A 72,089-nucleotide genomic window follows, 5' to 3' on the forward strand; every position below is an offset into this window, starting at 1 on the left:
AGTACAGCAAATCGAAATATTGCCATTGGTCGCATTGAGGCCGGGGAAAGCTTTGGGAACAGTTGCCCGTCATCTAAACGTACACAAAACAACAATCTCACGACTTTGGAATCGTTACACACAGTTCCATGCAATTGAAGATCGGCCCCAGGAGCTGTAGACCTAGGATCACCACAATCGCTCAGGATCGCTTTTATTCGACTCAGCCACCTACGTAATCGGCATGCCACACCCACCATCACTGCAAACACAGGTGCCAGGTTTGAGGAGAGTATCGGCCCAAACCATCAGGAACCGTTTACATGAGGCAAATTTACGTGCAAGAAGACCAGTTGTTGGGCCCGTCTTGAACGCCAACATCGACGCCAACGTCTCAGGTGGTGTACTAACGTAAGGAGATGGACCCTAAGAAACTGGAGAAGAGTCTGGTTTAGTGACGAGTCTCGTTTTCTTCTTTAAACGACGTGACGGTAGACAACGCGTCTATAGACGAAAGCAAATGAACGTTTTGCAATCCGAACTGCGTTCGACAGGTCGACAGATTTGGAGGAGGAAGCATCATGGTATGGGGAGCCATGTCTTACAACCAACTGTCAGACTTGGTCATCATTCGTGGCAATTTGACGGCACAACGGTACATTGATGACGTCTTTACAGCCACATCTTCTGCCGATAATCGACCAACAGAGGGAGTTGTTTCAACATGACAATGCCCGCCCTCATACAGCTCGTGCAACAGTGGCATTCCTACAGAATTCAAACGTCAACGTGATGCCGCGGGCCCTCCAGATCGCCAGACATCAACTCCTATCGAACATCTGTGGGACCAGCTGGATCGCCGTGGTTCGCACGCATACCACCACAACCGCGACACGCTGGTTGAACTGGCCGCAGCACTCCAGGAAGAGTGGAGAGCAATCCCCAGGAAAACATCCGCCTGATTCGCTCTCTGTTCCGAGGAGGTGCACTGCTGTGATTAGAGCTTGTGGCTCTACAACGAGATACTGAAGACAACGCCCCGTAGCGTAAATTGAGAGTTCGATACTGACCTGCATTAACTGTTACCTTATACCGTGCTGACCTAAGGTTCACCATGTCAAATTTCATGGCATTATCTTTAAAAATACAAATGTAATAACCAGTTAAAATTGATATAAACATTACCAAAAAAAACAGGGGTTGCGTTTCTTTTTTGAGAGAGTGTATATTTACATTCCCTAAAATACTTGCTCACCTTAACTGAGAAGCTATGCTTACCAGTGGCCACTCTCCATTGTCTATAAGTAAGCTGGGGTAATGAAACAACGATGTTATATAATTGTAGCTTGGGTTTTTGACTTGTTCAAGCCAGGTAACACACAAAGTGATCAGTGCCCAGGTTGGGAGTGAACTGAACGGATTGGCCATGTCGGCAAGTTTAAACTGTCTACTTGAATATGCCATGTCGGCATAAAGTGAATTTCATGTGAAGGATTCGATGTGTTATTATTCTGAGGAATATATGTGATGGAGCAGGAACAATTGTATATCCATGTGATAACCAAAGTAACACTTTTAACATAAGTAGTAGATACAATGATAGTCCGGGACCAAGTCCAACAAAAGCCTCTGCAAAGCCTTATTTCACAAATCAAGCTTTTGTTAGGCCCTTAGATCTCACCAACCATTGTCTACTACTTTTGAACCCCCAGTTAACTTCCCGGCCCCATGTGGCACTACTGTGCCGCTATGACTGCGAACTAGCACGTTACAAGAGCCTTAAAATCTGTAGGACACCATGAGTTTAGGCAAACCCCAATGCAATGGAACCAAAAAGCCCAACATTTCGAGATTTTCCATTTAGACATTTGGTGCCGAAGTAGGTATACAGCAACCTATCTATATTTCCAGAAATATGGCAACCGAAGCAACTTTCGAAAATATGGGCTTGCGAGCCGAAAAAGCGGTGGCATACCACCTCCTACTGGAAAATACCGTGGGAAGCAATCTTCTACCGGACATTGCCCTCGTAGAGATCTATCTCGATGGCCATCTCGCAAAACAAACCTTCAACCACTGGAAGGCATACCTACATTTGTGGACGATATCTACGTATTTGGCTATCTTCGGTTTTAAAAGACTGTGTCTATAGAAAAAGGAGCCGTGTATTGTACCATCGGAGAAAAAGGAACAGCATCTATTGTAGTTTCCAATATAGCTTAATGCAGTACGTGGAATCTTTCGAAGAGCAAGAGGAAGGCTACGTGAAAACCAAAATCGTACATACGCTATAATATGCCATAGATGCGTCTCTGCAATAATGGAGCACTGTACAAAATCGAGAAAGAAACCAACTGTGCAGCAAAGACACAATGGGAATCTCTACACGGACGACCCAATATTCGGAATATTCGTAGCAAAAGTGGATGTCCGGAAATACCCATATAGAGCTAATACAAGCCAATATTTCCAGATTCGAACGATTTCTGTTGGTACATGGCTATGGACTGTATTCTATCGATTATACGAGGGATTTCTCCAGCACCCTAGATAGAAAGTGTCTCTTGGAATACCTCCAAAGAATACACGACTTTTCGAACCAAAGAGATTTTGCAACTGCCATGGACTGATCTCTCTCTCCATTCAGAGGCACAATATAAACAAGAATATAATCAATTAAAAAGTAAATATAGTAATGACAAATCCTTATTTACAGATGGGTCCAAGGATGGTGGCGCAGTAGCTTGTGCCACTGTCATTGGATCCAGAACAATATCTTCTCGACTACCGTATAATAGCTCTATTTTCACAGCAGAAGCAAGCGCAATACTAACAGCTCTTAAATATATCAATAGACACCCAAAATATAAACAGTACATAATCTTTTCTGACTCTCCTTCGTGCCTTCAGGCTATTAAAAATCTTTCTTGCAAACATCCACTTTTATTAGAAATTATTGAATTGTATAATGAGCTTGCAACTGTCCAATGCGACATCATCTTTTGTTGGTTACCCAGCCATGTTGGTATTTCTGGGAACACAATGGTTGATCTTGCTGCCAAGGCAGCACTCAACAAATCTGTGACACCACTTCTTTATCCCATAATTCGACATACAAAGCTAGCATTAGAACTTACATCTGTGATCTGATGCAGAAGAAGTGGAACACCCAAGTAGGTATAAATAAATTACATGAAATAAAACCCTATATCGGTTACACCTACTTGGGTTGTCAGTCCAGATTTGAAGAGGTCTTCATACGACGATGTCGTATTGGCCACACAAGATATACTCATGCATACCTATTGAAAGGTGAGGATCCTCCGTTTTGTATCCCTTGTGATGAGAGAACCACGGTCAATCGTGTCTTGCTTGACTGTGTTGAATATTCCATCACAAGGGATAACTATTTTAAATCATGAACTATGAAGGATCTTTTTAATAATATCAGTTCTCATTTAGTTATTGCATTTTTAAAAGAATTAGATTTGTTAAATGATTTGTAAATAGGTAAGTATTTTATTATTGGAAATTTGAATTAATAACTCAGATTGTTAGTGGCTGTATCCTTGTGGGGGGTTAAAGTACTGTAAAATTATTGTCCTCCTGAGAGGGTTCGTAAGTCCCAAAACATTCCCAGTAAATGAAAATTCCACTTGTTTAATCGTAGAATGTGTGTAATTTTAATATATGGTGTTACGACAGTGTGTTTTTTGTAATTTGTAATAAAATTGGTTAGGTGATAATAATTAGTTTTATTATCACTAATAATAAGTTTTAAGTGTTGGTTGTGGGTCACATTTCGAGTCGTATATGTTCAGTGGCAACGGTATTTTAGCGGCACGCCTTTATGATAGCGCTCCAGAGTTACCTCCCTTGACCGGATGTTTACGTGTTGACATCGTCATGTCGTATGTTCAACATGTTTCGAGAAAGATCTAAGTGGTTAATGATACAGCCATGCTTTGCTGGAAAGTTCGATAATCTGTGCCAGTATATATAAAGGCTGGCTGCTGTGTGGTGTGACAGGCAAGGACTGACACACGGACTAACACACGGAATTACACAGGACTTTCATACCACTGGAGTTGTTGTTTTATTTTTGTTTATAACATATTTTATTCATTCAAGAAAAGGATTGGGCACAAGTTATCCAACTTAGAAAAGCCCTCTCCAGATAATTACACAATTCATCTTACAACAAAGTACACAAGTGACAGACATAGGCTAGGATATGTACAACAGATGTTAACTGAGAAAGCGTTTTGTTTGAGAGATAAAGATATGTACATATTTGAAAACATTCTGGTTGTCAGTGATTGAGAGACCTGCATTGCCTTGTAAGATAAGATTAATATCAATCAGTGTTCTATTTTTGACAATATGTTCTAAAGATTTTAACAGTTTATGTCTTTGGAATAGTATACAAAGGACATTCAAGGAAGTAATGAAAACATTCTCACATCTATGGCCACATTGACATGATGCGTCATTTTTACATTTATTCTATATAAATCATAATTAAGTACTCGTCATATATCTTAATCTAGTGTGCATAACATTGAACTTCCTTATTCCATATGAATAATATATAGGTGCACATTTTTCCTGCACGTGGATATAAGATTTAAAACGTGGCAACAGAGTCGCAATTTCTAATAGCTAAGGGAATATTATTCCACACTTTAACTGTTGATGGAATAAAAGATGACGTTGAGTACCTCAGTCTTGTATATGGTTGACTAAAGTTATTTGAGTTTCTTAACTCATAACTTGTCTGGTTGCTAACTACAGGTGGGAGTAAATCTTGAAGAAAAACTGGTGTCAGGCATTTTTAATTTTATAAAATAATGCTAATTTGCGTCTTCCCTTCTCTCAGAAAGTAAATCCCATCCCGTTTCGTAATACAATGAACTGGAAGATGCATATCTTGAAGACCAGTAACTATGCGCGCTGCTTCAAGTTGAAGTTTTTCTTAATCTATTAGCTTGTTCAATTAAACATCCATCCCATACCTCGCATGCGTACTCAAAGTGTGGCCTTATGAATACAGTATATATTTTCGCTAGTGTTGTTCTATTTAATAAGAACTTTAATTTCCGAAATGATCCAATCATTTTAGATGTCTTTTTGATAATGTTTTCAATATGATGATGCCAGCTCCCGTTAGACGTGAAGATTAAACCCAGATGTTTATGAAAATCGACTGTTTTTATATTGCAGTTATCAAACTTCAAATTAATGTCTTTTTTGCCATCTTTCAAAGTAAATAATATAGCTTCAGTTTTTTCCTGGATTGTAGGAAATTAACCAGACCTTTGCCCAATCGTTTAATATTTTTAGATTTTCATTCATGGCTCTTTTCCATCACTTGTTTGTCCTTTGAAAAGTTCCCAGTGAAGTATCGTCAGCGAAAAGCCGAGTTATGCAATGTAGCTTATCAGCTATCTCATTTACATACACAATAAAGAGGAAATGGGCCTAAAACTGATCCCTGGGGAACTCCTGCTTTCAACACCATAGGCTTGGATAGCGACCCATTAACAAAGACTGATTGATTGGTTGATCAGTTACATAACTATTAAACCAATCAAGGAGTTTTCCACTGACTCCATACATCTCTAATTTAAGCATAAGCCCTCTGTGCCAAACTCTATCAAAGGCCTTTTGATACATCGCAAAAGACCATACAATAGTATTCTTTGTTATCGAGTGATGTACAAATTTGATTATAAATTTCTACAAGTTGATGTACAGTAGAATGACCTCCGGAAGCCACACTGATATTTGTATAACAAATCGTTTGACACAAAGAAATTATAAACATGCTTAAACACAACTCTTTCAAACAACTTCCCAACGCAACTAATAAGTGAAATTGGGCGATAGTTTGATACAACCGAATGGTCACCTTTCTTGAATAAAGGCATAACATTTGCATACTTCCATTGGCTAGATACACACACAAATTTAGTGACATATTAAATAATATGCACAGGACTGGACTGATGGAATTAACAGTTTTTCTGAGTAATTGGTGACTAATCAGGTCTGGCCCAGCAGCTTTTAAGAGTAAGACATTTAATGATATCTGCAACCTCATTAACTTCTGATTGTAATGTTTTCCAATACCGCATCGGTACGCTTGTCACAAAATGTGGTAAACAAGTGGTATCTGCAAATCATTTAAATTAGATATAGACTCAAAATATTCATTTAACATATTTGCTTTATCAAAATCTGAAAAAGCTGATGGACAACCTTCATCTACATTTCTTTTCAAAGCTGGAATGAAGGAAGCAGAACCTGACGTCTTGATCAAACTGCGTAACATTTTCCAATATGATGATTTATTTTCACCATAAAGTTTGAATACAAATTCGTCAAGATTTGAATAAAAATGTTCTTTTAGCATAGCATTTCATATTATTAACTTTATTACGCTGTTTTTGTATTTCATAACATCAGTTTCCTTCCGTGTTCTCCTTAGCTTTTTTCTCAGTCGATCCTGCTTCCTACTTTCACGTCGAATATTTGAGTCATACCATGGTTTGTCAGTAGATCGTCTCATCACAATTCTAGAAGGAATACATTGTTTGGTATAATCGTTAAAACGTTCATAAAATACACAGCAAGCATCTTCAACATTAGAACAGTCAGTAAATAGTGACATCCAATCCGTACTGCTAACAAGTGCATTCAGTTTTTCATAATCACCATTATTGTAACACCAAACATTTCTAGGATATGCAACTTTAGTTGATACATGTACATCAAGGCTGACAAACGTGCCTTTGTGATCACTTATACTTTATCAAAATCAACAACACCACTTTCAACAACATCAACTTCTGTCACTAACAACTATTGGATCTAAAAGAGTGCTAGTTGTCTTAGTCACCCCTTGTGGGTTCCGTTATAACATTACGTAAGTTTTTCTAAGTAAGATGTCTGTTAGGTTTAGATTGATGTGGAAAGTAAGTTTTCATTCAAGTCACCGACAAGGGTAACTTTACTTGAAATATCTAAAGCACCTTCAATGCTATTGTCAAATCTGCTCCAAAGTTGGCAGTACTACTTTCAGGCCTGTAAACTGTGCAAATGATTAATGGTTTTTGTGGAAGAAATATTTTAACCCATACAGATTCATCATACATATTTTCAAGATTTGAAAGTCTGTCAAAAGTTAAATGTCGAGATATATACATCATAACACCACCCCCAAAAGCATTTCTATCTCTACGTATCGGGTCATGAAACTTTTCCCAGGCCACTGTTTCATTATCTATACTTGAGTCTAAAATGAGTCTCCGTGAAACAAACAACATCGTATTCAGATAAAAATTCCGACAAATGAGACTGCTTTATTACGAATACTTCTAGCATTCAAGTGAAAAATAGACAGTAAGTTGTCTGTCTGAACAATAGGTCCTGGGTTAGACTCTACGTCACCAGCAAGCTGAAGTAACAATAGAAGAAACAGGATGATATTGACATTTGTAGCCTGTGATTGAAGTAGACATAAATACAAAAACACGCACCAAGCTTTCAATTCCAACAATAATAAATTACACACAGTTTCTGCTTCAATGCATAGGAACCTGGCTAGTACATTTTTGTCAGCAAGTAAGCTACTGGTTTTCGAACATTTCTTATTGCTACTAGAACACGTGAAACAGTTGAATGATCTCGATCGCCGCACGGTGTTGCATTATGTCATTACCCATACGGCTTGTTGATTTCATGTTGGTAGATACACGCGGATACCAGATCGGGTTATCTGCAGACATGATAATGAATTTGATAGTATATCATGGATTGGCAATATAGAATCTCTCAGTTGTTCTAAAGAGGAAGACAGAAAATGGATGTATACAGTGATTCAGTTTTGATACATGTGTACTCGGAAATGTAACTTGAGAGTTGTAAAGTTTAAAGGTGAGATTAAGAATAGTATATACACAATTTAATACAAACATAAACAAGAAGAAAGACAGACTGTGTTGTGTGTTTATATGGTACATACAATTAATAAATAAATAAATATTTACATACTTACATATTTGAATACCTTTAACATATAAGCCAAGCATGAATGTGAAACACATTTAAGTCACTACTGACGCCTATATTTGTCGAGGTCAGACTCACTTTGAATGACACGAATGAGTCCTTCCAACTGTTCACAGATATAAACCCTGCCATCGTATGTCCAGGTGGAATAGATCCTCTGCTCCTTCTCCAGATCTCTGGCGAGCTTGAACAGATGATTTCTGTACTTTGTCAGATCCTCGTTGATGTAGATATTGTCTCTTTTACCCTTGAGCTTGAACTTGTTCCTGATCACTTTGTTTCTGTCCCAATAACTGGAGTTGTTTGCCTTCGTCCTTCTCACATCGCCATCGTCTGACCCTGACACTTCGTGCCTGACTGCTTTCATTTGTAAACAAGCTCCATTTATTATAATATCTGATCTCACTGTGGTTACCAAGGCTCTGGTGAGTTAATATTTTATATGTGACCCATTACTTTAAATTTGTGACTTAATTGCATTGTACTAGAAATCTGTATTATGATTCATTGTAGCTTGCTCATTGTTTGCTCAATATATTATTGAATATTATAGACTTGTCTGTGTTATATTTTGCTGGTTCAAAGGGGATTCTTAAACTTTTGTCACGGCAATTTATTTAACCGTAACAATGGCTAGATGTGTCTCAATTGCTAACATCTGAAGGGATGATGTAAATCCAGCTAGGGCCCATGCAGGTAGCAAAAGTAATGTGAGTCCCCATGGGCCCTTGTATGGTGATCTACCTGCAGTTGTTGGCGATCAATAGCCCATTTTTATTGTATTGTCCAAATATAACTTTCTACTTTTAAAGATATACGGTATGCTAGCTGTGATAACCTAGTAATTTTACTGTCCTTCATTGACAGGGTTTTATATATTATATGTATGTATTATGAATTATTATCAATCTTTACTCACTCACTCCCGCACTCACTCACTCACTCATTCTGATTACAAAGCTAGCATTAGAACCTACATCCGTGATCTGATGCAGAAGAAGTGGGACACCCAAGTTAGTATCAATAAATTACATGCTATAAAACCCTATATCGGTTACACCTACTTGCGTTGTCAGTCCAGATTTCTAGAGGTCATCAGGCGACGATGTCGTATTGGCCACACAAGATATACTCCTGAGTATCTATTGAAAGGTGAGGATCCTCCGTTTTGTATCCCTTGTGATGAAAGAATCACGGTCAAGCATATCCTGCTTGACTGTGTTGAATATTTCATCACAAGGGATATCTATTTCAAATCACGAACTATGAAGGATCTTCTTAATAATATAAGTTCTCATTTAATTATTGCATTTTTAAAAGAATTAGATTTGTTAACTGATTTGTAAATAGATACATATTTTTTTATTGGTAGTTTAGATTAGTAACTGAGACTGTTAGTGGCTGTATCCTCAAAGGGGGTTGAAGTAGCGTGAAATTATTGTCCTCCTGAGAGTGTACGTAAGTCCCGAAACATTCAAAGGAAATTTTAAATTACCAGCTGTTTTAAATGTAGTATTTTTGTTTTTTTAAATTTCGGATAAATCTTCCTACCATCACCAGCGGCTGAAGGGATGATTTAAATCCAGCTAGGGTCCATGCAGGTAGCAAAAGTAATGTAAGACCCCAGGGTCCCTAGTTTGGTGATCTACCTTTAGTTGTTGGCGATCTATAGACAGTTTTTATATTGTATTGTCCAAATAGTGCTATTAGTTTTAACTTTCCACACAAGTTTTAGTTGTAATTGTGATATTCTAGTTGTTTTACTGTCCTTTGAAGACATGTTTTTCTAATATACACATATTACATTTCAATGACAAATATGTTCTCGTCACGATATGGCTGAGATATTGCCGATGTGACGTTAAATTTTATCTCACTCACTCACTCACTCACTCACTCAAGAGATCCATATTTGCTGTATAGCTGAATTCTATTGTCCGACCCTTTTGGGGCTCTGCCACTTTGGGTTTTTTTAAGCATCAAGCTTCGGTTTATTTTTGCTTTTAACAATTTGCTGAGTATCAGATGACGATTGAGATTGTGAACGTGACTGAGAGGATGACTTATGATCAGAAGATGACTCTGACTGCCTTTCAGACGTACTAAGAAGTGCCTGTAGTTTGAGATGATATTGCAGGATGCAAAAGCTGTGGATTGTCGCATTTGACCCAAGTCAAGTTTGTTTGACAGCTTGTGGATGATGTAGATACTTTAGGGCTTGACTCAGTTGGTGTTTTGGTTATTGAAGCATAACTTTCTGTAAGTTCAGATCTCTTTACAAGTTTTTGGCATCAGAAAAACTGATGTTTTGGGTAAATTTGATCTTGTTGATCTGCATTTGTTCTTTCCAAATCGGACACTCTTTTGAGAAAAGATGAATGTTCTCCTGAACAGTCTTCTCACCACAGTGAGCATATACAACGGACCATGTGCAAGTATTTACACCATGGCCATACTTCTGGCATTTAAAGCATCTGAGCGGATTAGGAATGTAGGTGTCAACATTGATATTGCAGTAACCTGCCTTCAGTGATTTGGGAGCAGTTGGTGACGAAAAGGAAAACAGATAAGTATTGGTTTTAACAGTTTCATTGTTTTTACGGGTTGAAAAGCGTTTTACGTAGAGTACACCTTGATCTTTCATTTCAGTCACGATGTCAAGTTCTGACATGTCAGAAAACAATCGATCACAATCTCTGATGATGCCTTTGCTTGTGTTTAATGTCTTCTGAGCAGAGACAGCGACCGGAATGCCGACGAACGATTCAGTGCTCAACAGATTGGCTGATTGCTGCCGTTTCCCGCATTCAACCAGTAATGCACCTGAACGTAACCGTTTAATGTTCTTAACTTCGCCTGCGATACCTTGAATACCCTTGGCAACTGCGAAAGGGTTCAACTTTAATGGTGTTTTGTCAACAGCTTCAATCACAAGAAAGCGTGGCCAAAAGTCTATTGATTTAGACGGTCTAAGGTCATCATCATCAGGATCATTTTCAAGAGGACGTTTTGTTTTCTTGATGGGGGTTTCATAAGCCATGTTTAGTGTAGATATTTCATCATCCGAGCTCCCCACCCACCACGGAGTATCACAAGCACAATGCTAAGAACAAGCGGGTCTCCGACTTTCAGCACCAAGGATACCCGGATGATATACTCCAGCAGAAAAATTAAGAGATTAATGATTCCACCAGATTGGCCCATGAGCCACCGCCTTCTGGGCATACGACTCTAGGCAAAAACATACATGAAATAGTGTATTTGAAATTCTGAGATAAAAAATTCGCCAAGACTTAAAAATATCATTTTATAATTCCCAAAACTTTGTGTAACAGTACATAATTGTAGCACACACAGGGCTTGGCGTGACCAGCCGATTGATTCAACCACCTGTCTAGGTGAAGTAAGGGGCGAAGTGGTGTGTTGGGCAAAGGAACACTGTTCCTGGACCCAGTGCCCTCAACCACCAGACTCCCGTCCTCCACCGACACAGGGGAGCAACCCACGGCAAACAGGTTACCCAATTCGGTCTTACGACCAGCAATGGGGTGTTGTGGACCAAATATGCCCCAGGGTTGAAGAGCTCTTAGCGTTACCCTTCGTCGACAGGTTTTTATAATATACTGTACTTCTATTCCATTTCATTGTCACATATGTTCTCGTCACGATATGGCTGAAATATTGCCGATGTGACGTTAAATAATAACTCACACACTAACTCTTAGCGTTACTACACCAGCACGAGGAGGTGGCCACCATCGAGGATAAGGTGGCTCTTCATGTAATGTAAGATAAATAGGCGGGTGCCAAGATAAAGACCAGAAGATACCCAGAAATGATCATTCCACACAGCACAGCTCTTAAATGCTGGTTGGCATTCAAGTATATGTAAAGGTCACCCGGCTTCCCGGTCCTCAAAAAACATCCTTCAGTGGACGATCATAGACAAGAGGTCTCATGATAAACATTGCATCATAAAATCCTGTGATACGCTACCTGCGCACGCCATCTTCACGTCACCATGAAGAATAGAAACAGTGTGTTGTTCAAGGCACGGCTGATTGACATATATTTCTTCTCTTTCTCACAGTAGATCGGGGACGTGAGTTTTCTCAGTGAAGGTTTTCAGCATTAGAAGTATTCGGACTGGATATAGTTATACATGTTCTGTTTTCCTCGGCAACATAACCTCGGAGATGGCAAAGCAAGACGAGACCTGTTCTGAATGAGTGAGTGAGTGAGTTAAAATTTAAAGTCACTTTGGCAATATTTCAGCCATATCGTGACTAAAACAAGTTAGATTAACAATAAGTAAAGATAGATTATAAAATCCTGTCAACGAAGGACAGTAAAACAACTAGAACATCACAGATATAAATGTAAAACTAGTAATTAAATCTAAAACATTTTTACTATAGAGGACAGCACAATATTAAAATAGGCTATAGATCGCCATCAACTGAGGGTAGATCACCATACCAGGGACAGACCTGTTCTGACGACTGAGCTTTATGAGCAAAATGATCTTAGGGGTTGGGATTTCATAAATGATAGTGTTATAGTGCAAAATCACATGATTTGCATGTGAGGCAGTCGCCCTTCCAAGCATGGCACATTATTCCCTGGAAGGAGAACATTTGCGTATTGTCTTCTGAATGTGAGCGTGTGTGGCTTTGTGTCTTCTGAATGTGAACTGAATACTTGTATACTTTCTTTTGAGATCGCATTTGCAAAATATTCAACCATGCAGACATTTTGAATGTGCCTGGTTCAATCAAAGAGTAAAACAGTGACCATTTGCACAACACTAACATAAATTGAACCAATATCGTTCCTTATTAGTAGATAGATGATGGCTTTTCCTCTTTTAATTCCCCACTCACTGACTGGATATTCATTGTACCTCGTGGCTTCCTCTACATCTTTAGTATTAGTGTATGCCACTGTTTGATTAATAATTCTTTGTAGCTGTTTTCCCACCATTACTTCATTTTGTCTAACGTCCTCAAGAGCGGGGGTGAATACATACGTTGATACGAAAATTAAAGTTCAATAAGCAGACCAATCGCATTACACCTAATTGATAATCCGAAACCAACTGTCGATTTAATGATGTATTAACGCTTGGACAATAGCCACGCAAATACCGTTATAATAAAGTAACCGATAAATTCTCAAATACAACCAATCCCATCGCATACTAGTAAATTACCGTCGGAAACCAATAACACAACAAGTAATTAGGATTAACGTAAGCAAGTTGCATGTCTTACAGGTGAGTATAAACAAGTTAAGATTTTGAGATGAACAAACGTCCAAAATACAGATTGATCAATTAAATCTACACACGTATAACTTTCCACGATGTCAGTCTAAAGTCTCGATAGGCATGCATCGGAAAATGTTTGAAACGATTTGGCTGTAGGAGTAGCTGAAAGACGATTCGAGTCTTTAATATGTTGTCGGGTAAAACCGATAATTTTTGGATCATCTCATGGAGTGGATTGTCCTTATGGCATTAGGTGCTTAAGAAATCGCCTTCTGGTTTACTTTTTTAATCTTGCTCTCTTTGAGACTAATTTGTGTGAGGAAGTACACAGATGTGAGTTTCAGTAGTGATAAAACTTTCGGTTATTGTATTGATATGATTTTATGAAATCTCTTAGTAACTGAGAGAATTTCTTTTGTTGCTCTGTTCATATACTTCCAATCTAGCTTTCTTCAGATATGGACAGTGTGGTGATAGTGGTTACATCCAAAATAATTAGACAATAATGAAAACAACGAGGATGATAACTGCGGATGCATCTTTATTCCTTACTCAGTCACGTACTTGACACTCTTCTCCTGGTCTCCTTGGAAAGGAAGGACAAGAATTATGCATGTCCAACTTCTTTTTTACGATAGGGGGTCAACGTTACCAGGCAAGTGGTGTTCATAGTATATTGAGATGCATATATGCAAATATGACCAAGTGTTTAAACAGCTGATTTGATTTTGGTTTCAACAGATTAAAAAGCCCGTTAAGTACACAGTGGGTAAGATGGACTAAAACCTGAACTGGTGATGCCTGTGTTATAAAGTTTTGATGATTCATCGGAATCTTTGATGTTCAATACAACGGTTCATTATATATAACATCCGTTACCATTAGTGTGTAATACGTTTATTGGTAACAGTATTGTACACACATTATAAAAAGCTTTGACAAACCACACAGTGACTGTGAATAACACCACGAATGAGCAAGCGATGGATGCACACATTCACAAATAAAACTAGTTCATAAACAATAACAGCTTTAGCATGACACACAATATGTAGTCCATGAGAGAGATAGTAAAACATGACGTCAGTAAGTGGATTCCCGATTAGACTTAATGTATTGTTCTTGTGGAATATGTGACTGCAGCGAATGTGTGAGGCGGTGCTAACAACACCAGCAGTTGCTATCCTGCTCGAGAAACAACATTGAAAACCGTAATTACAGAGCGTATCAACTAAGGTCTACATTTACGTATCATACAAACTGAATCAATAACAGAAGATGTAATTGAGAGAACTCGACATTGTCCATGACAATTGTGATATGGATCACAGCAAATATTTAGTTATTCTTCTATCCTGTTCATTTTTTCAAATTTTCAGTTGTTATTCGTCATTAGTATCATGATAGCAAAAGTAATTCCAATCACAACTCCCATAAACAGCAGAAGCAGCGTGTTGTTCAGGGCACGACTGGCTGACATAAATTTCTTCTCTTTCCCACAGCAGATCATCGAAAACGGTTTTCTGAATGAACGTTTCTGAATCGCAACATCAGCAGTATTCTGGTTGGATGAAACATGACATGCAGCGTTGATTTCCTTGGCAACAGAGCCTCGGTAATGGCACAGCAATACAAGAACTGTACTGGCGACTGACATAGCATTCAGCAGAACCATCGACGTCAGGTAGATGACCAGCAGTGGTGGTTTCTCCGACGATGCAGGAATCTGTTCAGTGATGAAGCTCATGAAGACTGCCAGTGACAACAACGCCGACAGTGAGAAGGACAACTTCTCCCCAGACTCTACAGGGACGAGGAACACCATCATACTGAGGATGGAGATGGTGACGATGGGGATGACGATGTTTAAGATGGCAAACAATGGTTTTCTCACAACCTTAAACATGACACTAATTCTGCTGTAACGATGTGGAGCAATGTTGATTTGATCACTTGTCAGCATAGCCCAGTCCACAGTCCACTCAGCATCCTTGTAGTTTCCAATTGTCGTCACTTGTTTTGAAACCGGACGGAATGTGAGTTCTTCAGCAAAATAATCTAATGCGTTTAGACGGATGTTACAAGTCTGACTATCAAACGGAAAATTAGTCATGTCAAAGTTACAAAGGTTGAGAAATACCCAGGAACACGAACCACAACTGATCCGTTTTTGTACAACACACGCCTCGTTGTTGTCTCCATAACATCTTGGTTTCCAACACCGTCTTCATTGAGAATACTTGGAGTCCAAATCTCTCCTTGCTTCGGATGATAGTGTCTCAAATCTCCAAAGTCAGCAGATTTCCACATGAGAAAGTAGTCCTTCCAAGTAAGGTACAGCATTCCTCGGATGGAGAACTCCTTTTGTGTGTTGTCAATGTGATGGATCCTCATGAATTGGAAATTGACATCCACGACAAGAGGATGGGACTGGTTTAGTAACGGCCTTACGTCTGGGGTGTAGTTGGTGAATAGGTGATGCCGTAGACGATGTAAGTCGTCCAGGCTAGCAGAGAATGTCGATTGTCTGGTTGCAACTATGAGCCAGGAAATCAGATGAACTAGAGACATTGTTCCAGAGCACCCTACTTACATAGCAGGCCGTTCTCTCCGATGCACTGTTAGTCTGTACTTGATGTAACGATAGAAACACCCTTCAATGCAGAAGACCTATCACTGATTAGAAGAGTATTATTTAATTGGTTGGATACTGCCTTATATGGTAAATGTCTGGTATATCTGAAGGTATTTCGATGTAATTGGCTTGCGACTGCTTGTGTACACTAGCTCCTAGTTCGACCAGATTGTCTTCTGTATTCGCTTTGTGTTCTTCAATAAACATGATATTACTTAATACTGACTGCCTCTATATCGATTGACAAATCAACGCTACATGTGTTTTAAACAGAGACAAAAGCTGAAGTGAGTTGCAATCAAAACATCAGAAAAATGTCATAATGCCATTTCGCAATGTAACCTGACAACCTGGCTAAACGTATGTTGATGAGATTAGAGTGGTAAACTGATGGTCGAAGGTACAACCGTGAAAATTACCTAGTGCACTGACCAAAGCATTCAGTAGAGAAGCGGACGGGTTGGTATCTTTTGAGTGCGATCTGGATACTTGAGGTTTGGCACTATAATCGGGACTCTTAATAATCCAGCATATCATTAAGTTGTTTTGAAAAAGAACTGTTAACTATGTTGACAATAATGTACTTTCCACCAGGTCGATACAATTGATCCATCTGTGCAGAGGGCGTGTATGCAAACAATCTGCAACGTCTCACAATAGTGTGTAGAATTGTTACACAATGACTAGATTGTTTTATAGGCAAACACATTTCATGCACAGAAGTATATGGATCAATGCCCTTTTCACCCGCAGAGCACCACTGTTTTCCTGGTTTTGAAAAGTGCTGTTTTAAGCACATGTCGAGAAGGAGTCATGAAATAAAAACATGTTAAGAAAAACGCATAAGCCTTTCAGGATTGCATATATCTATAACAAATTTGAGTAAAAACCAAAGTTTCTGTTTATTGATTAATGCTCTAACAATCAGCTTTCTATTCTGTCTTCATCTGACTACAGGCAGAGCAAATCATCATAACTCTTTTGTTTCCAGAGATGTTTAACTTCACCCCTGCTTGTGGTTAAAATCACTACCCCAGCTACGTGTCAGTTTGGTAGCACATCTCATCCTTCATCTCCAAGTCACGCAAATCTTTACTCCTCATGAATTCTAATTGTCAGGAGGTAATGATTTGAAGGTTGCACTCTTTGAGCTGAATGTTTGCTTTTTTTAAGGCCACACTGTTTGCATGAGTTTGGTCACATTCTTTCAGATTCTTCAACCAGAACCAGTTTGGATGATTATTTCTTGAAATGAAATGTTTCCCATACAGATATAACCTGAACTGACACACTGCTTCAACAATGATCTTTAGTTGTTAACGCGTGGCAAAAGTCCTTCCCTAATTTGAATACAGATCTGTTACAGAAGGCTTTCCATTTGCCCCCATATTGCAGTTGGGACAGGCCTTGACTCGGTCCCATTGATGCTATGGCCGAGGTTGTCATGGATACGATATGACATGATAAGGCTGATATTGAGTCACATTTTGTTACTGAGCTCTGAAGTTATCGAACTCACCCACATCAACCAGTACACTTTCTATATGTCCAGCCACAACCAACAGATCCAACAAGCCCTGCAGACTACATGCTTCGGTAATCCTGTCAGTATCAGCAAAGAAATTCAACGCCTTAAACGATTTCATTCCCTTAATGACCATGCCTAACATCTAGTGGATAAACCATTCGGGAAACCCAGCAAAATGATCCCATTTCCAAAACCAAACCAAAACGTCACCAGTCCTGGTCACCATTCCATGCCGAGGTCTTATCGGTCTCCAGATCAGCAGACATTCCAACGTAAATGTGACCAGACACTTTAGAAACATCTCACATGCAAATGGTTAAGGTTCCACCAAGTCCAGTCCGCAGCCTAGGGGATGTGCGTATGAGACAATTACCGCCAGTATGGCCACAACTATCGGAGATGACAACAACGCAGCTTCTTGGTAAACGGTTCTGTTTGACACCGGATGCAGGGCAAACAGAGAGGCGAGCAATGCTATATGATGTTCAACTAATTACAGTGATACTGGCGTGAGCTCTTCTTTATTTTCCATTAACTTTTACCTTTATGAGCTGGTTGCCTGTGAATTTTCTTATGCTGCACCATGGATCATCAATCGAAACAACTAGGTAGCGTTCCTGCCGCTTTGTCACAAGATCTCTGTCTGACACCGGTGACTGTGCATTGATCCCTTTGTGTCACCATTTCTCTTGAGGACATCCCTTTGGATCTTATGCGGGTGTTGAGCCGAGCGACAGCTAAAGAGGGGTTCCTAGGGGTTCCTGGCGCAAGAGCTCTTGTTCAAGCTCCTGTATGGCCCTCTCTGCCACAGGGTTCTTGTTAACGTTCTTGGATCATCCAACCTCAACAGCTAATCTGTGACGCCGTAAGAGATCATCTTTGCCTAGAGCAGTGAAACCAGGGGCTGGATCAACACGTACCACAGAGGGTGGGCCATCCAGAGTTCTACGTTCGAGGCACAATTTGAGCAGAGCGTCTCGCAAATTAAGATTTCTTTCGTCCTCCACATGGTATGCAGTAACACACTCGCGTACCACAAGTATGAGTATTTCAAGTAATATCACTGCATGGGACACCAGAAATGAGCATCACACATCATACCCATATGGGGAATCGAACCCAGGTTTTCGGTGTGACAGGCGAATGCTTTAAGCACTAGGCTACCCCACCGCCCCGTATTGTTTGAGTCTTGTTAGGAGAATAACTCCTCAGAATAACTTATCAGTGCACAGATGTTGTGTTAACGGTTTTGAAGTTTAACATAGGAATAGGAATGCCCGTTGGTTTTTGCAGAAGACACTAATTTTGTCTGTGTCCTCACATCAAAATAACCTAGTTTCATTCCTACTCACATTTCATTTTTGTGCGCAAAGGACTGATTTACATTCACTGCAACCAGTCGAAGATGCTATATGGTCACTTTGACAGCTGGAGCATTTCAAAGGCTGAGCATATGTATTACTGTCATGGTCAGTTTCACCACATCTGAAACAAGTAACCTTACCATTCAGTTGATGTCATTTGAAACAGCGAGTAGGTCGTGGGAAGTAGAGGTCTACTGGCATGTGGTAACAACCAACCTTAACACAACCTTGTAGAGCAGTTATCTCGAAAGTCATGTGATATGTGTTGGATGGAAACGTCCCTTCTTTGGGATGTGTAAATAGTTTGGCTTAACTGTCACGGATTAGGCCCTTATTGAAATTTACTGGGTCTTGTGTGCCAAGCAGCTAACAGGGATATCAGCTATGTTAGTTTAAGAAGTCAAATTGATTTATACTGAACCGCAAAATAAACGCAAGTTTCGAAAAAATGAAATCTGATGAAGGTAAGCTTTCATGTTAATGGAACATTCATGATAAAGTGACGTAATGATCCCAGATGAGATGATGTCATGCAATTTGACGTCCAAACGAAACATTCGCACAAACACACCAACAGTGCAGCGAAACCATAATTTTATCACGTGCATCGACGGTTATGGCTGAAAAGCATGCATTTCACTCTGAGGTATCCTTTATAAAGGTGTGTGTCAAAAAACAGTTCAGTATTGACGCTAGGAGGTGTACACGCCACACAAACGATGCCTAGACTAACGACTGAGCAGAGGGGAATGACCATTGCAAAGGTACACGGAGGTAGCACTGCAACTGCTGTAGCTAGACAATTGGGCTGTCATCTTACCACCATTACACGACTTCCTCAACGTCATCAGTAAAGCGGGTTGCTGCTGATCGTCCCCGTACCGGACTGCAACGAGTGACAACTCATGCACAAGATCGGTTCATCCGGGTCACTCATCTAAGGAACCGAACTGAACCAGTAACAGTAACAGCAGCCTTAGTTCTTGGGTCAAGGGGAGCAGTGCCAAGCGAAACGATTAGGCGCCGTCTTCGGGCTGCTGGAATCGACTGCCGAAGGCCATATGTGGGGCCAATTTTGGCACGTCAACAACGCCAGCGACGTTTCCCCTCACACAGCAAGGGTGTCGATGGATTATCTGGCTCAGAACAACATTAACGTCTCTTTCCCCGGATATGGCTCCCATTGAACATTCTGGGACGAAATTGGACGGAGGATTGCTGCAGGTAGACAGCCACTCACACTTTCACAATTGGAATAGAGATTGGTGTTTGAGCGGAACCAGTTACATCAGGCATTCTTTCAGACTCTAGTGAACTCAATGAGGCCACGTTGCACGGCCTGTGTGCAAGCTCAAGGTGGCTATACGCGCTACTAAAGAGACTGTCACTTTTCGCGTTCAGGGGTATCTCCATTTGACGGACTGTGATCAATTTGAACTTATTGCAATTCAATGTCAACAGCATCTTTTAGCTGTTACATTGACAGTGTTTTCTATAGGATAAATGATTAGACATAATTTGGGTTGTCTTCTATTAAAAAACTTGACAAAAAGCCAGACTTGCGTTTCTTTTCCTGTTCAGTATATTTTGCTTTCCTATAACCTTCTCTCAGAGAGCTCCCAATCGTTAGTTTTTAACATCCTCCGTTTGACCAGCTTTACTTTTAAAAACATTTTCTAGAAAAAAAACCTTTCACATTAGCTTCCAAGACAGGGAACCGCTGCCAGGTGTCCGTTTCAGAACCAAATACTCTTGTCACAATCATCACGGGATTCCAGTTCAGAATTTGAGTGTTGTCGTTTGGTTTGTTTTGATTTGATTTCCCATGATAAAACAGAATGTGGTTCAGCAAACCTGTTCCCTACCCACCATGGAGCGCCAACAGGGGCAATGTTATACATGAGCGTCATTCCAACAAGCTATACTGGGATGATTTACTGAGATAGAAAGGACTACCTAGACTAACCCATGAGCCTCCGCTTTCTGGATAATTAACTCAACTACCTTTTGGAACAGAAGACCTTATCCATATCTTAAGCCATATCTTAAAACTTTATACACAGGGATTGACATGACCAGCCGATTTTGCCATCTGTCAAGGGTCGAGGCGGTGAATTTGGCAAAGGAACGCGATTCCTGGAACTAGTGCCCTCAACCACCAGAATCACGTCCTCCACCAACACAGTGGCATAACCACGACAAAGAGCTCTCCCAATTCGGTCGCCTCTCACCACCAGCAATTGGGAGCTGATGACCTATTCTATCCCCGTTCCGCACAGGAGTACAGTCCTTGAGATAGAATATGTCCTCAGTAACATAGTCATGGCATGGTATATGACGAAATGAAAGATTGTTTGTCAAAGAAGGCGTGAGGCGATTACACAAACAACAGATGTTTCTGACCCAGAATCCTTTATTCACACTATATCTGGAGGATATATCTGCAATATTTCCGAATATATCTGTACACAACAAATCAATTATGAGGAGCATCATCTGAGATCCATGTTAAAATATGGAAATATCCGAAATCTATTTACGAAGTCAGTTGTTATTCGTCATTCGTGTCATGATACCAATAGTAAGTCCTATTACAAGTGTCATAAAAAGAAGAAGCAGTGTGTTGTTCAAGGCGCGGCTGCCTGACTTATACTTCATCTCTTTCCCACAGCAAATCAGTGAAATCAGATTTCTGAAAAAAGCATTCTCCATCACAACATCAGAAGTGTTCTGGTTAGATAAACCGTTATGTGCTCTGGTTTCCTTGGCAACATAGCCTCGGTGATGACACAGCAAGACGAAAACTGTACTGACGACTGACAGAGCATTTAGCAGAACCGTCGACGTCAGGTAGATGACCAGTAGTGGCGGTTTCTCCGACGATGCAGGAATCTGTTCAGTGATGAAGCTCATGAAGACTGCCAGTCACAAGAACGCCGGTAATGAGAAGGACAGCTTCTCTCCAGACTCCACGGGAATCAGGAACACCGTCATGCTGAGGACGGAGATGGTGACGATGGGGATGACGATGTTCAAGATGGCAAACAAAGGCTTTCTGGCAACCTGGAACATGACACTAATTCTGCTGTAGCTATGTGAAGGAACGATGATTTGACCATTTGTAATTGTAGCCCAGACCACAGTCCATTCAGCATCTTTGTTGTTTCCGATGATCGTCACTTGTTTTGAGACAGGACGGAATGTGACTTCTTCAGCAAAATAATCTAAGGAATTCATTTGAATTATACAAGTCTTACTGTCAAATGGGAAATACGTCATCTCAAAATTACAAAAAAGTTGAGAAATACCCAGGAACACGAACCACAACTGATCCATTTTTGTACAGCATACACCTATTTATCGTCTCCATAGCGTCTTGATCTTCAATACCGTCTTCATTCAGAATGCCTGGAGTCCAAACCTCTCCCTTCTTTGGATGATAGTGTCTCAAACCACCAAAATCAGCTGATTTCCACGCGAGGAATTCGTCCTTCCAAGCCAGGAACAATATTCCACGGATGGAGAACTCCTTTTGTGTGTTGTCAATGCGATGGATCCTTAAGAACTGGAAACTGACATCCACAAGTAAAGAATGTGACTGGTTTAGTAATGTCCTTACGTCTGAGTTGTAGTTGGTGAATAGGTGATGGCGCAGACGATGTAAGTCATTAATGGTGGCAGAGAATGTCGATTGTCTGGTTGAAACAATCAGCAATGAAATCATTTGGACTAGAGACATGGTTCCAGAGTACCCTACACACTTAGTAGGCCGTTCACTCTGTTAGTCTGAATAATAGAAACACCCCCGTTTAGGCAATGCAGAAGCGTCCGATCTCCCGTGGGTTGGAGAAGTAGTATTTAATTGGTTCTGTGCTGCCTTATATAATATGTTAAATGGGTGGTATATTTTAAGGTATTTCGATGTAACTGGATTTCTGTATCTTGTTTAAACGTCCATCTAATTCGACGATACTGTCTTCTCTACACACTTTGTGTTCTAGAACAATAAACATGGCATTATGTGACTTAGTGGCCTCTATATTGATTTACAAATCTAAAGGTACACTAGACAAAGCCGAAGTGGATTGAAATCAAAACAGCAGCACATAATTGTGATAATGTCAGGTCTGTAAGCTGACTTCCTGGCAAACAGTACGCGAAGGTAAACAGATGGACAAAGTTGCGTCCGGGGGAAAGAGTGCATGGGTCCAAATCATGGGAATGGTGTAGAGCGAATTGCTTGAGATCTTCTGAATGTAAACTGACATTGTATTTGTCACAGCACGCGGGACTTAGTGATATCCTAAAATATCAACAAATCATTTTTCGAAAGAAAAGTATTAACTGTGTTGACAATAATTCATTTCCAACCTGGTCAATATGTATTGATCAGACCGTGCTGGAGACGTGTACATAAACAATACTGAGTCACAAGGAGATACAACATGTGCTACATCTCACAAAGCAATGAGCAATGATAAGATTGTTTCCTAGCACGGAGCAAAACATATCAGTGTAAAGAGCAAACGTATTTTGTGCAGCGAAGACTATGAAGCCATGTGTACCCAAGGGCCCTAGAGTTTTGTAGGTTATGAGAATTGCCAACTTAAACACACTTCAAAAGTGTTACTTGTTGATTCCGAAGCTGAAACTAAATGTGATCCGGTAATCAGTCCGTAAATGAACTGGATGTGAAACCACAAGATATGGGTGTAATAGGTATGATTACAAATTAATGCAAATCACTACAAAGGTTAAGATAAAGACTCAAGAAGATTCCCCTACCCATTGGGTCAGAATATACTTGAAAGGCACACAGGGTTGTAGTACCTTGTAGTACTTACCAAACCTCTGTCTGAAAACAACACAGCAGGTACAGAGAAATACATTTGGAACATTGTCGCACAAATTATAACACTGCCACATGACGCAATAAGCCCATTATCCTTGCATTAAGGTCCCCGGCAAGATTGGTATACTTCCGTCGGTGTTCCTCAACAATAAGGCTTGGTAAATCATCACTGTCTATCTTCTTGTTAGCTGGTGAATTTTCAGGTAATATATAGGTAAATATCAAAACACAGCCAGAGTCTCATGATAAAGACGATGTTTTAAATAAACATCATCATAAAATCCCCTCTCTCACCAGTGGGAGGGCATGAAAAGGGCCATCAATTATGCCAAGCTTTTGCATCTTCGGGCGAACACAATTCTGTGCACGAAAAGAAATATGAAAATTCATCTGAACGTCTGACAAATACCCAGGAAAAAGCCATTAGGTAAAACTGTTTACAAAGTCTTTTGACCTGAGATGTCGAGTTATCATATTTTCGTACTCTTTCTATATTCCACTAGAGAAAGCCAAAGGTTGGGAAGTGGCCGTCACATCATTTTCCAGCGTTATCAACATTGAGAGTTGCCTCCCCTAAAGAAGTGAAGTGTTAGTATATGTTGCTTCCCTGTCCAAAAAACATCCTTCAGTGGACGATCGAGACAAGAGGGCATTGCATCACCCTGTGATACGCTACCTGCGCACGCCTTCACATCACCATGAAGAACAGAAGCAGTGTGTTGTTCAAGGCACGGCTGACTGACATATATTTCTTCTCTTTCTCACAGTAGATCGGGGACATGAGTTTTCTCGGTGAAGGTTTCAAAATCACAGCATTAGAAGTATTCGGACTGGATATAGTTATACATGTTCTGTTTTCCTCGGCAACATAACCTCGGTGATGGCAAAGCAAGACGAAACCTGTTCTGACGACTGAAAGAGCATTATGAGCAAAATGATCTTAGGAGTTTGTTTGGATTTCATAAATGATAGCGCTTCAGTGCAAAATCAGGTGATTTGCACGTGAGGAAGTCGCCCTTCCAAGCAAGGGACATTATTCCCTGGAAGGAGAATGTTTGCGTATTTTCAATATGAACTGTAAATCGGAGGTGGAGTTGGCGAATAGGTGATGACGTAAGCGATGTAGGTCACCCATGCCGGCAGAAGATGTTGATTGTCTTGGTTTAAAATAAGGTTCAGAAGAACCAGACTCGAGACATGTTTCCAGGTTATCACATCATACTGTCGCCACACCTTGCATTATGCAGTTCTCTGACGCAATGTTTGCCTATATATGTGGGGTTAATGGAGGCACCTTCACTATACAGAAGAGTCTCGAGTACCATTGATTAGAGTGATATCATAAGGCAAATGTAAATGGTAAATCCGTATAATTAGCTACCTGTTACCTATGTAAACTTCCACCCAGTTTCATCTGACTCTATTCGCGTTCTGGAACAATGAACATGGTATTGCTTACCATTGACTTGATAGACTCTATATTGATTTACACCAAAATGTGTACCCAGCGCAAAGGCTAAAGGCAACGTGGGCTGAAATACAAAGAGCAGCAAATAGATGTCACAATGCCAGATTTCAGCATCACCTGACAACCTGGCAAACAGTACATTGTTGAGGCTAGAGTATAAAACTGATGGTTGCATCCTATGGAAACAGAGCATTGACTGTGGTTAGAGAACCATGCATCACATTGTCCAGTGTGGTAGTGAACGGTGTACCGCGTGTGGCTTTGTGTCTTCTGAATGTGAACTGAATACTTGTATACTTTCTTTTGAGATCGCATTTGCAAAATATTCAACCATGCAGATATTTTGAATGTGCCTGGTTCAATCAAAGAATAAAACAGTGACCATATGCACAACACTAACATAAATTGAACCAATATTGTTCCGTATTAGTAGATAGATGATGGCCTTTCCACTTTTAATTCCCCACTCACTGACTGGATATTCATTGTACCTCGTGGCTTCCTCTACATCTTTAGTATTAGTGTATGTCACTGTTCGATTAATACTTCCTCTCTTTGTAGCTGTTTTCCCACCATTACTTCATTTTGTCTAACGTCCTTAAGAGCGGGGGTGAATACATACGTTGATACGAGAATTAAAGTTCAATAAGCAGACCAATCGCTTTAAACCTAATTGATAATCCAAAACCCACTATCGGTTTAATGATGTATTAACGCTTGGACAATAGCCACTCTAATACCGTTATAATAAATTAACCGATAAATTCTCAAATACGACCAATCACATCGCATAATTAACAGTTGGAAACCAATAAAACAAAAGCAATTAGGATTAACGTAAGCAAGTGGCATGTCTCACAGGTGAGTATAAACAAGTTAAGAACTTGAGGTAAACAGACGTTCAAAATACAGATTGATCAATTAAATCTACACACGTATAACTTTCGACGATGTCAGTCTAAAGGCTTGATAGACATGCATCGGAGCGTACAAATTGATGAGATAATAATGCATCTTTAGTCCTTACTCAGTCACTGACTTGACAGTTTCCTCCTGGTCTCCTTGGCAAGGAAGGACAAGAATTATCCATGTCCAACTTCTTTTTTACGACAGGGGGTTACCGTTACCAGGCAAGTGGTGTTCATAGTATATTGAGATACAAATATGCAAATATGACCAAGTGTTTTAACAGCTGATTGGATTTTCGTTTCAACAGATAAAGAAGCCCGTTAACTACACAGTGGGTAAGATGGAGTAAAACGCGAACTGATGATGCCTGTACTATAAACAAATCATTGATAACTCATGCGAATCTTTGTTATTTAATACAACGGTTCAGTATATATAACATCCGTAACCATTAGTGTGTAATACGTTTATTGGTAACAGTATTGTACACACATCAAAAAGCTTTGACAAACCACACAGTGACTGTGAATAACACCACGAATGAGCAAGCGAGGGATACACACATTCACAGATGAAACTAGTTCATAAACAACAACAGCTTTAGCATGACACACAATTGTGTAGTCCATGAGAGAGATAGTAAAACATGTCAGTATGCTATCCTGCTCCAGACTCGAGCAACAACATTGCAAACCGTAATTACAGAGCGCATCAACTAAGGATGTAACAGAAGATGTAATTGAGAGAACTCGACATTGTCAATGACAATCGTGATATGGATCACAGCAAATACTTCTATCTATCCTGTTCATTTTTTCAAATTGTCAGTTGTTATTCGTCATTAGTGTCATTATAGCAAAAGTAATTCCAATCACAACTCCCATAAACAGCAGAAGCAGCGTGTTGTTCAGGGCACGACTGGCTGACATAAATTTCTTCTCTTTCCCACAGCAGATCATCGAAAACGGTTTTCTGAATGAACGTTTCTGAATCGCAACATCAGCAGTATTCTGGTTGGATATAACATGACATGCAGATTTGTTTTCCTTGGCAACAGAGCCTCGGTAATGGCACAGCAATACAAGAACTGCAGTGACGACTGACATAGCATTCAGCAGAACCATCGATGTTAGGTAGATGACCAGGAGTGGTGGTTTCTCTGATGATGCAGGAATCTGTTCAGTGATGAAGCTCATGAAGACTGCCAGTGACAACAACGCTGACAGTGAGAAGGACAACTTCTCCCCAGACTCTACGGGGACGAGGAACACCATCATGCTGAGGATGGAGATGGTGACGATGGGGATCACGATGTTCAAGATGGCAAACAATGGTTTTCTCACAACTTTAAACATGACACTAATTCTGCTGTAGCGATGTGGAGCAATGTTGATTTGATCACTTGTCAGTATAGCCCAGTCCACAGTCCACTCAGCATCCTTGTAGTTTCCAATGGTCGTCACTTGTTTTGAAACCGGACGGAATGTGAGTTCTTCAGCAAAATAATCTAATGCGTTAAGACGGATGTTACAAGTCTGACTATCAAACGGAAAATTAGTCATGTCAAAGTTACAAAAGGTTGAGAAATACCCAGGAACATGAACCGCAACTGATCCGTTTTTGTACAACACACGCCTTGTTATTGTCTCCATAACATCTTGGTTTCCAACACCGTCTTCATTGAGAATACTTGGAGTCCAAATCTCTCCTTGCTTCGGATGATAGTGTCTCAAATCTCCAAAGTCAGCAGATTTCCACATGAGAAAGTAGTCCTTCCAAGTAAGGGACAGTATTCCCCGGATGGAGAACTCCTTTTGTGTGTTGTCAATGTGATGGATCCTCATGAATTGGAAATTGACATCCACGACAAGAGGATGGGACTGGTTTAGTAACGGCCTTACGTCTGGGGTGTAGTTGGTGAAAAGGTGATGCCGTAGACGATGTAAGTCGTCCAGGCTAGCAGAGAATGTCGATTGTCTGGTTGCAACTATGAGCCAGGAAATCAGATGAACTAGAGACATTGTTCCAGAGCATCCTACCCGCAGGCCGTTCTCTCCGACGCACTGTTAGTCTGTACTTGATGGAACGATAGAAACACCTTTCAATGCAGAAGACCTATCACTGATTAGAAGAGTATTATTTAATTGGTTGGATACTGCCTTATATGGTAAATGTCTGGTATATCTGAAGGTATTTCGATGTAATTGGCTTGCGACTGCTTGTGTAAACTAGCTCCTAGTTCGACCAGATTGTCTTCTGTATTCGCTTTGTGTTCTTCAATAAACATGATATTACTTAATACTGACTGCCTCTATATCGATTGACAAATCAACGCTACATGTGTTCTAAACAGAGACAAAAGCTGAAGTGAGTTGCAATCAAAACATCAGAAAAATGTCATAATGCCATATCGCAATGTAACCTGACAACCTGGCTAAACGTATGTTGATGAGATTAGAGTGGTAAACTGATGGTCGAAGGTACAACCGTGAAAAATACCCAGTGCATTAACCATGAATAGCAAACCATACAGTAGAGTAGCGGACGGTTTGGTATTTTTTAATGCGATCTGAATACTTGAAGTTTGGCACTATAATCGGGACTCTTAATAATCCAGCATATCATTAAGTTGTTTTGAAAAAAGAACTGTTAACTATGTTGACAATAATGTACTTTCCACCAGGTCGATACAAATTGATCCATCTGTGCAGAGGGCGTGTATGTAAACAATCTGCAACGTCTCACAATAGTGAGTAAAAATGTTACACAATGACTAGATTGTTTTATAGGCAAACACATTTCATGCACAGAAGTATATGGATCAATGCCCTTTTCACCCGCAGAGCACCACTGTTTTTCCTGGTTCTGAAAAGTGCTGTTTTAAGCACATTTCGAGAAGGAGTCATGAAATAAAAGACATGTTAAGAAAACGCATAAGCCTTTCAGGATGGCATATATCTATAACAAGTTTGAGCAAAAACCAAAGTTTCTGGGGTTTTTCTATTCTGTCCTCATCTGACTACAGGCAAACCAAATCGTCATAACTCTTTTGTTTCCAAAGATATGTAACTTCACCTCATTAATTCTAATTGTCAGGAGTAAGTGAGTAAATGAGTGAGTTAAAATTTAAAGTCACATCAGCAATAATACACACATATATTAATATATACAACCCTGTCAACGAAGGACAGTAAAATTACTAGATTTTCACAAAAAGAGTTCAGACTGGCTAGCATATATCTTTAAAAGTAGAGGAACTAAGTCAACTTAGTAAACATTCGCACATACCGTTTGAACCTTTACCTCAAAAACTTGATCGAACACTAAGTCCCGTCTCGCGTTTGATTGGACGGTCATAGAGAGAGAGAGAGAGAGAGAGAGAGAGAGAGAGAGAGAGAGAGAGAGGATAAGGACACAGAGAGGGAGTGAGGGAGATAGTGAGGGAGAGGGAGGGAGGAGAGAGAATGATGCTTTATGCACATGACAAACGTTCATGGTAAAGATGAAAAGAAATATTTGGTTATTTGCATATTTTAACATATATTACCTATTTGCCAAGTTAGATCTTAGTCGTCATTCGTGTCATGATACCGATAGTGAGTGCTATCACAACTCCCATAAACAGCAGAAGCAGCGTGTTGTTCAAGGCACGGCTGGCTGACAAATATTTGTTCTCTTTCCCACAGCAGATCATGGAAATGAGTTTTCTGAAATAAGGTTTCTCCACCACGGTAGTATTCTGGTTGGATGAAACATGACACGCAGCGTTGATTTCCTTGGCAACAGAGCCTCGGTAATGGAATAGCAACACAAGTACTGTACTGGCGACTGACATAGCATTCAGCAGAACCATCGACGTCAGGTAGATGACCAGCAGTGGTGGTTTCTCCGACGATGCAGGAATCTGTTCAGTAATGAAGCTCATGAAGACTGCCAGTGACAACAACGCCGACAGTGAGAAGGACAACTTCTCCCCAGACTCCACGGGGACGAGGAACACCATCATGCTGAGGACGGAGATGGTGACGATTGGGATCACGATGTTCAAGATGGCAAACAAAGACTTTCTGGCTACCTTGAACATGACACGAACTCTGTTATAGTAATGTGGAGCAATGTTGATTTGATCACTTGTCATCGTAGCCCAGACCACTGTCCACTCAGCATCTTTGTAGTTTCCAGTTTTTGTCACCTGTTTAGAAACAGGACGGAATTCCAGCTCTTCAGCAAAATAATTTAAGGAGTTCAGTTTGATGTTACAAGACTGACTATCAAACGGGAAATAGGTCATGTCAAAATTACAGAAGGTTGAGAAATACCCAGGAACATGAACCACAACTGATCCGTTTTTGTACAGCACGCGCCTTGTTATCGTCTCCATAGCCTTTTGGTCTTCAACGCCATCTTCACTGAGAATGCATGGAGTCCAAATTTCCCCCTTCTTTGGGTGATAATGTCCCAGACCTCCAAAATCAGCTGATTTCCAAGAGAGGAAGTCGTCCTTCCAGGCAAGGGACAGTATTCCCCGAATGGAGAACTCTTTTTTTGTATTGTCAATACGATGGATCCTCATGAATCGGAAATTGACATCCACAAGTAGAGACTGTGACTGGTTTGACGATGGCCTTACATCTGAGGTGTAGTTGTTAAATAGGTGATGACGTAGGCGATGTACGTCGTCAAGGCTGGCAGAGAATGTTGATTGTCTGGTTGAAACAATAAGCAAAGAAATCAGATGGATTAGAGACATGGTTCCAGAGTACTCCAAAACACTCGTCACACCGGTACCGTGTATTGTGCTGTTCGCTGTCACTGACGCACTGCTAGTCTCTAGTTTAGGTGATAATGAAGACAACTCAATATGGAAAAGAGTCAAAGGTACCATTGATTGAGAGGTACTATTTGATTGGTTGGATGCTGCCATGAGGTAAATATGAGGTACATTTCAAGGTAAGTCTGCGTAACTGGCTAATTGCTACTTGTGTAAACCTTCGTCTGGTGCTGTAGTAAAACAATGAGATGGCGTTTGCCAATAGTGACTGTATAGCCTCTGTACCGATTTACACTGATTGCCCTTTTCCTAAAATGTTAATTAACACCTGATTTACCATAATCAAGAAAAAGCAAATGTTAATTTGGTGAAATCAAAACAACAGCAGGTGATTCAATGACGTTGTGTAAGGTCTCGCTGTTACCTGACGATCTGGCAAACAGCACATCGGTGAGATTAGAGCGGGTAAACTGATGGTTGAAGTTTCATATTTGGGAAACAGTGCGCTGCCGACCAAAAGCAAACATTTCAGCACACTGTGCAGAAAGGTTGGGAAAGGGGTAGGGTTTTTTAAATGTGAACTGATTACGAGCACTTGGGACTACTATCTGGAATGTTAATGATCTAGGATAATGAACATTAAACGCTTTGGAAAGGGGAAGTGGAGCTCTATTGACAAAGACGCCTGTTCTACAGGGATAATATCTACTGACTTAACTGTGCGAGAGCCACGAGTATAAACGACACAAGGACATACAACATGTCTGTCTGACTGACTGACTGACTGACTGAGTTTGGTTTTACGCCGCTTTTAGCAATATTCCAGCAACATCACGGCGGGGGACACCAGAAATGGGCTTCACACATTGTGCCCATGTGGGGATTCGAACCCGGGTCTTCGGCGTGACGAGCCAACGCTTTAACCATTAGGCTACCCCACCGCCCCCATACAACATGTACTGCATCGTACAAACTGGAGCAAATGTTTCACACTGATGATGCTGTTTCACATCACAGCGTCAACGTTCAGAACAATTTTACCAACATTTTATCTTTTGAAGCCCTTTAGATCTCCGTGGCAACATACTTATTCACGGGTTACCCGATTAGTCAGCTGCCCATCAGTCAGACAGAGAAGTAGGTATTAATAAGTTCAAACCAATATCTAACTGGAACCATCTATCACTGGAACCCACTCAATGCAGTCTCATCTCGTACTTGTAAAGTAAATGTAGACTGTTCTTTTGAGCCGCGAACCACGACAGTTAAGGCCGTTTTAGACAGCTCTAGAAGTAAGTTCTGCTTTTAGCTGTGTGAGATACTGATTCGGAGCCAACAATTGGGTCAGCTAGTTACACTATGTTCTTTTAGAGAGTGGTATATATACTTATTCCATCACCACATTAGGCATCCACTATTTTAACCAGCGTGTTATGATTCTACCACTTCGATAACCATGTTATACAGCCACTGATCAACGTGTTAGACATTCACTACTACAATCACCGTGTTAGACATTCACTACTACGATCACCGTGTTAGACATTCACTACTACGATCACTGTGTTAGACATTCGCTACTACGATCACTGTGTTAGACATTCGCTACTACGATCACTGTGTTAGACATTCGCTACTACAATCACCGTGTTAGACATTCGCTACTACAATCACCGTGTTAGACATTCGCTACTACAATCACCGTGTTAGACATTCGCTACTACAATCACCGTGTTAGACATTCGCTACTACAATCACCGTGTTAGACATTCGCTACTACAATCACCGTGTTAGACATTCACTACTACAATCACCGTGTTAGACATTCGCTACTACAATCACCGTGTTAGACATTCACTACTACAATCACCGTGTTAGACATTCGCTACTACAATCACCGTGTTAGACATTCGCTACTACAATCACTGTGTTAGACATTCGCTACTACAATCACCGTGTTAGACATTCGCTACTACAATCACCGTGTTAGACATTCGCTACTACAATCACCGTGTTAGACATTCGCTACTACAATCACTGTGTTAGACATTCGCTACTACAATCACCGTGTTAGACATTCGCTACTACAATCACCGTGTTAGACATTCGCTACTACAATCACTGTGTTAGACATTCGCTACTACAATCACTGTGTTAGACATTCGCTACTACAATCACCGTGTTAGACATTCACTACTACAATCACCGTGTTAGACATTCGCTACTACAATCACTGTGTTAGACATTCGCTACTACAATCACCGTGTTAGACATTCGCTACTACAATCACTGTGTGTTAGACATTCAATCACCGCTACTACAATCACCGTGTTAGACATTCGCTACTACAATCACTGTGTTAGACATTCGCTACTACAATCACCGTGTTAGACATTCGCTACTACAATCACCGTGTTAGACATTCGCTACTACAATCACCGTGTTAGACATTCGCTACTACAATCACCGTGTTAGACATTCGCTACTACAATCACCGTGTTAGACATTCGCTACTACAATCACCGTGTTAGACATTCACTACTACAATCACCGTTAGACATTCACTACTACAATCACCGTGTTAGACATTCGCTACTACAATCACCGTGTTAGACATTCGCTACTACAATCACTGTGTTAGACATTCGCTACTACAATCACTGTGTTAGACATTCGCTACTACAATCACCGTGTTAGACATTCGCTACTACAATCACTGTGTTAGACATTCGCTACTACAATCACCGTGTTAGACATTCGCTACTACAATCACCGTGTTAGACATTCGCTACTACAATCACCGTGTTAGACATTCACTACTACAATCACACCGTGTTAGACATTCGCTACTACAGATCACAATCACCGTGTTAGACATTCGCTACTACAATCACCGTGTTAGACATTCGCTACTACAATCACCGTGTTAGACATTCGCTACTACAATCACCGTGTTAGACATTCGCTACTACAATCACCGTGTTAGACATTCGCTACTACAATCACTGTGTTAGACATTCACTACTACAATCATTCATACTACAATCACCGTGTTAGACATTCGCTACTACAATCACCGTGTTAGACATTCGCTACTACAATCACCGTGTTAGACATTCACTACTACAATCACCGTGTTAGACATTCGCTACTACAATCACCGTGTTAGACATTCGCTACTACAATCACCGTGTTAGACATTCGCTACTACAATCACCGTGTTAGACATTCGCTACTACAATCACCGTGTTAGACATTCGCTACTACAATCACCGTGTTAGACATTCGCTACTACAATCACCGTGTTAGACATTCGCTACTACAATCACTGTGTTAGACATTCGCTACTACAATCACCGTGTTAGACATTCGCTACTACAATCACCGTGTTAGACATTCACTACTACAATCACCGTGTTAGACATTCGCTACTACAATCACCGTGTTAGACATTCACTACTACAATCACACCGTGTTAGACATTCGCTACTACAATCACCGTGTTAGACATTCGCTACTACAATCACCGTGTTGCTACTACAATCACTGTGTTAGACATTCGCTACTACAATCACCGTGTTACAATCACCGTGTTAGACATTCGCTACTACAATCACCGTGTTAGACATTCGCTACTACAATCACCGTGTTAGACATTCGCTACTACAATCACCGTGTTAGACATTCGCTACAATCACTGTGTTAGACATTCACTACAATCACCGTGTTAGACATTCGCTACTACAATCACCGTGTTAGACATTCGCTACTACAATCACTGTGTTAGACATTCGCTACTACAATCACCGTGTTAGACATTCACTACAATCACCGTGTTAGACATTCGCTACTACAATCACCGTGTTAGACATTCGCTACTACAATCACCGTGTTAGACATTCACTACTACAATCACCGTGTTAGACATTCTACTACTACAATCACCGTGTTAGACATTCGCTACTACAATCACTGTGTTAGACATTCGCTACTACAATCACCGTGTTAGACATTCACTACTACAATCACCGTGTTAGACATTCGCTACTACAATCACTGTGTTAGACATTCGCTACTACTACTACCGTGTTAGACACTACAATCACCGTGTTAGACATTCGCTACTACAATCATCGTGTTAGACATTCGCTACTACAATCACCGTGTTAGACATTCGCTACTACAATCACCGTGTTAGACATTCGCTACTACAATCACCGTGTTAGACATTCGCTACTACAATCACCGTGTTAGACATTCGCTACTACAATCACCGTGTTAGACATTCGCTACTACAATCACCGTGTTAGACATTCACTACAATCACCGTGTTAGACATTCACTACTACACCATGTGTAGACATTCACTACTACGATCACCGTGTTAGACATTCACTACTACAATCAACGTGTTAGACAGTCGCTACTACGATCACTTAGTAATTAAATTGTCAATAGTACATAGTTAGGAAGATGAGGGAATATACAATATTCCAATTAAATAAAGCTATTGTGTTGAATGTATTAATTGTATGAGTGATAAAACTGAATTTTGTTTTTGGGAGGAATGTCTGTATTAAATATAATAAAATAATCTACCATTTATAGTTCTAACTGTGACACTATGATATAAGATCCTACAATCATCTTACATGGAAAGTTTGTATTGGCCAAGTGCTCCCTATATCTCAGTGCAGCCACTGGTGGAGTGATTCCTGGTAGACCTCCATTCTGCCCATCATGCCTTCCAAACCCATCATGCCTATCTGTGGGTGGTAAAGGAATGTTCCTGTCCTTGCATATGTTGTGAAGGACAGCACATGCTATGATCACCTGAAATATGGAATAATTTAGATACAAAAGTCAGTATAGACATGGCCATGCAGTATACATTTTGAGATGATGAACTACTGTATTGTCTTTTACATATTTTCAATGGCATCAGTAAATAGAAGTTCATGACAACTAGTGTTGGGAATGGTTAAAATCTCATAATTGATGATTGGTTCATTACTACCGATCAATCATCGAAAATAATTGGTTAGCGTCATTTATGAAATTTGTTAATGCACATAAAAATAAGGAAAAAACCATGTAGTTCTTTTGGATTTTTTTTGGCAAAATTTCATATCTTTAAACGATGACTAGTATGTTAAGAACATAATTTTCTTGGAATCTTTAAGATAAATTCAATCATGACTTGAAACGAGCTTGTAGTGCTTACGAAATATAACAGACAAAAACAACCATGTGAAAAATATTGTTAGTGAAAACAAGTGTTCCAGAATTGTTTGTGTTCGATTATGAGAAATTATGATCGATTGCTTGGTCGTTTAGTCACTACGACCAATCACTACGACCAATCTTCGATTATTTCAATTAATCGGACCACCACTAATGACAACCCATATCAAATTCGTGGTATATAGTTATATATAATATAGTTACATATTTTCAGTGATTCATACATCTTGCAAAATTGTAATTTGTTAATCATATTGTTGCCATTTAGCTTTGTTACCTTGTCAATGTATTTGTATTATTTATGTGGCAAGTAAACAGTGCTAAAGAAATAACTGTTGTTGATTATATTTTTCTTACCTTGCAAGCCTTATCAGGTTGTAACCTGATTTCCCCATGAAGAACAGGAAATCTGCACTTGAATTGGCCAATGGCCCTTTCAAAACTGCTCCTTGTTCTTTTATGCGATCTGGGTTATGAATTAAAATATCATAGAGTAACCTGTACATAAATCTCCAGCACAGTAAACAATAAACAACAGTCTGTGTTGTCATTGTAAACTCCACTTATTCAGTAAATAACTGAAAAATAAATAATAATACAGTAACAGTTACATAGATTATTTAGGTGGTTTATGATGTTTTAAGAAAATAATTTCTAGTAATATCCAGCATAGTCAAAAAGTCTACAACCTGATTACAGAATTCGTATTTTATGAAAACTGTATTTTGCTTCTGTTATCCAGACTAAATGTAATAACGTTTGTGATATATAATGTGTAATGAGTACGATTGCGCAATGTTTATTCGAGGTAAATACAAGGGACACCACTCTATGTTGCTGATCACAATCGGCAACTTTACACGGAAGTTTACATACCTGTTGTAGTTTGTTTGTGGTCCTGCCAATGGTCTTAGGAAAGGGGTTAGAAGCCACTTCTTACAGGGGTAACCACTGTCACCGAAAAGGTGACATCCGATGGGGACAACATTCCGGAAGAACAACTGGTAGAGACCGCTGTTGGTCAATATGCGTGAATCGTGTGCAGATGCCAACCCTTACGCTGTGGGTGTAATTATTACGATTTTGACCATTTAATTACGCCATTACACTTAATCTGCGAAAAATACGCTTTTCTACTCGTTTTAAGAAAATCAATAAAGTGGAAACAATTTCACAAGGATGTGTTTCGTAACGCACCGGTACAGGGGTTCAGAAATGGTCTTACTCTTAGCATCGCGCTCATTCCAATTAACTTGTAAGGAATTAAAGTATTTTGTGTCTCATGACCAACAATTTTCGATGTATGGAGCTTCATAATGATTGGTCACGTGTATTTCTGTCTAGAATATTTCCTGTTCATGTGAATTAACCTTTTTACAAGTAATTTTTAAAGTTATCACCTTTCACTAAGTATTTTTTCAAGTATTACACTTTTGTGGTCCAAATTACACTTTTTGACCTCCAGTATTAATACTTAGGCCCAAAATAGGGTTGGCATCTCTGTGTGTGTCGATCCAGGCCACCGAGCGACAACGTCAATTATCCTGTCTTCGCTATCGAAAGCGATCTGTGTATTGATGCTGTGGTATGATGCCGGTTTACAAACTCATTTTCGTTTACTGTTGGGGCTTGAATCTGAACGTTCGTTCCGTCGATCACCCCCACAACTCCGGGAAAGTTTGCAATCTGATAAAAGTTGGTCTGGTGACGCCTGATGTCAAGAAGTTGTAGGGGGAAGCGAACGAACTGTTTGACAATCCTGTCAGATGACAAACTCCGTATGCAGTCATTCACAGCTCTGGAAATGGTTGGCTGGCTGACACCTTGATCGTCCGCATTGCACAACTGAAATTGTCCGGTGGCAAAGTAACTCAATGTGATGAGCGTCTTTTGTGAGGCATCCAGTGCGTGGTTACGGGTGTTTGTGGGCTCTACGTCTGGCGCTATTAGACTGGCGACGAATCTAATGCCATTCCCATCTAGACGGTATCGCTGAATTAATTCTTTATCGCTGTATTCAACGAGACTTTGCCTTCTTTGGTGAAATGAACGACGCCTCAGCGCTACGGCAGCCATATTGTTTACTGGCAAACACCTTCCAGTTAAGCCTACCCCTGCCCAGTCTTAAGATTTATGTCAGAAATAGCCAAAACTTAAGCCTAAGTTCCTTTATGAATATGACTTGAGTAAAATCTCAAAACTTAAGTCAGAAATAGTGAAAAGGTTATTTCAGACTTAAGTTCTTTTATGAATACCGCCTCTGGTTGCAAATGCAGTCAGCCATGATAGACGGGTGCACAATGGGTGGATTACTATAGTCTGTTTTATTCATTGTCATGAAATGTTGTGGCACTATGAAATTAAAGTTTATAGTAGATAAGGTAACTGTAGATATACAAAATCAAATGCCATGAAATGTAGTGGCAATATGAAATCAAAGTGTACATAAAATTAGGTAACAGTAGATATATGAAATTAAACTATTATGGCCTGTTTCTTATGTGTGTGTGTTTTAAATCTTCAATTGAATTTATAATATTAAATAATCAGTGAGTCACTATACGAAGTGAGTGAACTCAACATCTGATTGGACTGTAGATGTTAATGTTAATGTGAATAAGCTTGTGTAATAAAATGTTTGTGTGAAACTGCTTTGTTAATATCTTTGTTAATTTATCTTGTCCAATAAATATTACCAAAATATATTAGATGAAACACCCTAAAACAAGAAATTCACTGAGCTGTAAGCCCCTAATCCATTAAAAGAACATTCAAGGCGGTGGCAAACCGAGACTAAACCGTTAAAGCATACCAGTTCTGCATCCACATCTTGCCTTTCTTGTCATCTTGCCAACGGCTTTCAAGATCGTTGGCGGTCATAACACAGTCATAACACAGTCATAACACAGTCCTCTTTCCTCGCAATGTTTTCCATTGTCTCATTAGTATCATACAACTAGATCTGGTAACTAATATCTCTGACAATATTAGTTTATTCTAAAATTATTACTTGTTTTAGTCACGATATGGCTGTGACTTTAAATCCTAACTCACTCACACTTACAATATTGAACATTTTAAGTCATTTCCCCTACATGTTGACATCACTTAATCAATGAGGATCAGACGTATTCAGACAATGGTGCAAGAAAACAAATGAAACATAGATCAACCTGAATCATAACAACTTCCATCACTTTCCATCCGCGTGTTACAATCAATATTACGAGTGTGAGTTACAATCAATATTACGAGTGCGTGAGTTCATTCAGATTAAAAGTATTTCAGCCATACTGTACCTGGAGAAGTATAAGATGTGTTTGATTTCTCTGAACGGCAGAAGGTAGGCCCATTGTACAGTATTTCGAAGGTTACAGTGACTTTCTTTTGGACACGGCGTGGTGAAAAACAAAACAAGGTTACATAATAGGTTCCTGTTGGGCATTGACATAAAACAGGTATCAAGAGAAGTAATAAATGTACTTTATGAAGAAAGAAATCCACACAATGAATGTAAAAAGCCCCAGCAACATATGATTACAGACCTGTGGGGTAGACTAGCAGTTACGTGTTGTGGTCGTCACGCGGAAGGCCTGGTATATGGCCTGAACATACTGAACAACAATACACACTTGGCACTAGGTTATTTGGCAGGAAGACAAGCCTCAATAATAACTCTTTCTTCAACAAGGTTCTCGTGACACGATAACAAAGACGAAGTACTGTAGAGGTAGTCAGAACTGCTACTCAGGGGATCTCCAGTGGTTTTACAGAATTCATTGTAAGAATGTTCATATCGTCCTTTAATATATTCTTTGTTACCTTCATGTATTAATAAGTACCAATACACAAACGGATTATTCAGCATTGACGAAAGAAACTCGGCTGCTATCAGCCATCATCGCAGTAAACAGTCGTTCGTTAAAATGTATCTTTGCATATAGAATCAATGAACTTCCACACTGAAGATCATTACAGGTTTCAGAGATAAGGATACGATTCAGACAATTTTGTGTTGATTGTATTTTTTTGTCAGTTACTGTAATCTCCCAATGGCGCAGGCTTCTTTGATCTACATGGGGGCATGGTGAACTAGCTTGAGGTGCCGGTATCGAGCCCACCTGTGACCACGGGTGTAAAAAACCTTGGTGTCAGCTTTGTGTGCAGACGCTTTCAGTGTTGTCACAACCCCTAGTGTACAGTACACAACCCTGTGCACTTATAAGAACCCACGAATCCGTTGGTATAGCTACTGATGGTGCACATTAATGCGTGCAGACACCTAGTTGCGGGTACAGCAACGTGCAGTGAACTTGGACAAAGTACTAAGACTATGTGTCCCAGTCCACCCAGCTGTGAATGGGTAACTCGTAAGGATGGAAAGGGCGGAACAATTTGGTGAGCCTAGTGGCTGCAAGAGTTGTATGATCCCCCGGGATGTGCCGTTGAGATTGACATCCAATGATAGAGGGGGAAAATCCCAGCGCCTTGAGCATGTAATAGTTGCATGGATAATTGCGCTATATAAATATCCCCTATAACAAATAATAATAATAATAATAATAATGAGGTTGACTTTGCTGATGGCGATGTACTGCTGGACGGTACAACGATAGGAGTAAACCAGGTGAAGTCCTTCACTAAGTCTGCCCAGAGTCGGTCTTTTGTGGAGAAGCTTTCTGAGAAGCCATTGCATCGTGTGTACATGCAGTGTGTGGAACAGAATAGCAATCCCACCTACTCCTTCGCCTGGATGAAGTCGGCTGGTCTCAAATGTAAAACTGAGGGCTTTCTTTTTGCTGCTCAGGATCAGTCACTTCCCACTCGTAATCGCCAATGTGTGATTCTTAAACAAAATATCAATATGAAATGTCGATTGTGCAATGAATTCACAGAGACTGTCCAACACCTTGTCAGTGGATGCCCTCCCTTGGCACAAACAGCATATCTTAAAAGACATGATAGCATGGCTCGCTGCTTTTATTATCGTCTCCGCCATGCCTGTGGCTTTGACTCCGAGGTCCTTCCATGGTACGACCCTGAACATGTCCAGGGCGTCATGGAAAATGATGCTTTCAAACTTCTGTGGAACAGGTCAAATACAGCCTGAGAAGAATTCCTGCCAACAAACCTGATCTTGTCCTTTTTGATAAAGCCAATGAATTTATTCATATCATTGAATTTTCTGTCCCTTTTGACAGCAAAGTGATTGGCAAGATTCAGGAAAAGTATGATAAATATGCGGACTCGCCTTTAAAATGTCTCGCTTGCATGTAAAGTACACTGTCGTCAGGCTCCCCATTGTTCTCAGTGCCCTTGGTTTGGTACCTCCTGATCTCTTGGCGCAGATCAGGAGAGTGCCAGGGTTCTCCACCGGGAGTACAATGCATGCAGAAGGCTGCAGTGTTGGGGAGCCTTCATATTCTCCGGAAAGTTCTTAGTGAGTTCGACTGGGCAGTGTTTCCCGGGAGAAGTCTCATTCGCTGTCTGGGCTGTGTGTAGAGGGGGGCAAGGGCCCTGAGCTGATGATAAGCCTTACCAGCCTGACTGTGCCAGGATCACCCGAACCCTCTCTGCTGCATTTTCATCTTTAATCAGTAAAAATAATAATAATAATAGATGATATTTTTTTTAATTTGTCAGTGACGGGTTACTTCAGGAACAAATTCATGTCATACCGTATGACTTAGTAAATCGAGATTATCAATCAATTTTAGTTCGGTTTTATAGGCCATTGGCCTATGTAAACAGCTTTCAATATAAAGAGTAGCAAATTATACAGAAACACTTTAGCTTATTACAGAAGATGTAACAGAATTTCGGACACCAAGTGCTTCTTTGATATAGTTCGCCCTGTAAACAGTGTATGGGTACAATTACTACTAATGAAATGAAGATATTAAGACAGTATGCTATCCTGTTCACAATATGGAAAATACTTATCTCTAAAATAAATGATATGCTGTACATTCAAACATGAAGTGATTTTCATCTTCATTCGAGCCGCAGCACCTCATTTTACGTATCTTATTAAAATTAATATCTCTTATATCACAGCTCAATGGAAGTGCCTGTAATCTAAGTAAACATATAATTCTTCTAATTGCTATGTGATTAATGGAAGTAACGTAATATTAACTCTTTAAAATACCTTAGATGGTGAGATTCACATATTTTACCAAGAATACCTTGTTTATCCCAATCAAGAAGTATTTTCTTAAAAAGTGAAGTAAAATGGGAAATATCGCCAGCATCCTAACTGTACCATACAAATCCGAACTTAAAAGATATAGGATGTCCATAGGAACTTAAAAGATATTTAACCGATGTCGCCCAAGTCACTCTGCCAGCTGAATCTCATTTTTCATAAGTAAATAAGACCGTCTTCGATAACGATCCTCGGACATCCTTCAAAACTTACACCAATAGCTTACGTAATAATCCACATAAACATTTGATCTGCCACAATCTGCTAAAATATCATTACTAGAGACATGTCTTCCAACACTAGGAACATGTTTACAAAATATAGTGTGATTTCCTTTCCTCAAATCCCCAAGTTTCAGAGCCATAGAGTAACACTGGTTTAACTTTACTATCAGATAATTTGAACATTAAGCTTACAGGCATATGAGGGCGTTTGTTATACAATACCTTCAGAGAAAAAGTGCCTCACTGGCTTTACCAACTAGAGTACGTGTACACTTTGTCCAGAACAACCGAGTAGAAAATATAATTATAGTATGTTGATGTTTCAACTGGAATGCCATTGTAAAACTATTTTTCATAAGTAGGAAGAAAACCTCCATTGGGAAATACCAACACCTCTGTCTTATCCACATTAACCTCCAGACCCCAAGAGCTACAATACTTACGTAAAATATCTATCTTTCTCTGCAGGCCTATCACAGTACCATCAAATAAATTAAGATCATCCGCGTACAACAGAAGAAGTTAATCAACGTAATCTGACCCAACAAAGATACCCACTTAGATCTGAAATCTGCAGCATGCCCTGAAACTCTGTTATAAACATCGCAAAAATAAACGCTGTTAAAATGCAACCCTGACGTACTCCACTTAATTATTCACCAATTGACGAGTGAGAATGTCGAACTGAAACTAATAAAAGTCCTTTCGAAAATCTACAAACAAACAATATTAGTAAAAATGACCACCACATTTCCTTCTGAACAAAACATTGCAATGTAAATACATTATCTGTGGTCGAATAACGTTTACGAAACCCTATTTGTGCCTCCGGAATCTCATCATAAACCTCTGCGAATCGCTGAAGACGATTAATAATTATGATAAAAACACTTTACCAAAAAACATCCATTAACGAGATACTCCTATAATTATCAACATTATTTACACTACTTTACTTATGCAAAGGAACAATAATACCCTTTGACCACTCCTGTGGATAAACTCCAGATGAGAGAACACCATTAAAGATCAATTCCAAATAAGGACATAGCAAAGGAACACAAGCCTTGATACCGTCTCGACCTGCAGCTTCCCACACTTCAACCATTTTACAGCAGCTTCAAACTCTTCATGGCCAATATCAAAATATTCAAAATGTATTCAAAATACAGTCAACATCATTGTCATAATCAACATTAATATCATAAACATCATGAAGACATCCATCAACATTATCAAACAACGCTTCATCTCATTGTCCAATGAAATTAGCGATATTGCACACATCCTTAAAGGTCACATGCAACGTAAAACACAACTTTGCAGATTCTGATACCTTTCGGTATGGACTTACCGAAACAAATCGTCAAAAATGCAAATTCAACTTATAAAGTTGAAAAATAACGCGATGAAAAAAAACGCGCGAAATCGGAGTTCAAACGTTTCCCTAATTTTCCCCAGACTTTTCTGGGGAATACGGGTTTCAACAGCTGGGCTGCGCTCATAGCACGTGCGCAGTGAAATAGGTTCGCGCAACTTGGAAGCGGGCTGTCTGGTGAATACTCGGTGAAGGCTTTGGTGTGAGCTATTTTCATAATGTTTTGTTGATATCTCACAGGCGCGAGCTTTTTATATGTTATGACAGTAAATAAACTGTTTATATAATTTCATTTGTCTATTTCACCACACGTTCTTCTTACCGAGTCACTTTCTCAGTTCGATACTTAAAAGCAATGTCATTATTTAGCGTTGATACAATTTCTAACTGTGATATAGATATGTCGCTGTCACAGACAAAACTCAATGTCTTGTTTTATTGACACCTGTGTGTCTGCCTGCCTGTCTGCTGATGACAATATTCAATACACAACTGCGATCACTGACCACATGCAATTTGAACTTAACACCAATCAGGCTATACACCATAAACAAAACGCATTGATTTATGGCCCGAGTTCGGTCTCTGTCACATTATGTAATTACACAGACAGGCAGGTGTGATACTTGAACACATAACATGTTATGATGTCTGTTGATTGCAAAATGTTATACACAAAAAAATGAGCATGTATTTACAAAACCCAACATCTCTATATATACACACACAATGAGCCGTGAAGGCGGCATCTGCTAATGAACCAGCCGTTACACTTGAGTGCACACCCACCCGCTCTGACTGGGTTCGGTATCCCGGCTGCTTCGTTTCGAGGGAGGTAAACCCAAGTACAAAATATTGCACTTTTGATTTGCGATTATGCGCTTATAATTTTGTTTATTTGTTTTTTTCATAATCAGCAATGCATATTATATGTCATGAAGAAGTGATAATTGTGTTTTAATTATGTTTGATTTTTTGGTTGCATGTGACCTTTAAAGTATTCTGTCCACTGTGCACAAGTTATTGTGGAGGAGGGGCTACGACAATACGTCAACAATTTGACTCTGTTCCAAAAGTGTTTGCTGTCTTTATTCGCAGATAATGTCACAGGTTCGTCGATCTGATTTTCATCATATTCGGCATTTCTGGCTTTTCAGTTCTCACTTTGTCTTTATTCCTAGAAAGCCTGAATTCATTCTTGAAAATGTAACATTTTTTTTCAAATTTTCACAATCTGCCTCGTACCATGAATTAGATTTAGGTTGTTGGGAGTTGTACTGCAGTAGCGTGTAAACCACAGCTAGTTGCACAAGCTGGAACAGTGTTCCTTAGTCAATCCACTGCAGAGTGTATATCCGCTTTCAGCAACTCGCCACACTGGTTTACACCGAAGTCAGTTAGTAGATGATGTAAACAATCAACGAACCTCTCCTTACAGTCCTCCCGCCATGGAAACCTGGGTATATTACAACCAACAGTATCATCATCAGTCACTTTCACTGGTGTGACTGGACCTGAAAACGTCACACTGAGAGGGAAAGGATCCGACCCATCTCTTGTATGGATATTTAAGTCAACAATATTGGTGAAAAAGTGAGTGGAACACATGAGATAATCTACTGTATGAGCACCATTATCCGTACCACAGGTATATGACCCACAACGATCACCGGAAAACCTACCATTGAGTATATGTATATATGTATACCAAACACAACTTTTTGAGTCTTCTCCATTCGTCTTCATAACATCATCTTTTGTACTTTCTGGGTTTGTGGAAAGAGCCAGTTACATTGTCCATATCTTCGATACTTGGAATAAATTTATCATTGTCATCAATGATGTAGTCTTGCAAGCTGCCCGTCCTCGCGTTCAGACCCGTGAAGGTCTGGGTTAGAGTATTGGCCTTCAGTATCCCATGCTTGTCGTAAGAGGCGATTACCGGGATCGGGGTAAGAGGTCAGGCTCGCTGATTTGGTTCACACATGTCATTGGTTCCCAATTGCGCAGATCGATGCTCATGCTGTTGATCACTGGATTGTCTGGTCCACACTCGATTATTTACAGACCGCCGCCATATAGCTGGAATATTGCTGAGTGCGGCGTATCACAATATACTGAACCGCAAAAGAAACGCAAGTCAAAATCCAGATTTTGAAAAACTTTTACTTTTTAAATATACTGACAGATAATACATGAAAACAGGTACATAATAACAATCAACACTTGTTGCATGATGATTGGGACATGTCAGTCAATGCATGGAAACATTGTTGGTTTACTTTGCATTGAAGACAAAATCGAAATTGACCCAACAAGTCAGTAGCGCGTATGTCCACCTCGTGCATTCACTACAGTTGTGCACCGCCTGAACATTGAATGAATCAGACGGTTGACAAAGGCCCTAGGGATTGCCGCACATGTCCGTATGATGGCTGCCTGGAGTTCTGCTGCAGTTGTCGGACGTGGTCGGACTTCATTCAGTCGTCTCTGCAGCTCGCCCCAAAAATGTTCGATCGGGTTTAAATCGGGACTGACAGCATGCCATGGCAGTAGTCGGATGTTATGCTGCTGGAAAAATGCCTGAGTGACTCTAGCAGTGTGGGGCCTGGCATTATCTTGCTGGAAAATGTGTTGCTGGTGTCGGACGAAAAATGGCACAATCTGGGCTCGGAGGATCTGGTCGATATAACGTTGGGCAGTGACTCCATTTCCCCCACCTGGCCCCATTTTCTGGAAGAATACTGGCCCTAATCTCTGATTCAGGCCAATCGCTGCCCATACCATAACACTCGGACCTCCCCATGCATCATCTTCCATTACACATTCGTCAGCAAAGCGTTCACCTCGTCTTCACCATATTCGAACTCGGCCGTCAGCATGAGAAATGCAAAACCGACTTTCATCAGAGGACAATATCAGTCTCCACTGTTGATGACGCCAGTTTCGATGCAACGTAGCCCACTACAGACGATTCTGACGATGTCTCGGTGTGAGGATAGGACGTCGAGCTGGACGACGACAACGGAGGTGGACAGCTCTGAGTCTGCGCCGAACTGTATCTCCGCTTATTGCTCGGTTGTGACGTCCAATAGTCTGTCGGGCAGTCTCGTTGGCAGATAAGAATCGATCCCCGATGTGCGAACGTTGAATGTGTCGATCTTGCCGTGGTGTTGTGACTCTTGGACGTCCAGGACGTTGGCGGTCAGCAGTGGTCTGTGTAGCAGCAAAACGTTCCTGAAGACGGTAGATGGTCGTTATGTGCACATGGAATGCATTGGCAACATCTGCAACACTCTGTCCAGCTTCAAGACGGCCGATGGCTTGTTCCCTCTGTTGCGTCGTTAACCTTGGCATTCTTGGTGGGCGTTTGTCGGGAGTGATTTCAAACTGATTTGAGGGCATTTTTATACCCCTATGTGTCCGTGACATAATGCGCATCATGATTTTCATGAAAAACTTCTGCAACCACATCCCACGGCCAATTCAATTGCTGCGTTTTGGCGATGTACAATATCCAAGAGAAATCACCAAACAGAACCTGAACATTAACAAACTGTTTTTTTCACAACAAAGGTAACCAATGTGTAGTTACACTATAATATTTAACAATGTTCTGTCGAATATTTATTCATTTTGAAAAACTTGCGTTTTTTATGCGGTTCAGTATATAAGGGCTGGGACGGGTCCAAATTTCCTACCCGGGTACCCGACCCCCTATGACCCGACCCGACCCAGGTACCCGTTATAACACTAATTGCGAGTTATTCCCCTTCAATAAAATCAGTTATGGATGGGATTAAGAGTGGCGTCTGGAAATATTTTGAATACTCGCATCAGGCACAAAGACAAAATGCGCTTTGTGCACAGTGCAGCTGAGTCAGAAAGGAGGGAGTACGTAATCGATGTGGAAACATCTGAACAACAAACATCCCTCCGTAACAAACCAGGAGCTACAGACAAATGCCGTTCCAATCTACAGGCAAAATACAATTGAAGGTATAAATAAAAAGTGTATACCATTAAACTAACAAGTAAACAATGTAATGTAAACTTAAAGTTTTCAAAGTAAATACCTCTCCCTCTCCCGTGGACTCATAAACCAATCACTATAGTCAGACAGACAGATTGCTTATTTACGTCTCACCATATGTACCTTAAAATAAATAATAATGCATATAAAAATATACAGTAAATATTTTAAATGGAGTTGTGAAAGACGGTTGATTATTAAATATCACAGAGCAATATATTGGAAGCATATGAGTAGATAAAATGACAACTGAACTTAAAATTATATATGTACAAAAATATTAACATGAAATGTTAAACTTGTTCATATATAAAATTTGGTGGTGTCTTAAAAGGGTTTAAAAGCAGTTTTTGGCACGTACGTTTATAAGATCTTGAGAGCTTAAAAGGAGTGATGACTTCTCAGGTTCCGATAAGAGGGTAAAACGTGGCATGAAAAACTTTGCTGATGTTAAAAGTCTTCTCTTAAATCGTCGTAAAGTGGACATTTCAATAAAATGCTGTTCCGATTCAACTCGATTTGAAAACATCTTCTATCTGTAAGTTCGATTCCTTCATAACGACCGGTTTCTATACGCGGAGGCGCTGTACCCGTCCTGAGCGACTTTGAGGTGTTAAAACATAGGCCTCTGTTATATCGAATATTGATTTATGGATTCTGTAGCACAGGCCCTCGTGTCTATGCGAGGATTAAAGATTTTTATAAATATATAAAAATTTGAGATGACCCCCGACTCGAAATGCTTCACAATACAATACATCATGTATTGTACTGTGAAGCATTTCGAGTCGGGGGTCATCTCAAAAACAATATTTTAAAATCTTTAATCCTTGCAAAAACACGAGGGCCTGTGTTCTGTAGTGCCAGAGTTTGTTTTTCCCGATCCCCGTTTTGCGTTCTCCAGGTGTGATGAATTTTCCTTGTTTATATAAAAGCTTGTAACGGTAGTTCTTCACAATCTCTTACAGTGATGATGTTGTTTAAAAGAGCTTCTTTGGTGATTCCCAATGTGTTCATTCGCCGGTAAAAAGCTAAGTGCCAAGGCTTGTGTCTGTTCCGTATGTGATTATTTTCCCAAATAAAAACATAGGGCTCTATACGTTCTTGGTCCATATTCATCATTCTCCTCCAGTAACGAATCAAGCATATATCTTGTCGTACACTCAGTTGCAGGGTTCCATCCCATGTCACCAATAACTTCTTCATTAGCCTCGAATTCAATAGGCTAGACCTAGGTAAAATCTCTTAGCACGGTTTTCAATGGCGTTGATTGATGAATAGTCCTGGCCAAAGTAATGCATCGTACAGTTTGGTAAATGTTTTGAAACCGAGTTACCTTATCGGTAACAAATGGTCTACCTTCGCGTTTTGTTCAGACTCTATTTGAGGCGGACGTCTGCGTTCTTGAGTCTTTTACATGTAAACAATTAACTACTTGGCGTACTTGCAACCTATGTTACACGTGACATGCTTAGTTGTCGACAGTTGATACCTTGTGCTAGTTTAGTCAACAATCTCAAACATAAGACAACAATCTCGTTGTAAATATATATAATAATTATAAACACATTCAATTAAGTCTTCATTTATTAGCCACGTGATCAAAGCGGGTACAGGTAACGTGACGGGTACCCGGGTCCGCAACATTTCCCAACTAGTATAGTCCCAGGAGCGCCACAATTGATTTCACTGCAGTTTGTGGCATTGTGGGGGTTATATGGTTGAGTGATTACCGTTTTCTGAGAAAAGAGCTCACTGTAGCCCAGCGGATAAGTGCAGTTTTTTTCACTGATTTGTGCACTTTGTGTTACAAGCATGAAATTTGGCATGATTGTAGCTTATACCCTTCTTATTAAATGAAGATCGAGAGGCCTCTCAGATGTTTTAGATTTGTCATAATTTTTGGGGACAAAAAAATATTTTTAAGGGTTAGGTCTACGGAAGTCAATGTATACCATAACTACCCGAAAATGGGAAAATTGGCGGCGGCGAAATTTCCTACAATTTGGTATTTAATAAGAAGGGTATAACCTGCAAGCCAAATTTCATGCTTGTAACACAAAGTGCACAATTTGATCACTTATCCGCTGGGCTACTGCGTGTATATAAAGACAAATCAGTTGACACTGAGTTAATGTTGCTAAATAAATAGAGAATCTCACCCAAGTGTCTCCTGATATCAATTATATCAACAAGAGTTGATAAAGTTACAAATATCCGAGGCTTGCCGAGGATATTTTTACTTTATATCAACGAGTGTTGATATATTTGATATCGGAAGACACGAGGGTGAGATTCTATTTATCATCCCAAAATCACTCTTCATTAATTTTCAATGAAAAATGTACATCTCTGAACATGGTACTGCCATTAGACTTGCAGTGCAGCGATGTCATAGCATTGTGACGTCATCAAGTACATGACGTCATTGCATTGTCAGGGCATTGTACCAAATCTACTGTCAAAACGATATCTCCTAGGAGATATCGTTTGATCTCACACAAGCGATATCTCCTGTGGAACACAGTTTTGGATTATAAACGACCATATCAAAACTTTTGTATTTCAAACACTTATCACCATTATGGCTTATGGCTAATGTACAAGTGCAAATAACAGTAGTCGAGAACGTAAGAGGTGGCCACAATGTTTGCTTTGATGGCCACAGATACCGTTGTCGCAGCAGTCGATCGTGTCTCGGAGCGTCTTCATCTTGAATGAACAATGATCTCATGATATGAAAATAAGGCAAACCAAAAGGTATCGTTATTATTACACATTTCCACCAGAGAGTTAAATGTTTATTTTCTACAAACAATGCTTTAACAAAGTATCAACTTGTCGACTTGGTCATCACCTTGTGTTTTAAGTGCAATATATTGATGCTTTATTTGACTATAAATAGCGTTGTGTGTCCAGCTTATTTTATACTATACTGGACAAAATAAGTTAGGGATATTGGTATTTTTATGATTTGTACTTTATCAGTGTGTTAATGAATAAATAAATCATTATTCATAATTTCAAAATTAACATATATTCCTAACTATTTTTGTCCAGTATATGTATTATGTATATTATGGTCGTCATATGTTCTATTAATGTTCTATCATTCAAGTGTTAAGTTTATGTCAATCTAGAAATGTTATATTATAACTCTTTGTTACTTTTATGTCTTGCATTTGAATAACACTGACATGCATAGTCTGAGTTCTGTTTTCACCAAGTACACACTTGACTTGAATGTGTACGGTAATCTAATTAATCACCTGTGAACGGTACGGGGACCGCCACAGCTGTATATCAGAGAACCATTCACTGTGCCCAGGAGCGCCACACCACATTTCGCTCCAGAAATTACAAATGTGGCGGTCCCGGGTATAAACCGTACCCGGGTTACCCGTCCCAGCCCTAGTGTATATAATTTAATTTTTAATCATTATAAATCTATACCTTGTTTAGTCACGATATGGCTGAAATATTGCCGATGTGACTTAAAACTCACTCACTCACTCAAAACGTGTTGATGTTGTTAATTTCATAGTCAGAGGGTTAGGCCACACCCCTAGACGGTCGCGGCGTCATCACTGTTATCACGTGTACGCGCATCCCGTCCTCTGATTGGCTGATCCTTCAAAACAACAACACCGTCTCTTTCCAGATCCCACGTGTACAGGGAGTTGTCAATTATCAGTTTGTCGAAACGTAGATAAGCTTTCCTCCTCGCCTCCTTCATCATGGGTTTCAACTTTTTCGTATCTCCCGAACAGTACGAGTGAAGTACTCGCCAATCCATATCCGGGAACCCTTGAGTTCTTTGGAAGATGAGAAGACACTCCGCCTATGTTTTATCATGGGGTACGAGAGCTACGATGGCTTTACCGCTCATTAATACCGCTCCGATGAGCTCGACTGACTGATATTTGGGAGTCATCAATCTCGAGTTTGTCCCTGATCACAGTCGTCCCATGTCTCGTTCCGTTTAGTCTTGGGTATTCCATAAACTATCATATTTGAGCCTCTGCTCTATGATTTTCCAGGTAATCAATTTTACCCTCAACCTTGGTGATACAGTCTTTTAAAAGTCTATTTTCATTTTCTAGTTTCACACATACAGATTCATCTTCCGTCATTTTAGTGTTTATCTTTCATAATGAGGTATCAACAGCTTCCAACTTACTATGTATGTCTTTATTTGACGCGACGATGACTTCAAATATTGTATTGCCTCGAAAACATGATCCACCTTCGACTGAGTCGTATCAAACCTAGCCTGACGCTGTTGTTTTGCTGTTCATGTGCTTCTAGTGACTCTCAGGTCCTCGTCCCTGCTGCCGGTGGGTCCCGGAATAGACTCCACCCCGCTCGGAGCAGCAACATGAGTATGAGATTGAGCACGGTGATGCGGGTAGCCATGGTCGTCATGGCGTGCATTCGGGGTATGCGCGAGACCACCGCTTTCCGGCTTTTCTTACTCGATATGTGTATCAAACTGGCATGAACCACCCGATACTGCTTCTGTGTTGTTCTGTGGTACTTACCATTGTAAACATTTACCATTTACTCATTTTTTAGGGTAGAAGAGAGATGAACATGCCATGTCACACTTGAAGGGACGCTAGTCATCAAGGAATTATCCGGTTACGTGATTGCGTCTCATTAGAGTCGTGAGACGATGCTCTCAATATCAACCATTGTTTCTCAGACCCAGATTCCATTCTTCACAGGCCACCAGGATATCATATTCCTACAATAATTACAGAGCGCAGCAACTAAGATCCGTGATAAAGTATCATAAAAGCTGAAACACTCACTAAAATATTTCTTTCTTGAAATATTGCCCATGGTAACAAAACAACGTATGTTATGGATTTACAACTTCTTTAATATTTACAACACGACGATTCTGGGCTACTTTTTGCCCCTTCATCAGACAACTTCTTTAATATTTCCAACACGACGTTTTGGGGCTACTTCTTGCCCCTTTATCAGGTGAATGATGAAGGGGCAAAAGTAGCCCAGAAACGTCGTGTTGTAAATATTAAAGAAGTTGTAAATCCATAACATACGTTGTTGTGTTACCTCCCAACTTCTAAATGCCCATCAATCATCTGATTGCCCATGGTATTCGGACAATGTTATGGATATTCAGTCATTGTCATATATTAATATTTATATTACCTATTTATGAAGACAGTCGTTATCTGCCATTCGTGCCTTGGTAGCAATACTAATTCCATCATAACTCCCATAAACAGCAGAAGCAGCATGTTGTTCAATATGATATGTGTTTTTCTCTTTCCCACGGTAGATAATCGAAATGAGTTTTCTGAAGTAAGGTCGTTGTTAGGTTGGATAAACTGTTACATGCTCAAGTTTCCTTGGCAACAGAGCTTCGATGATGGCACAGCAAGACGAGAACTGTACAAATGACTGACATAGTATTTAGCAGAACCATCGACGTCAGTGCGTGAGCGAATGAGTTAAAATTTATAGTCACATTGGCAATATTTTAGCCATATTGTGACTTAAAAGTTATAAATTCATAATAGACACAATCAAATTGTAAAAACCTGCCAACGAAGGGAAGTAAAATAACTAGATTATCACTCTATAACCTTTATGGACAATACAATATAAAAAACGGGCTGGGGATCACCAGCAACTGAAGGTACGTCACCATACTTGGGACCATGGGGCTTACGGTACCTTTGCTACCTACATAGACCCTAGCTGGATTTGCACCATCCCTTCAGCCATTGGCTATTCGAGAGAAACATAACCATAGTGAGTGAGTTGAAATGTATCGTCACATCGGCAATATTGCAGCTATATCGTGACGAGAACAATCAATTTTATATATAGTTATTAATGGTAAATTGTAACAACCTGTCAACGAAGGGCAGTAAAATAACTAGATTATCACAGATTCGAATTTAAAACTAGTAATTTGATCTAAAACAATTTAACTATAGATGACAATACAATATAAAAACAGGCTATATTTTGCCAACAACTGAAGGTAGATCACCATACTAGGGACCATTGGGACTTACAGTACATTTGCTTCCTGCATGGGACCTAGCTGGATTTACATTATCCCTTCAGCTGTTAGCAACTGAGACAAATCTAGCCATATAGTAAAATTACACATATTCTACGATTAAAAAAGTTGAGTTTTAATTTACTTTGAATGTTTTGGGACTTACGAACCCTCTCAGGAGGACAATAATTTTACAGTACTTTAACCCCCCTTGAGGATACAGCCACTTACAATCTGAGTTATTAATTCAAACTTGCAATCATAAAATACCTACCTATTTACAAATCATTTAACAAATCTAATTCTTTTTAAAAAGGCAATAACTAAATGAGAACTGATAATATTAAAAATATCCTTCATAGTTCGGGATTTAAAATAGTTATTCCTTGTGATGGAATATTCAACACTGTCAAGCAAGACATGCTTGACCGTGATTCTCTCATCACAAGGGATGCAGAACCGAAGCTCCTCACCTTTCAATAGGTACTCATGAGTATATCTTGTGTGGCCAATCCGACATCGTCGCATGATGACCTCTTCAAATCTGGACTGACAACCCAAGTAGGTGTAACCAATATAGGGTTTTATTTCATGTAATTTATTAATACCCACTTGGGTGTCCCACTTCTTTTGCATCAGATCACGGATATAAGATCTAATAGCAGCTTTGTAATCAGAGAATGGGATCAGAAGTGGTGTCACAGATTTGTTGAGTGCTGCCTTGGCAGCAAAATCGGCCATTGTATTCCCAGAAATGCCAATGTGGCTGGGTAACCAATTGCAAAAAAAGACGATGTCGCATTGGCCAGTAGCAAGATCATTATACAATTCATTATTTCTAATAAAAGTGGATGTTTACAAGAAAGATTTTTAATGGCCTGAAGACACGAAAGAGAATCGGAAAAGATTATGTATTGTTTATATTTACGGTGTTTATTAATATATTTAAGAGCTGTTAATATGGCGTTAGCTTCTGCTGTAAAATAGAGCTGTTATTTGGTAGTTGAGAAGATATTGTTTGGGATCCAGTGACAGTGGCACAAGACACCGCGCCACCATCCTTGGACCCATCAGTAAATAACGATTGGTATGTATTATATTTATTTTTTAATTGATTATATTCTTGTTTATATTGTTATTCATTGGTTTCAGATTTCTTAAACTTTGTCAGAGTTAGGTCAACTTCAGGTCTCACCAGTTGCCAAGGAGGAGAAGAAAGAAGACGGGAAGGAGATAAATTTTCCAGCTCAATGCCGGCAGCAGTAATGAATGGCTTAATTCTGAAACCAAGAGGCGGAACAAGAGAAGGCTTTTTGTTGTACACATCCTCATGAAGAGGGTTAAAGAGACAGTTAAATGCAGGGTTAGACTCGTTAGAATAGAGTTTTGTTATATACTATAAAGACAATTTTATACGGCGTTGTGTTAGAGATGGCTCATCGGCCTCGACATAGAGACTGTCAACAGGAGAGGTTCTAAAGGAACCAAGACAAAGTCTTAGACCTTGGTGGTGGACAGAATCAAGTAGTTTTAGGTTGCTTTTGCAGGCTCCACCATATACGATAGAGCCGTAATCAAGTTTCGAGCGGACCAGTGATCGATATAGGTGGAGGAGGGTAGTTTGATCCCCTCCCCACTTTGAGTTGGAAACAACTTTCAACAAATCGAGTGCCTTCAGGCATTTGGCTTTAAGTGATTTAATAAGTGGCAAAAGATGCATGCTTCCTGCATGGACCGTAGTTGGATTTACACCATCCCTTCAGCTGCTGGCGATTGTAAAAAATGTTAGCCAAAATAAAAATAACAAGAATACTACGTTTAAAAATCCTGGTAAACCTTGTAAACTGTTAAGGACAATACAATATAAAAATGGGCTATAGATCGCCGACAACTGAAGGTAGATCACCATACTAGGGACCATTGAGACTTACAGTACCTTTGCATGGGACCTAGCTGGATTTACATTATCCCTTCAGCTGTTAGCAACTGAGACAAATCTAGCCATATTCAAAATCACAAATATTCTACGATTAAAAAGGTTGAGTTTAAATTTACTTTGAATGTTTTGGGACTTGCGTACCCTCTCAGGAGGACAATAATTTTACAGTACTTTAACTTCTTTGAGGATACAGCCACTTACAATCTGAGTTATTAATTCAAACTTGCAATCATAAAATACCACTATCTATTTACAAATCATTTTTAACAAATCTAATTCTATTTCCTTTACAAAAACTAAATGAGAACTGATAATATTAAAATTATCCTTCATAGTTCCTTATTTAAAATAGTTATTCCTTGTGATGGAATATTCAACACTGTCAAGCAAGACATGCTTGACCGTGATTCTCTCATCACAAGGGATGCAGAACCGAAGCTCCTCACCTTTCAATAGGTACTCATGAGTATATCTTGTGTGGCCAATCCGACATCGTCGCATGATGACCTCTTCAAATCTGGACTGACAACCCAAGTAGGTGTAACCAATATAGGGTTTTATTTCATGTAATTTATTAATACCCACTTGGGTGTCCCACTTCTTTTGCATCAGATCACGGATATAAGATCTAATAGCAGCTTTGTAATCAGAGAATGGGATCAGAAGTGGTGTCACAGATTTGTTGAGTGCTGCCTTGGCAGCAAAATCGGCCATTGTATTCCCAGAAATGCCAATGTGGCTGGGTAACCAATTGCAACAAAAGACGATGTCGCATTGGCCAGTAGCAAGATCATTATACAATTCATTATTTCTAATAAAAGTGGATGTTTACAAGAAAGATTTTTAAAAGCCTGAAGACACGAAAGAGAACCGGAAAAGATTATGTATTGTTTATATTTACGGTGTTTATTAATATATTTAAGAGCTGTTAATATGGCGTTAGCTTCTGCTGTGAAATAGAGCTGTTATTTGGTAGTTGAGAAGATGTTGTTTGGGATCCAATGACAGTGGCACAAGACACCGCGCCACCATCCTTGGACCCATCTGTAAATAAGGATTGGTATGTATTATATTTATTTTTTAATTGATTATATTCTTGTTTATATTGTTATTCATTAGTTTCAGATTTCTTAAACTTTGTCAGAGTTGTGTCAACTTCAGGTCTCACCAGTTGCCAAGGAGGAGAAGAAAGAAGACGGGAAGGAGATATATTTTCCAGCTCAATGCCGGCAGCAGTAATGAATGGCTTAATTCTGAAACCAAGAGGCGGAACAAGAGAAGGCTTTTTGTTGTACACATCCTCATGAAGAGGATTAAAGAGACAGTTAAATGCAGGGTTAGACTCGTTAGAATAGAGTTTTGTTATATACTATAAGGACAATTTTATACGGCGTTGTGTTAGAGATGGCTCATCGGCCTCGACATAGAGACTGTCAACAGGAGAGGTTCTAAAGGAACCAAGACAAAGTCTTAGACCTTGGTGGTGGACAGAATCAAGTAGTTTTAGGTTGCTTTTGCAGGCTCCACCATATACGATAGAGCCGTAATCAAGTTTCGAGCGGACCAGTGATCGATATAGGTGGAGGAGGGTAGTTTGATCCCCTCCCACTTTGAGTTGGAAACAACTTTCAACAAATCGAGTGCCTTCAGGCATTTGGCTTTAAGTGATTTAATAAGTGGCAAAAGATGCATGCTTCCTGCATGGACCGTAGTTGGATTTACACCATCCCTTCAGCTGCTGGCGATTGTAAAAAATGTTAGCCAAAATAAAAATAACAAGAATACTACGTTTAAAAATCCTGGTAATCCTTGTAAACTGTTAAGTGACAACACAATATAAAAATGGGCTATAGATCGCCGACAACTGAAGGTGGGTCACCATACTAGGGACCAAGGAGACTTACAGTGCCTTTGCTACCTGCTGGATTTACACCATCCCCTTAGCAGCTGGCGATAGTAGGAAAAATTTAGCCAAAATTCAAATCACAAAAATACTACGTTTTAAAAAGGTTTGTAAGTTTAAATGTACTTTGAAATTTTTGGACTTGCGTACCCTCTCAGGAGGACAATAATTTTACGATACTTTAACTTCTTTGAGGATACAGCCACTAACAATCTCAGTTGAAAATCTGTAGTACCATTTATAAAATACCACTTATCTATTTACAAAATATATTATTTAAAATTAACCTAGTAATTCTATTTCCTTTACAAAAATTATCAAATGAAACTTAACATTATAAAAAGATCCTTAATTGAAATATTTATCCCTTGTGATGGATAAATCAATACAGTCAGGCGAGGGTGTGAGGTCTGTTTATTTAGCTTATAGAAACTGGTGACAATCTGACACACCCTTGCAGTGAATAACTCAATAAGAATACAGTTTTCAATCACATAAGTTGGCATATAAAAGCAACAGAAAGCAGAACAGGTGATGTATTATTAGTTCCGATAAGACATTTTATCTTAATTGCTGCAGTTACACATGCAACACAAATCTAGTATAATCAACATGACGTTATATTCAATTGATGTATTCTGAGTAATGTATTTATGATCTAAAGAAAATATATGCATCTACCTATCTATAATATATAAATACATGTAAATATGTGTACCCTGTGAATCCCACGGGGGTGTTTTCAAGTGTTATAAAGCATGATATAAAACATACCATGAGTACTAATCAATGTACACATCTAAACATTACGTCTAAAATATTAGAGAAATGTATGTGGCTTGTTTAAACAGAATCTTAATCTGATATGGACATACTTAGATTGATACTTTTCAATGGCATAACACGATCATTATAATAGTAACTAATGCCTTCAGTTTCTGATCCTGTATCTGTCTCAAAGTGCAGAGTGTTGTGCCAGTGAGAAAATGGAGTTATGAAAACAAATGGTTTTAAAGTTGGACACCCAATTCAAAACTAGTCAATCATTAATACATCTTGGCTTCCACTTTGATTGATACCTGATCTACCCTACACTGAAGTAGACTTACCCAGTGAAAATCACTTAACAAAAGAGAAGAACTTTAATGATATTACTTTACTTACAACTGATCAAATATCTTATGCAGCCTGAAATGAGAGATTTGAATATTTATAAATCAGTGAAAATGACTGCTCTATAGATGTGAAATTGATACTCTACCCTCTACCACACATACAAAGAGTCAGCCACTGCTGCACCAGGTACATGAAGGACGATTACAGATGTCAGAGACATGAATACGGCCCCAAACATGTGTCTTGCGTTGCTTTTGTTAGTTACCTTAATCTGCTAATCATGAAGGGTTATGCGATGTTTCAACTTTTTCAATGATAAATTAAAAAGGTTTTGAATATGCAAAGCACACGGAGACTTATTATGCTCAAGTACAATTTAAAATGATCATTAACTGTCAGCAGTTCAGCAAATACCAGGAGCGGTGGGGGAGCCTAGTGGTGAAAGCGTTTGCTCGTCATGCCGAAAACCCGGGTTTGATTCCCCACATGGCCACAATGTGTGAAGCTCATTTCTGGTGTCCCCCGACGTGAAATTACTGCTAAAAAGCGGCGTAAAACCATACTCACTTACTCACCAAATACCACATCTCTAACAATGTGTGTGTAACACATCACACTATGTCGACAAAGAAGATTGATTCACACAGTTTTAGATGAAAGTAGTTAGCAAACAATAACAACTTCAGCCAGACACACAATGCTTGAAATGGTGTCACAAAGAATCCTGTGTGGAATCCTGATTGGAATTATGGATCCTCATGTAGATGCCATAATGTGTGTCTTAAAATATCGAGTTCTCATATTATATCAACCATCACGTATTTATGCACCAGACTTCTTTATTCACAGGCCACCAGGACAAACCCAGAATACAGCTGACTGTTGACGGCAGTAATACACAGCCAAGTACAGAGAAAACTTACATCCATTTTAAAGTATCATAAAAACTACAACATGTTTGGAAATATTCAGCAACTCCAAACTTCGTTCATATTCCAGTCCTTAACACAAATGAAGCCATTGTTATTTATGATAATATATCATCTTTTACCGCAGTCACCATCCGGTATTACTTGTCATTTGTGTAATGGTAGTAATAGTAACTCCAATCGCAACTCCCATGAACAGCAGAAGTAGCGTGTTGTTCAAGGCACGGCTGGCTGACAGATACTTCTCTTCTTTCCCACAGCAGATCACGGAAACGAGTTTTCTCAATGAATATTTCTTCATCACAATATTAGCAGTATTCGGCTTAGATAAACTATCACATGCTCTGGTTGCATTGGCAACAGAGCCTCGGTGATGGCACAGCAAGACGAGAACTGTGCTGGCGACTGACAGAGCATTCAGCAGAACCATCGACGTCAGGTAGATGACCAGCAGTGGTGGTTTCTCCGACGATGCAGGAATCTGTTCACTGATGAAGCTCATGAAGACTGCCAGTGACAACAACGCTGACAGTGAGAAGGACAACTTCTCCCCAGACTCCACGGGGACGAGGAACACCATCATGCTGAGGACGGAGATGGTGACGATGGGAATGACGATGTTCAAGATGGCAAACAAAGGTTTTCTGGCTACCTTTAACATGACACTAATTCTGCTGTAGCGATGAGGAGCAATATTGATTTGATCACTTGTCAGCATAGTCCAGTCCACAGTCCACTCAGCATCCTTGTAGTTTCCAATGGTCGTCACTTGTTTTGAAACAGGACGAAATTCCAGTTCTTCAGCAAAATGATCAAGGGAATTCAGTTTGATGTTACAAGTCTGACTGTCGAACGGGAAATAGGTCATGTCAAAATTACAGAAGGTTGAGAAATACCCAGGAACATGAACCACAACTGATCCGTTTTTGTACAACACACGCCTTGTTATTGTCTCCATAACCTCTTGGTCTTCAATACCGTCTCCATTGAGAAAGCTTGGAGTCCAAACATCTCCCTTCTTTGGATGATAGTGTCTCAGACCCCCAAAATCTGCTGATTTCCACACGAGAAACTCGTCCTTCCAGGCAAGTGACAATATCCCACGGATGGAGAACTCATTTTGAGTGTTGTCAATGCGATGGATCCTCTGGAACTGGAAATTTACATCCATAAGTAGAGGTTGTGACTGGTTTAGTAACGGTCTTACGTCTGGGGTGTAGTTGTTGAAAAGGTGATTGCGAAGGCGATGTAAGTCGTCTACGCTGGCAGAGAATGCTGATTGTCTGGTTGAAACAATAAGCAGAAGAATCAGATAAACCTGAGGCATGTTTCCCGACTATCTCTACACACTGGCGTGATCTCGAATATCTTTCATTTCGTTTTCACTGACCACTGTTAGCCTATACTTGAGAATAATGGAGACGAGATCTGATTGATTAGAGGAATAGTATGTGATTGGTTGGATGTTTCCCCGTGTCGTCAAGTAAATGTTTGGTATACTCCTGGGTATTCTGTTTAATCGCTTGCTGTTACACTTCCACCCAAATCGACCAAACAGTGTCTATTCTTTGCACACTATGTGTGTACGCATAATGGTGTTTGATTTTGGTTTTATGGATTCTATATTGATTTACGCCAGTTGTAATTTCCTGAAGACTTCAATAGCGATACGCTAAAAGCAAAAACAATATTCGGACAAAACAGCAGGTACATGTTGTGATGTGTATCTCAGTGAGCTGGCACTATAAAACCAGCTTAAGTCTGGGCTAGTACAAGCAGCCACACATACACATACACACGCATGCACGTCGTCACATGAGCGAAATATTCTCAAGCACGACGTTAAACCCAATTTCACCTCACCTCACATGTTGTGATGTCAGGACTCTTTTATAAGATGAAAACCTCTTTCCACTTCCTTATAAAGGGATTTAAAATTGTTTTTCCTAGCTATATATTTTTCAGTTGTACATATATCTTATAATAGCTTATGAAATCCCTCAAAAGAAAGTGCATGTTGTTTAATTCTTGAACCATAAATGAATCTTTTGGCAAGAAGTAAGAAGTATAATATGATTTAGTATTTTATTGTTAGAGCACATTCCAAAGATTATAGTGAATTTTGTAAATGTGACATTACAATGGACGTGCTACATTTTGCCAAAAGTTTTAAACTAAATCCCAGTAAAAGAATACATGCGATATGTCTCCTGAGGTATCTTTACAATAGTACATGTATCATTGTCAACTAGCTTCATCCTCAATAGTTCTTTCTTTGTATAAAATATTCTGTAAATAAATATGTACTGAAAATCTAACAGCTTACAATCTATTGTACATTTCCTGTAATATCTGAATACATCACTCCACATTATATCATGATGAAAGACAGTATTCCAATACTCTAGTACCTTAGGGGTATCGTTGTTCTTCATCACTTTATCATAGAATATCCTTGAAGCTTTAACATTTGAGATCATTGAGATCTTGGTAAACACTATTAATGTTTAATTGATTTAAGCAGAGAGCTCTGTTTCCTACAAGTTGTCTCCAGTTCACTGGAATGTTATTTAACAAATGATGATAATCTAAGAAGGTTCCTCTTATTTTGTACCTCTGTTTTAGATCTTCAAAACTGAGAAATCCACTTTCATTACAAATATCTCTGACATAATGTATATCGCAATCAAACCAATTTTTAATGATGTATGAAGATTTAAAGAAATGGTTTAACCAAAGTGGCTGAGCCAGGATTTAGTCATCACTGTCAAAGGTGTGCTTTTTATAAAATACTCTCCAAGCAGATAAAACATCTCTCCAATAAGGATTATCATTGCCAGATAGCAATCAACAGCATTAAAACTAAGTAAGTCCAAATGACTTAAGGGAAAGATGCTATTAAAGCTGGAAGTTTTCCTTCAAGTTTAGATGCAACAAAAAAATAAACATAATTAAAACCCAATTATCATTTATTCATGACATATAATATACATTGCTGATTATGGAAAAACAAATAAACAAAATTATAAGCGTACAATCGCAAATCAAAAGTGCAGTATTTTGTACTTGGGTTTACTTACCTCGAAACGAAGCACCCGGGATACCGAACCCGATACACTCAGGGCTATTTGTGTGTGCATAGAGATGTTGGATTTTGTAAATACATTTATAACATTTTGCAATCAACAGACTGACTGACTGACTGAGTTTGGTTTTACGCCGCTTTTAGCAATATTCCAGCAACATCACGGCGGGGGCACACCAGAAATGGATCAACAGACATCATAACATGTCATGTGTACAAGTATCACACCTGCCTGTCTGTGTAATTACATAATGTGACAGAGACAGAACTCAGGTGCACGAGCCATAAATCAATGCGTTTTGTTTATGGTGTATAGCCTGATAGGTGTTTAGTTCAAATTGCATGTGGTCAGTGATCGAAGTTGTGTATTGTATATCGTCATTAGCAGACACGCAGGCAGACACATAGGTGTCAATAAAACACATTGAGTTTTGTCTGTGACAGAGGCATATCTATACCACAGTTAGAAATTCTGACAATGATAAATAATGACGTTTCTTTTAGTGAGTGAGTATGTTAAGATTTTAAGTCACATATATCAATATTTCAGCCATATCGTGACTAAATCAAGTTATAAATATATAAACAATTAAAGGTAAATTATAAAATTCTGTCATCGAAGGACAGTAAAACAACTAGATTATCACAGATATAAATATAAAACTAGTAATTAAATCTAAAATATTTTAACTATAGATGACACTACAATATAAAAACAGTCTATAGATTGCCAACAACTGAAGGTAGATCACCATACTAGGGACCATGGGGACTTACAGAACATTTGCTTCCTGCATGGACCCTAGCTGGAGTTACACCATCCCCTCAGCCGTTACCAATTTAGAAACATCTAGCCATTCATTTAAAAGGACACATTTACTACGATTACAAATAGTGGAGAGTTTGAATTTACTTTGAATGTTTGTGGACTTACGTACCCTCTCCGGAGGACAATAATTTTACAGTACTTTAACCCCCTTAAATGATGCAACCAATAACAATCTGAGTTACTAATCTAAACTTCCGATCATTTATCTATTTACAAATCAGTTAACAAATTTAATCCTTTTAAAAATGCAATAATTAAATGACAACTTGTATTATTAAAAAGATCCTTCATAGTTCGTGATTTGAAATAGATATGCCTTGTGATGGAATATTCAACACAGTCAAGCAAGACTTTGACCGTGAGTCTTTCATTACAAAGGATGCAAAACGGAGGATCCTCGGATGTGAAACTTATACACTTACTATGGATTACAAAACCCCCCCTAAAACGAAACAAACGTCAATTGGACAGTGATGATGACGACCAACGACCTTCGAACTCAAACGAATACTGGCCACGATTTCTAGTTCTCGAGACACTTGACAAATCACCTTTAAAACTCCTTTTGCAGTATCAAAAGGTGTACATGGTATTGCAGGTGAAGTCCGTAATATAAAGCGATTGCGCACAAATCTGATGTCAACTAAGCTGTTCGTTGGAATACCGTTTTCGGTTTCTCCGCATAGAACTTTGAACTCAAGTAAACGAATCGTAAGGGACCGGGACCAACTGTTTGCTGATATGTATGAACTGGACATCGTCTCAGAAATGAAGGACCAAGGAGTGACTTTTGTGAAACGGTTCACGACCCGGAACAATTCTGAAAATAGACCAACAAATACCTACTTATTCCATTTTCTTCTCCAACTGCTCCAACATCAGTTAAAGCAGGATATTGCATTATCAGTGTTGAGATTTATATTCCAAACCCACTGAGATGTTTTAACTGTCAAAAGTATAGACATTGTGTCAATAGCTGCACACATTCTATAACATGCGCTCACTGCGGTGAAAACACTCATGTAACTGAAGATTGTGATAGTAACTTCAAAAAATGCACAAACTGCTCTGGCACTAATTCATCTTTTTCCAAAGAAAGTCCACTATGGAAACAACAAATGGAGATAAACAGAATTAAATTTACAAGACATATTAGTTTTGCTGATGCCAAAAAACTTGTTCAGATCCCAGAACCAAATGAGTCATATGCCTCGGTTACTAGAGCATCCACTGGAATGAATGAAAAAGTAGCTGCAACTATGTCCACTTCATCCACATCATGTCAAACTGATTTGACATGGGTTGACACGGATAAACCTGAAGTGTACTCACCTCACCAGTCAACGCAAACCGTTGAATCACTATCAAAAACACCAGTCACAGTTGAAGTTCAATCTCGGTCATCTTCGAAGGAAAAATCATCATCACAGTCAACTCCAAAACTTCCAACTGGAAATTATGCGAAGCAAGTTTAAAAAAATAAAGTCACCCAAGCTGTTTCTCTGGCCCTTGCGAATAGGTCTTGCACGTGTTGATGGACGATATGACGGTCCTGGCGACGTGTTGTTACACGGGGTTGACCACTATGTGGACGGTCATCAGTGCTGCTGGTGGCGTTGTATCGCACTCTAAGACGTTCTATCGTTCGTACGCTGCAACTGAAGTCATTAGCAATGACTCGAGCATGTTGACCAGCGTGCAGACGTCCAATAGATTGTTGTGGTTGATCTCTCGTTAACCTAGTCATAGCTGCTGTGTTCAGAAAACAAGTGAACGATTGCCATTCAAGCCGGCAATTTATACAGCTTTATAATCAGAGTATGGAATAAGAAGTGGTGTCACAGAATTGTTGAGTGCTGCCTTGGCAGCAAGATCGGCCATTGTGTTCCCAGAAATGCCAATGTGGATGGGTAACCAACAGAGGACGATGTCGTTCGGGCCAGTTGCAAGATCATTATATAATTCAATAATTTCTATTAAAAGTGGATGTTGCTTCTGCTATAAAAATAGAGCTGTTATCCGGTATTCAAGGAGATATTGTTTTGGATCCAATGACAGTGGCACAAGCAACAGCGCCACCATCCTTGGACCCATCTGTAAATAAGGATTTGTATGTATTGTATTTACTTTTAATTGATTAAATTCTTGTTCATAAATCATTAGTTTCTGGTTATTTATACTTTGTCAGTGTTAGGTTAACGTCTGGCCTCACCAATTGCCAAGGAGGAAAAGAAGGAAGACGGGAAGGAGATATAGTTTCAAGATCAATGCCAGCAGCAGAAATAAATGGTTTCATTCTGAGCCCAAGAGCCGGGACAAGAGGAGGTTTCTTGTATAAATCCTCATAGAGGGGATTGAAGACACAGTTGAAAGCAGGATTAGATTCGTTAAGAAATATTATTTTGTAATATATTGTAATGATACTTTATACGGCGTTGTGCAAGAGATAGTTCATCTGCCTCGACGTAGAGACTGTCAACAGGTGATGTTCTAAAGGAACCAAGACAAAGTCTTAGACGTTGGTGGTGGACAGAATCTCATAGTTTTAGGCTTGCTTCTACGGGCGCCATATATATATAGAGAGAGCCATAGTCAAGCTTGGAGTGGACCAGTGATCTATATAGGTGAAGGAGGGTAGCTTGATCCCATCCCCACTTTGAATTAGAAACGACTTTCAACAAGTCAAGCGCCTTCAGACATACTTGAGATATTTGATATGCGGAAGAAAAGTTAAATGGGATTCGAAAATCAGACCCAATAACTTGGCCTCTTTTACAACTTTGATGGAAGTGTCTTTTAAAGATAGTTCTGGGTCCTTATGAGGCTTATAATTTCTACAGAAGTGTATACAATTAGTTTTGGATTTAGAAAATTTAAAGCCGTTGTCAAGACACCATTTATTGATTATATTTCGATCAATCTTTGGCATCCGTGAAGAGCCACTTCCTCGTAATGGGTGCTGGGGTACGCTAAGGGGTATATTTGGTCCAACAACCCGTTTGCCGTGGGCTGCGCCCGTGTCGGTGGAGGACGGGATTCTGGTGGTTGAGGGCAATAGGATCCTGGAACCGTGTCCCTTTTGCCCAACACACCACTTTGGCCCTAACTTCACCTAGACGGGTGGTAGAACTGGCCCGGTTCTACCAATCGGTTGGTCACGCCAAGCCCTGTGCATGGTGAATATTTATTGCACATTTTAGTCATATTTGGGTGTTGGCTTTTTCAATTTCCAATTTACAAATTATCAATATATTACAATGCCTAGAGTTCTATGCCAGAAGGCGGTGGCTCATGGGCCAATCTGGTGATCAAATTCAGTATGTGTCCAATTTCTTGTCATGTGCAAGAACCAGCCTGATATCTAATTGGTATACAAATATTGCTATTTGTGTCATACTCGCTGGAGTATAACATCCCTGTATCTCTGGTGTCGGCATCTTGGAGATCCGGTGTTATTTGACATCGTCCCTGTTGACACTCCATGGTGGGTGAGAGCAGGGGTGCTGAATCTTTTTCCTTTCATTATGTCAACCCAACAAGCTGGTTCAAATCGCAATGAAAAGAGACGACTAGACGAACTAGAAATAGTTCCTCCTCACATTCCCGTGAACGATCGCCCTTTGAGCCACCATAACTCAATTGTTGACCTTAATGCAATGGAACTGCAGAGGACTAAACAATAACTTTAATGAGATACAATTATTAATACAAGATTTTAAACCTTCAGCATTATGTCTACAAGAGACATATTTAATAAATACAGATAACTTTAATTTAAGACAGTATAGTGATTATCACTCTTTTTCTCCTCCGGGAGATAAAGCAACTGGGGGTGCTTCCATTGTAGTGCGGCAGGATATTATACATAGCCCTGTCTCACTTGATACGAATCTTCAGACTGTAGCTGTTCGTCTGACGCTGCACATGGCATTGACCCTTTGCAGCTTGTATATCACTCCTTCTTCTGACATTCGACAATCGGATCTTCAAAATCTATATGATCAGCTTCCAAAACCATTTATCATCATGGGTGACCTCAACGGACACAACCCGCTTTGGGGAAGAGCCAACACAAATAATAAAGGTAAAATCACCGAGGAATTCATTTCCGATAATAATTTATGTCTTTTCAATGTTGATTCAGCCACTTATCTTCATTCAGCTACGGGAACATATTCTTCCTTGGATCTATCACTCACCGATTCAACCTTATATAATGAATTTGAAAGGATGGTACATGATGACCTATATGGGACAGATCACTTTCCCACCATTCTCAAAACAATCAACCCTGGTGATGATCCACCATTATCAAGAAGAAAATTTGGCAGGGTTGATTGGTCATTATATGAGACTCTGTGTGTTGAACACTTGAAGCATGATCTTATAATTAATAACAGTGAAGATCCTATACAGTCCTATTCGGATATACTAAATTACATTGCTGACAAAACAATTCCTAAGTCCTCTGCAGTTCCACATATTCGTAAACCATTGTTTAATAATGAATGTAAACAGGCCAGAAAATGTAGGAAGAAAGCCGAAAATATTTTCGCCGACATCCTACTGTCCATAATATAGACAATGTCAAAATTGCTAATGACAAGGCTAGACGTGCTTTTAAACAAATAAGCGTCAGTCTTGGCGAAGTTTTTTTTCCCAAAATACATTCACGCACGCCTATGTCAAAGGTGTGGAACATGATTCAAAGAATAAAGGGCAAAGGTTCCAAATCTACTGTTCACCTTCTGAAGGATGCTGATAATTTATTAACTACTAAAACTGTCATTGCTAACAAACTTGGTGAAACTCTCACCAAACATTCATCCTCATCGAATTATGTCCCTGAGTTTCAAAAGTTTCAGAAACAACAGGAGAAGAAAAGATTTAATTTTAACTCAGACAATGGTGAAGACCATAACGAATTATTTTCGTTACATGAGCTCCATACTGCCCTTGAGCAAGATCATGATACAGCAACAGGGGCTGATGATATCCACTATCAGCTCTTGAAGCATTTGCCCGAGTCATGTTTGGAAACGCTGCTAAATATATTTGATATCATATGGACTACAGAGAATTTCCCAACTTCGTGGCGTAATGCCATTGTTGTACCTATTCCAAAGCCTGGCCGGGATCATACAGATCCGTCTAATTACAGACCAATCTCTTTAACGAGTTGTGTTTGTAAAACCATGGAACGAATGGTTAACAATAGATTAACATGGTATCTTGAAACCAATAACCTTATATAAATATTCAATGTGGTTTCAGGAAAAATCGTAGTACCATTGATCATTTGGTACGTTTGGAAAACTTTGTTAAAAATGCAATAGTAACTAAACAACATGCAGTGTCGATATTCTTTGATCTCGAGAAAGCATACGATACCGCCTGGAGGCATGGCATTTTGAAGGATTTACATGATTTTGGTTTAAGGGGTCGTTTACCTCTTTGTATATCACAGGTTTTAACCCACAAGCAATTTCAAGTCCGAGTGGGTTCAACCCTGTCTGATCATTACAAGCAGGATCAGGATGTCCCACAAGGCAGTGTTTTGTCTGTCACATTGTTTAACATTAAGATCAAAAGTCTATCAAAGGTTTTAAATGATTCAATCGATGGGTCACTTTTTGTGGATGATTTTAATATTTCTTGTCGGGGTAAAAATATGCATACTGTTGAACGGCAGCTGCAGTTGTGTTTAAATAAAATAAATACATGGTGTCTTGAAAACGGCTTTAAATTTTCTAAATCCAAAACTAATTGTATACATCTTTGTAGAAAATGTTAACCGCATAAAGACCCTGAACTGTTTCTGAATGGCACTCCCATCAAAAGTTGTAAAGGAGGCCAAGTTCTTGGGTTTAACTTTTGACTCACATTTAACGTTTCTACCACATACTAAATCCCTTAAAACTAAATGCCTAACGGCTCTTGACTTGTTGAAAGTCGTTTCCAATTCTAAGTGGGGAGGGGATCAAGCTACCCTCCTACAACTTTATCGATCATTGGTATGTTCAAAACTTGATTATGTCTTGAGTCTGCAAAAGCAATCTTAAACTTTTAGATTCTGTCCACCACCAAGGTCTAAGACTTTGTCTTGGATCTTTTAGAACTTCTCGTGTTGACAGTCTCTACGTCGAGGCCGATGAGCCATCTCTTACACAACGCCGTATAAAATTATCCTTGCAGTATGTAACAAAACTATATTCTAATGAGTCAAATCCTGCATTTAACTGTGTTTTTAATCCTCTTTATGAGGATCTGTACAACAAAAAGCCTTCTCTTGTTCCGCCTCTTGGTTTCAGAATTAAACCAGTAATTTCTGCTGCCGGCATTGAGCTGAAAAATATATCTCCTTCCCGTCTTCTTTCTTCTCCTCCTTGGCAACTGGTGAGGCCTGAAGTGGACACAACTCTGACAAAGTTTAAGAAATCTGTACCTAATGAATTACAATATAAACAAGAATATAATCAATTGAAAAATAAATATAATACATACCAATCCTTATTTACTGATGGGTCCAAGGATGGTGGCGCGGTGGCATGTGCCACTGTCATTGGATCCAGAACAATATCTTCTCGACTAACAAATAACAGCTCTATTTTCACAGCAGAAGCTAACGCCATATTAACAGCTCTTAAATATATTAATAAACACCGTAAATAAAAACAATATATCATCTTTTCAGATTCTCTTTCGTGTCTTCAGGCTTTTAAAAATCTTTCTTGTAAACATCCACTTTTATTAGAAATTATTGAATTGTAAAATGAGCTTGCTACTGGCCAATGCGACATCGTCTTTTGTTGGTTACCCAGCCACGTTGGCATTTCTGGGAACACAATGGCCGATCTTGCTGCTAAGGCAGCACTCAACAATTCTGTGACACCACTTCTGATCCCATACTCTGATTACAAAGCTGCTATAAGATCTTATATCTGTGATCTGATGCAAAAGAAGTGGGACACTCAAGTAGGTATCAATAAACCAACTATCGGTTACACCTACTTGGGTTGTCAGTCCAGATTTGAAGAGGTCATCATACGACGATGTCGTATTGGCCACACAAGATATACTCATGAATAGCTATTAAAAGGTGAGGATCCTCCGTTTTGTATCCCTTGTGATGAAAGAATCACGGTCAAGCATGTCCGCTTGACTGTGTTGAATATTCCAATCACTAGGGTTATCTATTTCAAATCACAAACTATGAAGGATCTTTTTAGTAATATAAGTTTTCATTTAATTATTGCATTTTTAAAAGAATTAGACTTGTTAACTGATTTGTAAATAGATGCATATTTTATTATTGGTAGTTTAGATTAGTAACTGAGATTGTTAGTCGCTGTACCCCCAAAGGGGTTGAAGTAGCGTAAAATTATTGTCCTCCTGCGAGGGTACGTAAGTCCCAAAACATTCAAAGGAAATTTAAATTTACCAGCTGTTTTAAATGTAGTATTTTTGTTATTTTAATTTTGGCTAAATTTGACTTCAATCGCCAGTGGCTGAAGGGATGATATAAATCCAGCTAGAGTCCATGCAGGTAGCAAAAGTCCCCATGGTCCCTAGTTTGGTGATCTACCTCCAGTTGTTGGCGATCTATAGCCAGTGTTTATATTGTATTGTCCAAATAGTGCTATTAGTTTTAACTTTCCACACTAGTTTTAGTTGTAATTGTGATATTCTAGTTGTTTTTCTGTCCTTTGAAGACAGTTTTTTCTAATATACACATATTACATTTCAATGACAAATATGTAGTCGTCACGATTCCTTTTGCCACACAGGGCAGGATTTAGATGAAGCACCATGAGGACCGAGACAATTTGCACATTTAAAATCTTTGTTGCAGTCAGTGTTCTCGTGGCTTTCACCACAACGAGGGCATACCGCAGAACCACGACAGGAGTTTGACCCATGTCCGAACTTTTGACATTTATAACATCGCAAGGGACTAGGGACATACACGTCTACCCTGATGTTAAAATACCCTGCCTTGACTGATGGCGGTAAGGATGTACGGTCAAACGTTAATAGATAGGTATTTGTTTTTACAACAGTACCCTCTTTTTTAACGGTGAAACGTTTCACAGCAGTAACACCATGATCATGTAGTTCCTCTGCAATATCGTCTTCCGACATGTCCGACAGACAGCGAGCTCGGTCTCGAATAATGCCACGACAGGAATTTAGACTTCTGTGCATGGTCACAGCAACCTCGATATTGGCAAATGTTTCGATTGACAACAGATTGAGAGATTGCTGTCTCCGTGCACATTCCACCAGAAAGGAACCATTACGGAGACGGGT

General features: G+C 39.5%; 1 protein-coding gene and 1 long non-coding RNA gene across 3 annotated transcripts; both read right to left on the minus strand.

Moving 5' to 3' along the window:
- Positions 1 to 14,264: 14,264 nt before the first annotated feature.
- On the minus strand, positions 14,265 to 37,125 carry LOC124286965. 2 transcript variants are annotated; one of them, XR_006901157.1, is made up of 5 exons: positions 36,969 to 37,125; positions 36,450 to 36,558; positions 35,501 to 35,681; positions 18,117 to 18,121; positions 14,265 to 14,275 (listed from the first exon to the last, which is right to left on the minus strand). It is a non-coding gene; the product is annotated as an uncharacterized LOC124286965 (long non-coding RNA). The 2 variants fall into 2 exon arrangements; XR_006901158.1 differs by lacking the exons at positions 14,265 to 14,275; positions 18,117 to 18,121 and adding exons at positions 26,589 to 26,599; positions 32,131 to 32,134.
- A 22,867-nt stretch (positions 37,126 to 59,992) lies between these two features.
- On the minus strand, positions 59,993 to 61,192 carry LOC124286972 (neuronal acetylcholine receptor subunit alpha-3-like). Its single transcript, XM_046723431.1, has one exon. It carries the CDS (start codon positions 61,190 to 61,192, stop codon positions 59,993 to 59,995), a length of 1,200 nt encoding a protein of 399 aa, XP_046579387.1.
- Positions 61,193 to 72,089: the final 10,897 nt, after the last annotated feature.

This window comes from Haliotis rubra, unplaced genomic scaffold, assembly GCF_003918875.1.
Source record: "Haliotis rubra isolate DU_JTF1 unplaced genomic scaffold, ASM391887v1 Scf397, whole genome shotgun sequence".
Taxonomy (NCBI): domain Eukaryota; kingdom Metazoa; phylum Mollusca; class Gastropoda; order Lepetellida; family Haliotidae; genus Haliotis; species Haliotis rubra.

Bases quoted from the DNA above. Each gene is read 5' to 3' on its own strand.
- LOC124286972 (XM_046723431.1), bottom strand. From the start codon at position 61,192: ATGCCTCAGGTTTATCTGATTCTTCTGCTTATTGTTTCAACCAGACAA.